Source organism: Rhinatrema bivittatum, chromosome 4, assembly GCF_901001135.1.
Source record: "Rhinatrema bivittatum chromosome 4, aRhiBiv1.1, whole genome shotgun sequence".
NCBI classification, from domain to species: domain Eukaryota; kingdom Metazoa; phylum Chordata; class Amphibia; order Gymnophiona; family Rhinatrematidae; genus Rhinatrema; species Rhinatrema bivittatum.
Window position 1 is genome coordinate 137,208,980 of NC_042618.1, and position 72,089 is coordinate 137,281,068.

A 72,089-nucleotide genomic window follows, 5' to 3' on the forward strand; every position below is an offset into this window, starting at 1 on the left:
TTTGTTAGCAAAATAGAGACCTTTAAATATTGGAAGCAGATGACGTCATCTCAGGGGGACGCCCCTGAGGTTCACGCTCTTGCTGGTACTTCAATCAGAGTGCGCACGCGCCCTAGGTCTTCAGGCAACATGGCAGATCTGCAACCTCGAGCCGGTCCAGGACGCTGGAGAGAGACGGCATGGAGACGCCGTGGCAGCCAGCCGTTCATCAGACCCGGAGGGAGTCGCCACAGAGGTAGAGAGGGCGGAGTGAGGGCATCAAGCAGCGATGGTCGCAACAAGGATTTTCTAATATGCATGCAGCAATGAAATAACCAGTTTTACCTATTAGTCTACCAGTTCACCCAGTCTATCTGCAGCTCCTGAAGACCCTCCTGATTCTTCAGCCTGAAGTTCTCCCATTTCACCCAGACCTCCACCCAGCCATTTTTTCACTTTTAAAATGTTTATGAGCACTTATACCAGATAATGACCAGGGGTAAATATATGCAAGTAAAAGACTTACATGTGCCACTTTGGCGGGTTATAAAATAGCAATGTACTCATGTAAATGTTGCCCCTTCTCAGAATGCTTCTGGCCTGCCCCTGTTTTTTTTTTTTTTTTTAATTTAATAGCGTTTATTGGCACGTAACAAAAGTACAAAATTGCAATAAACTCAATAAACAATCTTAACAGATGATTGCAATTGTTCAACATTATTGAATGCCATGTTGTAGAGATCCATACCCACTGTGCACCCCCCTCCCCCCCTATGGGTAGCATTAAACGGAAACTATTAGCAGACTGGGTAAGTGACATATACATTATACATTATACATTATGAGAGCTGATACAGAGGACGAAGTACAGAGTATCATGTCCGCCCCCGTTGCCCCAATAAGTACGAGGGTCCCCCAAAACTCTGAGTCCATGGTCAAGCTTACTCTAATCCAGTCTCCAGAAAACCTCCGGCTCCAGGTCTCCGGCATACGAGCACGAACCCGAGTTAGTCCTTAAGGGTGGTGATCCATTGTTCATATCTGCCCCAAACCTGATAGAAATTTTGTACCGACTTTGTCCTGTAAGCCGTTATCTTCCCCAAGGTGTGCATAGTCATGACCAGCTTTTGCATGTGCAAATTTAGTTGTGGATCCTGATTTACATGTGTATGATTTTGTTTTTAAAACAGCGCATATGCGCGTATATGCTATTTTATGCATGTGCATCTTCTGAAAATTTATCTTTATTTTTCTAAATGGAAATAGCTGAAAATTTTGCGATGATTAGATTTTTTATTAAATTGTAACAAATTAAAGTAAAAATAGTCATTTGCCACATTTGTTTTAAATGACTTCACATCCCTATTGGCTAAAATTTATTGGCTATTGGCTAAAGTTTTCTGGGTAGCTTTATCCATATAAAATTACCCAGTTAACTTTAGCCAGTTAAAGTTACTTATTTCTGTAAGGGTATTGGTCCCTTCCTTACAGCTGTTGGTGAATCAACCACTGGTCTTTTCACCTGGAGTGAAGTGAATGAATACTAAGCTGCTGGGAGCTGTCAGTTTTATCACACAAGCAGTCCAAAATTCAATTCTGTCTGTGGTACAGCATTTGCACACAAATGTGGACATGCAGAGATTAATTACACAGTTTATAAAATATCACATATTTTTGCTCTGAAGTACACACATAGGGGCGGATTTTAAGAGCCCTGCTCGCCTAAATCCGCCCAAATCCGGGCGGATTTAGGCGAGCAGGGCCCTGCGCGCCGGTGAGCCTATTTTACATAGGCCTACCGGTGCGCGCAGAGCCCCGGGACTCGCGTAAGTCCTGGGGTTTTCGGAGGGGGGCGTGTCGGGCGGGGCCGAGCGCAGCGCCGTTTTCGGGGCGTGTCGGCAGCGTTTTGGGGGCGGGCCCAGGGGCGTGGTTACGGCCCGGGGCGGTCCGGGGGCATGGTCGCGTCCCGGCGCGCTAGGGGCCCGCTGGCGCGCGGGGATTTACGTCTCCCTCCGGGAGGCGTAAATCTCCCGACAAAGGTAAGGGGGGGGGTTTAGACAGGGCCGGGAGGGTGGGTTAGGTAGAGGAAGGGAGGGGAAGATGAGGGGAGGGCGTTAGAGGATTTCCTCCAAGGCCGCTCCGATTTCAGAGCGGCCTTGGAGGGAACGGGGGTAGGCTGTGCGGCTCGGCGCGCGCCGGCTATACGTAATCGATAGCCTTGCGTGCGCCGATCCAGGATTTTAGCGGATACGCGCGGCTCCGCGCGTATCTACTAAAATCCCGCGTACTTTTGCTTGCGCCTGATGCGCCAGCAAAAGTACACGAACGCGCTGTGTTTGAAAATCTACCTCATATGGTTCAATACATGCAAATATTTCTAATGCAAGAAAACACATACATTACTTATTTTCTAAACATAGGCGTGGCTCTTTTATGCATGAAATAATTGTGACATTGCGCAAATTAAATTCAGAGGTGGATGATTTATAAAGTGTACGTGAGAACTCTGAGTCACCAGTTCTTCGATATGTCCACCAGTTCTCCAGTTCACCTAGACCCTCTAGCACTTCATCCTGAATCCCCACCAGTTCTCCCTGACCTCCCACCCAAAAACTGCAGACAACAGACTTTCAAGGCATAGGTGCCGGTTAAGGGTAAGCCCTAGGACAGGAGCAGGCTGAATTCAAGTATAAAAGGCTTCTTCAGGCTTGGGCTGTGCAGGACAAGTTCTTCTACCTGTACTGGTAGGCTGGGCCTTCAGGTTCTGGTAGCTGGCAGGACTTAAATGGAAGGTGCACAGAGTTCCAAAGGACACCTACTGGGACAGAGCTGGCTGCAGGGTACTGAAATGTGACCACAAAAAATGGAACAGGGAATGCACCCCGGGACAGACAGACTAACAAGGAACACAGGCAGAACACATTAAACACAGTACAAGACAATCACAAGACAGAGTAGCACTCATAATGGGAAGGCCACAATAAAGACCATAAAGGAACAGAACCATTAAACAGAAAACCAAACAAAAGCTCAGGCAAAGGCACTAGAGTGGCAATTAGAAAGAGTAAAGGGGACTCTAAGATGAGGCAAGGCAGAGATGGTGCTATCTTGAGGCAGAGTGAGGTGGCGGCCTCAGGCAGCAGAATTTGGAGTGGCAAATAGTGCCCCTCCAAAATATCTCTACTGCAGCCGCCGCCTCACCCCGACTCTAAAGTCAAACATCGGCTCGGGCAGTGAAAAACCAAACCCTTGCTCGATCCGATCAGTGGCAACCCCGGGCAGCAGGAGTCTTGTTTCTCCTGACATCATCTCCTGCTGCCGCGGGTCTCGCAGCAGCAGGAGATAATGTCAGGAAAATGGCGAATCCTGCTGCCCAGGGTTGCCACTGAGCGGTTCGGGCCTGTGAGTGTCGGGGGGGGGGGGGGGGGGGGGGGGAGAGCCTGTGTATGGGTGTGTATGTGTAGCTGCTTGGATATGTGTGGGTGAATGAATGGGTACCTTTCTGGGGTCTGTCTGCGTGAGAGTGGGTGCCTGCCCAGGTATATGTGTGTGGTGTGTGTGTTTGAAAATATTAATTGGTGCCTACCTGGGGGTCTGTGTATGTGTGTGAGAGAATAAATGTATACATGCCTGGAGGGGGGGGGGAGCGGTGTGAAAATGAATGGGAATTTGCCTGGGTGAGTGTATGTGAAGGAGCCAGTGAGAGTGTGTGTGTGTAGAGAGAATCTGGGGGATTAAGAGCTTGTGTGTGGGGGGTGGTAAGAGAGAGTGAGGGTTTGTCAATGTCTGTGAGAGAGGTTGAGGGTGTGTATAAAAGTATGTATGTGTGTATGTGACAGTATATGTGTGAGAGGCGGGTGGGGGCAGGGGGAGTGAGAGGGTGGGCGCCATCTCATCCCTCGCTTCAGGCAGCAGACTGCCTTGAGCCGCCCCTGAGGCAAGGAGTAACAGGTGAGGCAGGCTTAAAAAGGTATGGCAGTGCTGAGTCATGGAGTCTTCAAGGCATTAGCCTGTGCGGCCTGCTGAGGGCCCCCTGCAGGCAGGAGGGCTGCACTGCAGCCAGGGTCCTCACACAAGACTAGTCTGATTTTACTTGCACAAGTCAAATAGCAGAAATTTGACTTAGTTATCTGACCAGGTACCTTGCACAAGTTCCTAATGAATGTTTGCACTTTCTTATTCTATGCCTGCTTCCCTTCCCATGACTTGCACATACTGAACATTGCTAAATATCTCACTCATTTTTAGGATGGCATGTTGTCTTTACCTATTGGCATGATTTGAAAAACAAAGAAAATCTACCCTCTCCACTCCTTTCCTACTACTCCAGAAATAGGAGATCAAGCCACAGGAAAACAAGGGAAGCAAAACCCATCTTTGGGAATGTTCTAAGACACACCTCCAGAGATCAGTGATTGGAGCAAGAGACGGTTGAGCCCTACTGAGGAGAAGGCTAGAAGAAACAGATAGACTTTGCTGGTGCAACAACTCACTTGCCCAGACCCTGATTCCTGGTCTGCCATGTCTGGTTCCTGACTTTGCTCCCCATATTCCAGTCTGTATGGGGCTGTGCAACTCTGTTTCATCTTCCCAGCCACCAGCTTCTGCTTGACCAAGACCTGAGCATCTTCATGCTAGCAAAGCATGTGGAAATGTCACACAGACTTCCTAGGGTTCAGTCGCACCCTGAGAGTTTATACCTGCCCAAAAAGCTAATGGTCTTAGCTACCACCTAAATGGAAGTGGAAAGCCACTCTTAAGTGTTGCAGATGATGATTTCTGCTATACAAATTATATAGGGGCAACTGCAGTTATTATAGTTACAAGTGGATGCCTCCACTTGCAAGACCTCTCTCAGAACCTCTGTTGAAAACCCCATGAGGTATGAAGAAACATGAATACCCCTATTGGATGTATTCGGGGGGGGGGGGGGGGCAGGATAATGGCTTCTGGGGTTTCGTGAATCAATGGCACCTGATAATGAAGATGTAATCCCAAACCTACTATGCAAACTCAACTATGGTGGGGCTGAAATTTAGTCTCATGACCCAAGACTTGCTTAAATGGGTGATGCCATAAATGGAACATGATAGGCCTATGCTGCAGAATGTTGAGCAGTTCATGACCCAACAGAACATCAGCTGCAGAAAACCTTTTGATGTAGCTAAGATGGGGAAGAGATTGGTAGTCACATACATGGTGGACTTTCGACAATGGGCTGCCAGTATCTTTTGGGATGACGCATCATTTTAGACCCATTTCAGGGTAGGACTGGCAGCATCAATTAAGGACAAGTTAGAAAGAGCCAGACCTCCTACTGTATTAAAAATATTTGTTGCGCTCCATATTTGGATTGGCTAGAGACCCTCAAAGCATCACTATGAAGAAGCGCAGAAATACTCAGAGAGCAGGGGCAAGAGAATCAGAAAATAAAGTACCAGCAGAACCTATGGCAACTGACACAATCTGTTGGAGGCAAATTAATTATATTTTAAATTTCATTTAATTTATGTAGGCAACCTTTTCCAAAACAAAATTGCACAATTTGGAGTAACAAACACAGAGGGGTAAATTTTCAAACCGCGCGATTTGGCGTACTTTTGCTGGCGCATCAGGCGCCAGCAAAAGTACGCGGGATTTTAGTAGATACGCGCATAGCCGCTAAAATCCTGGATCGGCGCGCGCAAGGCTATCAATTCCGTATAGCCGGCGCGCGCCAAGCCGCGCAGCCTACCCCCGTTCCCTCCAAGGCCGCTCCGAAATCGGAGCGGCCTCGGAAGGAACTTTCTTTTGCCCTCCCCTCACCTTCCCCTCCCTTCCCCTACCTAACCCACCCGCCCGGCCCTGTCTAAAACCCCCCCCCTTACCTTTGTCGGGGGATTTACGCCTCCCGGAGGGAGACGTAAATCCCCGCGCGCCAGCGGGCCGCTAGCGCGCCGGGCCGCGACCTGGGGGCGGGTCCAGAGGGCATGGCCATGCCCCCGGACCACCCCGGGCCAAAGCCACGCCCCCGGGCCCGCCCCCGGAACGCTCCCGACACGCCCCGAAAACGCCGCGCGATTCGGGCACGCCCCCAACACGCCCCCCTCAGAAAACCCCGGGACCTACGCGAGTCCCGGGGCTCTGCGCGTGCCGGTAGGCCTATGTAAAATAGGCTCACCGGCGCACAGGGCCCTGCTCGCCTAAATCCGCCTGGATTTGGGCGGATTTAGGCGAGCAGGGCTCTTAAAATCCGCCCCAGAATATAAATTACAAATCCTTTAATATGTAAACACAAACTCAAACAATCACTACTCTGAATATTATACACAGACGGAAGATCAAAATTTTGTATAATTAAGACAAAATATAAAAGTTTACGTTAAATTGTTACCGTACCTCGATGGCACATGATTAATTTGTTGGATATACCACCCATTTTTTATTATCATGCCCTTCTGTAAACCGTTGTGATGGTTAACTAACTTAACGACGGTATAGAAAAGTTTTTAAATAAATAAAATAAAATATCTAGCGAGGTTAATTTTCAAAGTCATTTCCACAGCTAAAACAGTGCTTTACCTGTGGATATAAGCTTTTAGAAAATTGCCTAACCTATATGCACATAAATTTACTTGTAGAAGGGGGAGGCATTCTGGGGGTGAGGTTGAGTAGGGATTTGCACTTAAGTGCATACTTTTGAATTTCCAAAGGCAAATGTGTAAATTTTCTTGGAAAAACTACCCACACAAAGTAGTAGGTGTCATTGTTGTATGGGTATTTTTTCTGGGATAATTTTCCCTTTGGAAATTAATGTAATGTCTATGGGGCAAAACACATGCATAATGCATGCAGTTTTAAAATGATCTCAAAAATGTATAAATATCTCAGATAAAAATTTTTTAAAAAATCAATTATATCTAGGATTCAGTTACCCATAAAATTCTAAAAATATTAATTTATATCTACATTTTTATTTCCCAATCACAATTCCTATACAACTGGAATATAATTGTAAATAAGACTAAGCTTAACTAGCCATACTTTACAAGGGATTATGTTCAGAAAATCAATACAAACCATTAGGTCTTTATCTGTTCCACAAAATGAACATAATTCCCTGTTAAACTGATTTCATGGGAGAGTGTATTCAAGAGTTTTAGAGCTGCATATAAGAGAGCTTTATTTGGAATTTTCTGTAATTTACCTTCAATAAGAGATAGAATACTTCTTGTGCTGATCTCAATTTTCTAGTAGGAATATAGGATATTAAATTAATTTTTTCAAATATGCAAGCCCAGAAGTATGAGGAGCTCTGAAGACTAACATTAACAGTTTGTACGGTACCCAATAAGGGATTGGCAAAAAATGCAAATTCTTTAATAAGAGGACTAATAAACTTTCTGTTATCCGTTGCCGTCAGTATGATAGTTTGTAATATATATATATATATTTTTTTTTTTTTAATTTAATAAAAGTTCTTAATATGTACAGCTTCTACAACACTTTACTTACTATACCATTTTGGTGGAATTCAGTCTGTCTTTTTCAGAAATTCGAAAAATATGCTGCTGTGAATTATAATCATATCTCTAACTGGGACATAATCTTGGGTCCAGGTGACAGCTATTATAATACCCCCTAACTAACCCGACGGGATCATGTTGTTTCTTTGTACAATTTTTCCTACTTTTATATTAGGTACTGTTAATGTATTTCAATGAGTTTATAAGTTCTTTTTTTTGGTTGGGGGTGGAGAGACAGTTCTTTGGACTATATACTTCCCTGTATCTCTCTTGTTTGACTGGTTTTTGTATCTTCTGTGTAAATCTTAATAAAGAATGTGAACTGAAAAACAAAATAGGAAAAATGTGAGTTCTGATGTTAAATGGGGTCTAACGCATGTCACATGCATGATAAATAGCGCAACGCAAGCTAGCATTCAAATTTTAAATTTAGTATGAATGAGGTAGGAGTTTATGTAAATTAAGGTGTCCTACCGCATTCCACAATAGCTTAATGCACACTAACAATTTAACCTCAGAAATAACAACACCTTTTTTTTTTTTTTTCAGTACAAGGGAAAACCATTTTATCGCGCTCCTGAAGCCATTATCATGGATAACTGCTATTATTGGTGCAATACAATGAGGCCTTCTGTCAGACACAACTACCATGTCCTTCTGGGCCAATAAAAACACCTGTTCTTACCTGGCCTGTCTTCCTAAACCCATAATGTTTGTGATAAGTTTACTTGTTGGGGGATACTGGATGCCGCAGGAGGCTTACTGCAGACAACAAGAAAAAGAACAACAACCACAAGAACAGACAAGGGAAATTCTAACCCCTACTAGGGAAGTCCCTGCACTGGAGCCTAAGCCACTGCCCCCAAAGGGAGAGGGTTGGTGCCCACAGCAGTGGTTGGCACGCAGGCGGGCACAGTGGAGGAGATACAGGGAGTGCATCTTTCCTCTAGGAGCCTCATTGCTGGGCATACCAGAGAATTATGTGGTTAACAGGTATTCTGGAATTATTTTAAGAAATCTGAGGGGATCCAGATCCGGCCATGGAAAAATCCCACACTGTGCTTGTCCTCAGCAAACTATTGGCCATGGCCACCCTGCATTTCATAGCAACCGGCTCCTTCCAAAAGACAGTAGGGGTTGTGGGTGGAATATCCCAAACCACTTTTTCCCGCTGTCTGGACCACATCATAACAGCTATATCTGACTGCATTAATTGCTGCATAGTAAGACAGGACTTGATGGAATTGAAGAGAGGCTTGTATGCCATTGCAAACTTTCCCAATGTTCTGGGAACTATCAACTGCACTCATGTAGCCATCATCCTACCCCATGACAGGGAGGAGATCTTCCGCAACAGAAAACTCTTCCACTCCCTTAATGTGCAAGTGGTTGGAATGCGCATCCTTGATGTGGTGGACGGGAGCCACGCAGAATTCCTGTATGAAAATTTTGAGGACGGTCTCTATGGTAACAGTTGGCTTGAAGGTAAGAGAGATGCTTCTTTCTCTAGTCCATCTTTGGCTATGTGTTTACAGGAAACAGCACGGACATGGGGTGGCTGTGGAGGATGTAACAGCAAGTGGCTTGTCAAGTTAGGTCTGCACGCCATTGCGCCAGGGCCTGGCTTTCTCTCCCCATGTTCCAGAGGCCTGCTAATCTTGTGAGGCCAAACAATGCACTTGCCACAAAGCTTGGTGTGTGAGCAGGCACTACACACTTTCTATGGGTTCACTTTAAAAAGTGGCCTTTTCCAATCCTCCCATTTGGAGTAGTTGAAATATCACTGGTTTAATCACAACCTTTAAGTGTCCACACTACTGGTACTTGCAGATCAGGTGCAGCCTGTTAATGATGGGTCAGCCAGGAAGTCAAGCACAATTTGTCTTGCCCATCACTCAGGTAAACCAGAAGTAGTGGCTTGTGCATTTTGGGGCCTAGCATATTCCTTGTGTCAGGGCTGACAAATATGTATCTCTGAAAGACATACTGCAGATCTGCCAGGGATTTGAAAATTTAGACCATGTTTTTCTGCTAGGACAGGTGTGGCAGCTCTGATGTACTGCTTCAGGGTTTGATGACTGCTATGAACGAGTAGCCTTAGCTTGGTTTTGAGGGGCTACCACATATTTGGTGGAATCCCCAGATGTAGTTTACTAGTCAGGAAGATCTGACCTAGATTCAGAAAAAGGTGACATGCACTTAGGGTAGGGAATTAGGCTTTTTAAGGCTCATGCTAAGCTAGAAGTTAACTTCTACTGTCTCTTAGCATGCTTTGGTTTGGCAGCCAGATCTCAAAGTGACTGTGGTACGATTGATGCCCTCATTCTGTCTTTGCCGTAGGAGATTCAGGATAGTTGCAGGACCTGGCTTCTCACCCCGTTGCCATTCCCAACATGCCGGTGGAGACTAGGTACAACGAGGCCTTACATTCTACCTGCTGTGTCATAGAATGCACCTTCAGAGTTCTCAAAAGTAGATTTCACTGTTTGGATAAAATGGGTGGAGCTTTAAAGTATGTTCCACTCAAAGTAGGAGATATAGTGCTGCTCTGCTATATATTTCATAATCTCACTCTATCCCATGGGATACCAATGGAGATACTTCCGGATTTATCCCCATATCCCCCATATGCACCCGCACAAGCCGAGGACACCTCGCTGAGTGACAGCCAGCTTTGGCAAAGCCTCATAGAACACTACATTACCTGTTAGGCCAGTAGAGTGTTTGCAGCTGCTCTCCTCTCTATCATCTTTTTTTCACTCACTGATCCTCTGTCTGGGTCAGTGTGTAACAGAAAAAAATGTGTATGCCTACTTGGCTTCATCTTGACAATGGAGCAGTAGAGTGTACGTGAAAAATTGTAGTCAAAGTAAAGATAATATCAAATACATGTGGCTGGCCTAATGTTATCTGACTGAAAGAGACAAGTGTTGCAAGAGAGTTCATGTAGAATTGCAACACAGTATATATAACTTGGCCTAGCTTGCGGCATTTTGCTTGGCGGATCTCCCCCTAGGACCCTGTCCTAGCCCTCACATGTGGGTGAGATAGTGCCATAGGTGTGATGGGACTCCAACTGGGCCTTGAATATGGAGAGCAACAGCTCTAGAAATCCTATAAATTACTAGTAGCACTGAAGCTTAAAGGCATAGCCTAAAGCTTTTGTGGAAGTGGATCCTTGGGCCAAGGTGGAGATGGCGCAACCCACAGGGAGGAGCCCTATATTTATTTATTTATTTATTTATTTATTTATTTAGTGTTTTTCTATACCGGCATTTGCGATAGGCATCGCATCATGCCGGTTTACAATTAACAAAGGGGTGTAAAAAGAAGATACAATAAGAACATTAACAGGTGCGGAGCGAAAAACATTGCAGTTACAATAAAACAGGGAAATACACAACTGGGAGCAGTGAAAAGTCGATAGGAATTTAACAGAGAGAAAAAAATTTACAAATTTATGGTATTTACTAAGTTATGGAATTTCGCAGAGATATTGTTTACCATGTTAAGGTAAAGTCTGAGAGTCGGTTAATGGAGAGTTAAGGTTCAGTTGGGGTCTGGAAAGGCTTTCTTAAATAGCCACATTTTGAGTCTTTTCCTGAATGTTGGAAGGCAGGGTTCCTGTCACAGATCCGGTGGAATGGAGTTCCATAGAGGTGGTCCTGCTGTGGAGAATGCCCTGTCTCTGAAAGTTAGATGCTGAGAGGTTTTGGTATGTGGTACCTGTAGAGATTCTCTATAGGACTCTCTGATGGGTCTGAAGGAGGTATGTTTTCTGAATGGGATTTGTAGGTTGAGCGGAGAGTGTTGATGGATAGCTTTGTAGATAGAGGTAATGGACTTATATATGATTCTATAGTGAATTGGCAACCAATGTAGGTCTTTGAGGTCCCCACCATCGACAGGTGGAGCTGGCTGAAGCAGAGGCTCAACAGGAGCTTCACCAATACCAACCCTCATTCCCCTTAGGTTGAGTCCTTGAGTGCCGGGGCTGGCTGGACTTAGACATGGGCCTCTGTAGAGATGTAGATCCATTGCATAGGGTGTTTCATGCCAGCACAGAGGGAAACGGAGTCAGTACGAGCAGTGGTCGGGGCAGGCAGCAGAGACTGCAGACTGTGGTCAGAAGCAGGCAGAGTTCATTCAGTGTTGTGGTTTGGGCAGCAGTCTGGGCAAGCAGAGTTCAAGAAAAGTCGATGAGCAGGCAGTGGTCAAAGGCAGGTGGAGGTCAAGCAGTGTCAAGGTATAATCCAAAGTCAAAGTCAGGAGTCCAATCTGAAGGGGCAAGGAGAGGAGGAACAGCAGAGCAGAGAGATGCTGAAGAGAGATGAGGAGAGTCAGACCACGAAAACAAGAACTCAAGAGAACACCAGACTTGTGAAGAAACTAGGATTAGGACACAGGAACTCAAGTAGACACAGAGCGGAAACAGGAACCAGGAGGCAAGGATCAGGAACCAGGAACACAGTGGCAAACCAATGGAGTCAACCTATTGCTGAGGCGGGGACCAACTGCAGGAGAAACCTTATATATCCTTAAGGTAGTGATATCATCAGGCATCGCTGGCCCCGGTTTCCCACCACTGGCCCTTTAAAAAAGGCAGGGTCAGTGAACACATGTGCCCAGGACTGATGTGGCATTGGAGGCTGGCAGAGCGTTGCAGCCTGCCTCATCAATGGGGAAGAGCAGCATCAAAGCTCCCTTGGCATCTGCTGGGGCTGGCTTGGGTCCAGGGCTGGAGGTACAGGCAGCTGGTCATGGGTCCGTCCTGCAACTAGCCAAACACAACTGTATCCTCTCCTCTAATGGGTTTGGGTTTCTTAGGGTGTGAGCCATGAAATTCCTTCAGGATGTTTTTGTCCTATATTTTGGAGGCAGGCTCCCAAGTATTCTTCAAGTGCAAGCTTGATGGCCAACACATCTTTTTCCACAATTCTATAATTGTGTTCTGCGGGGGAGAATTTCTGCGAGAAGGAGCAGGGGCAAAGTACCCCATATCAGAGTGTTGACTCAGTACTGCTCCTGTCCTCAGCAAGGAGGCATCAACTTCAAAAATAAAGGGACATGCTGAGTCAGGATGACGGAAGCATGGTTCTTGTAGGGATGCGTTCTTCAACTCTTGGAAGGCAGTAACCGCTTCCGAAGGACAGGCTTTGGTGATGGCTTCTTTTTGGTGAGCACTGTGAGTGGGGCCGCAATCCAGGAGTAGTTTTGAATGAAATGCCGGTAATAGTTAGCAAAGCCTAAGAATCTTTGCAGGACACAAAGACCGAAGAGTTGCGGCCAGTCTTGGATGCACTAGACCTTATCCAGATCCATATGGGAGCCCTTGCTGGAGACAATGTATCCTAGGAAAGGAAGACTCTACTAAAAAATGCATTTCTCCTGCTTTGTATATAGTTTATCTTGTAGCCTCTGGAGGACTAGATGAATATCTTGATGGTGGGAAACAAGGTCCTTAGAGAAGATGAGAATGTTATTGAGGTACACAATGACACAAATATAAAGGAGGTCTCTAAAGATTTTGTTCATCATTTTCTGAAATACAGCAGGGGCGTTATATAACCCGAATGAAATCACCAGATACTCGTGTATTCCTGTGTATTGAATGCCGTCTTCCATTCATCACCATGTTTGATCCAAATTAGATGATAGGGCCCCATGGAGGTTCAGCTTTGTAAATAATCTAGATCCCTGGAGATGGTGAAAAAGCTCAGAAATGAGCAGTAAATGATATCGGTCCTTCTTCGTTATTGTATTCAGCCCCTGTAATCAATACATGGGCATAAGGAGCCATCTTTCTTGGATATGAAGAAGAATCCTGCTCTGGCAGAAGATGTGGAGGGTCTAATGAAACCTCTGTCAAGGTTTTCCTTGATGGACTCCGACATCGCTTTAGTCTCTGGCGCAGATAAGGGATATACTCTCCCTCGAGGCTGTTCGGTGTTAGGTAGCAGATCGATGTCACAGTTGTACAGACTGTGGGAAGGCAAAGTCTCAGCCTGCCTCTTAGAAAACACATCGGTATAGTCAGCATACTGGGGAAGCAGCCCTACCAGGGTTGTTGCCAAGGGCAAGTGCGGTAGTGGTTCAGTGCATTGCAGGCATGAGTTGTGGCAACGGGAAACCCAGCTCATTAATTGTGGCAAACCTCAAAATGAGGAGAGTGAAGTTGCAACCAGGGTAGCCCCAGCACAATGGGGTGTACCGCCTTGTCAATGTCATTGAAGATTATGCTCTCCACTTGTAGTATACTGGTGTGGGTGCTGTAAAGGTGATCCAGCTGGGGAGAAGCTCCCCATGAATGGAGATGACAAGGGGTGTCTACCTGGCAACTACAGGAAGCTGCAAATGGTTGATAAGGGCTTTCATTATAAAGTTTCCCCTGGTGCCCAAGTCAACTAGTCCCAGGGTAGGACACTCATGATTATCCACAGAAATAGCCACCAGAAGGGTCAATTGAAGAGCTGGAGTTGTGAAGCCTAGCATCACCTCCCCTCTAGATCCTAGGTTTGTTAGTTCCCAGCTTCAGAGAGCAGCGTGCAAGCTGGTGCATGGTCCCAGCACAGTAAAAGTAGAGACCCAACTAGTAGCAGCAGCCCCTTTCCTCAGAGATGAGGCATCCCTGTCTGAGTTCTTCCGATCGTGCCTGGGCTGGGGCTGCTGTCAGCATAGGAGAGAGAGGACATGAAAATGAAGGAGCCAGCACAAATTGTCTGCATGTAGCTCCCAGGCCTGCTGCTGGAGATGGTGGTCAATTCTTCCGGCCAGATTAATAAGAGCATCCAGAGATTCAGGAAGCTCACAGGCGGCTAGCTTGTCCTTTACCTCGGATGACAGCTCCTCCAAGTTTTTAACCTTGTGAATTGCTCTTCTAGATTTTTTCTAACAAATTTATTCATTTTATCATAGTCTCCTTTTTAAAGTTAAATGCTACTTCTGTAGTTTTCCTTAGTATTTGATTATATGATCACTGGTGCACCTATCTCTCTTACACCAGATCTTGTGTTTGATTAAGAACTAAATCTAATGAAGTTTGTTGTGAAGGGGGTGTTTAGTGTGCCCTTGGGCCTCAGCCCGACCCCAGATGAATCCAGGGCCGAACCGAGAGGTGACTGCATGTCCCAGCATGGCTAAACACAGTCTTACCCTCTGGCGGGCCTGCAAGCTCCCAGAGCCAACAACAGATGATGTTGGTAGGGGAACAGTCCTCCGACTGTTCCGAGCCTTTTCGGACCTGCCGCTTGAATCAGCATGGAGCAGCAGGTCGGCCTGAGGTTGAGGGCAGACGGAGGCCTTGACACGTAAACAGGACTATGATGGATGCGAGGGCATCTCGGACGAGACTGGGTTGATACGACGGCATCACAAGCATGACAAGGAACTTGATCCAAACAAGACAAGACATAAGGCAGGAGGACATTGGCACTGTCTCTCAGGGCGCCCTACTCAGCCCACCTTCACGGGCGGACCCAATGGGCTGGTCACGGACCACCCTGTCCCAGGGGAGCGGGACAAATGCAGGAAAGACCCAGGCAAGGAGGAACTCCAATGACGAAGCCAGTGTCATCCGAAGCTCCCCCAAGGCTGGCGGGAACAGCGGCTCAGGAGCACAGGGACGAATCCCAGCTGCAGGCCACTCCATTCTTGGGCACGACATCATCCGAGAACCACGGCTATGCAGGAACGGAAGACTCAGGAGCACCAGACGAAGACACAGGGAAGAACATCCTGTCAGGCAAACACATCAGGACGAAGAAGATCATGGTGGAACATCAGGACATGGTCAGGGACCTCAGGCAAGACATCAAGACACGAAGACGTAGTATAAAAGCAGACGAAATGAGGAGCTCCATGGAGAACAGAAGACCTTACAAGGCGCAGGCAGGAGCCTCCAGAGGGAAGTCACTCTGATGCAAGTCAAAGACAGAATGAAGTTGAAGTCCTTTTATAGGGTTGCAGGCAGGCGACTCCCTGGGAGGAGTTTGGCAGGCCCACACCTAGCTGGCCCTATAACTACTGAGAAGTGCTGCGGGCCGGCCCCTAGGGAGAAGGGCATGGCTCAAACCAGGAAGTCCATGCAAACACAAGCAGCCTCAGGCAGGCCCCAAGGACAGCGAGGCCTCCTAGGCCCTGGAGCAAATCCTGGACAGTTCGCAGGCGAGACCCTGGCTTCGGAGCGGCCTCCAGGAAGAGGTAAGGAGCCTCCTGTAGCACCGCTACAGGAGGGTTCATAACAAAGTTCCCTCTCTGGTTAGTTCCATGTCAAACTGCTGCATAAATCAGTCATTGATAACATCTAGAAACTTTACCTCCCTTGCATGTCCTGATGTGACATTTACCCAATCAGTACTTGGGCAATTGAAGTCTACAATGTTTATTGTGTTGCCCATTTTAATGGCCAGTCTAATCTTTATTTGCATTTTACAGCCTGTTTCATCATCCTTGCTGCGTGGTGTTAGAATATCCCCATTACTTTACCCTTAAAGGTGACTCTTCAAAGATTGTGTGTGTAAAGATCAGCACACATGCAGGGAAATAGCATATACTCATGTATATTCTAGTTTAAAAGCTTTAAAATACATGTGTAAGTAATAGTCCAATAGTAAATTTGCATGTGTAAAAAAGGGGTGGGCCATGGGCATTCTAGGGTGGGGCCAACATTTACATTAGTAAGTTGCAGTTCTTTCTCTTTCAGTTATAGGCATGAAACAAACAGATTGAACAATATCATATCCTTTAACAACAAGTAAATACAAAACAAAAAAGAAAGTTGAGCACTTAAATCTAAAAATTAACTAGTCAACATAGAAAGCCATACTTACCTCACGATTTCAAACATTTATAAAGCTGCTGTAGCAGCAACATGAAACACATAACTAGACAATCATGCATATTACATTCAGATACCCATTAATATCGTGCACAGAGTAGTCAAAACAATACAAGCAATTATAACCAAAAAATGGAATAACCTAATCCCTTAAACTTATGTCACAGAGAGTCTGGTAATATATTATAAAAAGGCTCCTTGCTTGGATACATGAAGAGAACATCCAGCCATTCACAATGCATTCAATATATCATTTTCTATTGACACAATGTAACAGGAAGTGACTCCTCTTTTAGCCAATTGTACAAAATACATGCCTTGGCCAAAACTAGTGCAACTTGGACAAAGCAAGCATAGCATTTAGACAACACTGTACTTCGCAGCCATGATCCCAACAATAAATACTGACCATTGAACAGTGGCCGATAAGAAGACCCTCGTTCTATAACGGAAAACACTTTTTCCTAAAAGTCCAATAGCTTAGTACACAAAGCAAACCTATGTATTAGATGACCTTCTTCTAGTTTACATTTGATACAGAGTGGCAAAGATGCTATATATTCATCTTATATGCTTTTACAATGCTTGGCAATAGTGATCATAACATGATCAAATTTTTACTAATGACTGTAAATCTACAGCTCTAACACTAAATTTTCAAAAGGGAAACTTTGATAAAATGAGGAAAATAGAAAAAACTGAAAGGCGCAGCTGCAAAGGTTAGAAGGGTACAACAGACATGGACATTGTTTAAAAATACAATCTTGGAAGCACAGTCCAGATGTACTCCACACATTAAGAAAGGTGGAAGAAAAGCAAAATGATTACTGACATGGTTAAAAGGTGAGGTGAAAGAGGCTATTTTAGCCAAAAAAACATAGGGATTAGCCACTGCTATTACTGGCATCAGTAGCATGGGATCCTTTTGTGTTTGGGTATTTATAGCTTGGATTAGCCACTGTTGGAAACAGGATGCTGGGCTTGATGGACCTTTGCTCTGACCAAGTATGGCAATTTCTTATGTTCTTACTAAATCAATATAGCTGTGATGTAACAATTTGCTTTATATTTCTTGAATTTTTGCTGCCACAGACACTTTATATAGAGAGAGTCAAAACAAAATATTAATTCAGATGCATCAATATCAACATCAAGAGACTGCGACCAAAACTTTTTCAGGTTAGTAAGAGAATCATCAGTACATTTTGTTAGTCTAAGTTTATACCAATGAGAGAGTGATTGCACGTAGTTGTAAGTCAAAACACATCCTCCAATGAATTTGGTTGAAATAATGTTTTCTACAGGGATTGCAATGTTTGAATGTAATGTCTCATGTATAAGAATGCATAGAAATTCTTCTGAGACAAATCCTATAATTGTTGCAATTGATCAAATGTCATTATCATTTTCTGTTGACTACAATAAAAATGTACCCTTTATACTCCATTCTTTAAAACTTGAGTTCTGTAAACCTGGAAGAAAGCTTGGATTACCTATTAGTGAGAGACGACTGGTAACTGCAAATGGAACACCCCTTCATTTACATAAATATCTCCATGCCAGCAGAACTGGGCATATTAAAATACAGTTCCTCAGATGCATTGGGACCATTGCATCTCTGATATGTAGCAGCTCTAACAAAAACAAAGGCTTAATCATCAGTTCTAAAAAAATAAAGGAGTACAAAATTTATAATCTCCTGTATACTATTCATGAAAAAAGTGCAACTGACATGCCACATTGTAAAAATGAAAGTCTGTCTTAGTTGCTCTCCATATTGCTTACTCCTCAACAATGCAGTATACCCAATCCTGGCACCTTTTGCTCAACAAAAAACTGAATAATAAGGGATTTAATTTTCTTTATATCATATGTTAACCAAAGTGTTAGCATTTGGAGTTTATATACAGGCCAATACAGTAAAGTGCGGCCGTGGTTACCCTGCTTCTAACCCGCGGTTACCCTGCTTCTAACCCGCGTTAGCCCAACCAGCGATTCACTATCCCCTTTAACCCATCCTTACCGTCTCTTTAACTCAACGGGAAACCCCTTCTGCCCGTGGCATGTATATTAGATGTAAATGATCGGATTAGCTATTCCCTCCCATACAGTAACACGCGCCCCGATTATTGCTTTTTAAACCTGCACTTTTCCCGCACGTTTAACCTGCTAACTTATCGCCTACCCTTACCCCTGCGTTAGAGGCAGGGGTAAGGGTAGGCGGCAAACTTTCCCCCAGCCCCCGCTCACCTGCCCTGGCCGCGTCCATGGGTGCCGGTCTCCGGGGCAGCCCCAGTCCTCTCAAATTGAAGGGCCAATCCCCCCGGGCTCTCCGGAGCTGCAACCCAGCTCTGCCCCAGTCTTGCAAAAAAAAAAGTTTCCTTTCTTCTTGCAAACGCATTTCTTAACTGTCGGCAGGAACAATTGTAACTTCTGTTCCTTGCGTGAAGCCGGGTTGAAACAAAAGGGAATAAGTGTAATAAAAGTTAACTTACTGGCGGGAGCCGGCGGGTGCACGTTCATCGAGAGAGGTGGGAGCCGGCAGGCGCGCGTTCATCAAGGGAGGCGGGAGCCGGCGGCGAAAGTGGCCTCCAACAGCCCCTGCCGGTGGGGAATGAATGCACGCCTGTATACGCCTGTGCAATTTGGGGTAGATTTTCAGACAAGCGCGAACAGCCTACTTTTGTTTGCGCTCCAGGCGCAAACAAAAGTACGCTGGATTTTAGTAGATACGCGCGTAGTCGCGCGTATCGGCTAAAATCCTGGATCGGCGCGCGCAAGGCTATCGATTTTGTATAGCCTGCGCGCGCCGAGCCGCGCTGCCTCCCCCCGTTCCCTCCAAGGCCGCTCCGAAATCGGAGCGGCCTTAGAGGGAACTTTCCTTTGCCCTCCCCTCACCTTCCCCTCCCTTCCCCTACCTAACCCACCCGCCCGGCCCTGTCTACACCCCCCCCTTACCTTTGTCGGGGGATTTACGCCTCCCGGAGGGAGACGTAAATCCCCGCGCGCCAGCGGGCCTGCTGCGCGCCGGGCCGCGACCTGGGGGCGGGTACGGAGGGCGCGGCCACGCCCCCGGGCCGTAGCCACGCCCCGTACCCGCCCCCAAAACGCTGCCGACACGCCCCCGGAACGCCGCGACGACCGGGCCCGCCCCCCGACACGCCCCCGACACGCCCCCCTCCGAGAACCCCGGGACTTACGCGAGTCCCGGGGCTCTGCGCGCGCCGGGAGGCCTATGTAAAATAGGCTTCCCGGCGCGCAGGGCCCTGCTCGCCTAAATCCGCCCGGTTTTGGGCGGATTTAGGCGAGCAGGGCTCTGAAAATCTACCCCTTTGGGCGCTCAAGGCGTGACGTCACGACGTTTGGCGTCACGTGTGACGTCACGCCTTGAGCGCCCAAATTGCCCAGGCATATACAGGCGTGCATTCATTCGCCGCCGCCGGGGACTGTTGGAGGCCGCTTTCGCCGCCGGCTCCCTCCGGCTCGATGAATGCGCGCCCGCTGGCTCCCGCCAGTAAGTTTACTTTTATTACTCTTTATTCCCTTTTGTTTTAACTTTTGCCCTGCGCCTTGCTTCGGGAGGGAGGGAGAGAGGACCATCCACTTCCTGGTACCTGTCATTTCAAATGTCATTTGAAATGACATTTGAAATGACAGGTACCAGTGCACCCAGGATACTGTATAGGCGCTGTATAAAGCGCCTATACGGTAAAATGGGTTGCGCGGGCCTAACGCTTCACGGATGCTTCTTGGACACGGCTTGCATTTGCAAGCTATTTAAATACAGTATCGAGCGGTAGGTGAGCCGGACTGTGCGTGCGGTAAACGCGGGTGCGCCTGGCACTAACACAGCTCTTCCTACCGCTCCTTACTGTATCGGCCCGATAGTAATTTAGGCAGAAGTGTCATATTAAAAAGTGTCCATTTGCCAAAAAGAGATAATGGCAATTCTGCCCATCCCTTAAATTGCTTTTGAAAGCTATTAATTGTGGATGTGATATTCAAATAATAAAACCTTTTACTTTTCCTAAGATACACCTACAAGGAAATTTACCATTCTAAATTGACTATGGAGGTAGGGATACTGGCATAGTCTCTGACGTGTCACAGTTGATCTTCAAGCCAGCAAAGCTGCCAAAATAACCAAGGATCTCAATGGTTTTTAAAAGAGAAAAACCTGGATTACCAACAAAAAGTAACACATTTCACAGGGCCATGTCTAAATTTATTTGGCAGCATAAACAGCCAAGGATGTAAAAATGTCCACACATCAATCAATTGTAATTCTTTCATGAGAAATTATATCCCTTCTGAGAAAGTTTTAGTTCTACTTAGTCCCAGGGGCTTCTAGGTGAATTTTAAAAAGGCCAGCGAATTCCAAAACCAGGATTTATGCAAATATGTTGGTCTGGCGTTTGCCAAGCAGATTTTAAAAGCCACCTGAGTACTCGCATATTTCCCGCTGCACATACAAATTAAAAGTTCCAAAAAAGGGGCGGGTTGTGAGTGGGGGATGTGCGTTCCTGGATTTCATCTTCAAATTTTCGCGTAAATACTTATGCGCACAGGCATTCGCTGTGGTCCCCTGCCGCATAACTTTATTTCTGCTATAGAGAACATGTAAGTAATAAAATAAAGTTAAATAGATCAGCAGGCTTTAAGGGTCAAGCTAAAGGGGAGAAGAGAGGCTATTAAACTAAGGGGGCTTTGGAAGTCTTATTCCTAACTGGGAACAAACTGAGAAAATTGGTAATGGCGTCAGCATGCATGCCTATTAAAATCCCCCTACTTAAAGGTGAATTTTAAAAGCCTGGCGTGCATGCATGTTATAAAATAGCCTGAATGCACCTACGTGTGCGTGCAATTTTAAGTGGATACACACTTATACAAGCAAATGCCACTTCTACAGCCAGGGATGGTAACTTTAATGCCGATGCTCGGGCACACATGTACACGTGTGTGCCGGCTCGGTTCCAGTGACGCGGGCATTTTATAACATACACTTGTATATGCACACATAGAGACAGGCGAATATGTTGGGCTGGTTCGCGCTGAGCAGATTAAAAAAGCCGCCCGTGCACGCACGTATCTCCTGGTACGCACACAAATCAAAAAGTTAAAAAAAAGGGGTGGGGAATGGGTGTGATTGGGTGGAGCATGGACTTTTCTGGATTTATGAATGAAACAGTGCATAAAACTTATACACACAAGGGCGCCAAGGTCCTCTAGTGCATAACTGTACTTCTGCTATGGATGGCATGTAAGTCCTAAAACAAAAAAATATAGGCATGTTAGGAGGGCTTTAAGGGTTGGGGTTAAGAGGTGAAAAGGAAGGCTATTTAAATTGGGGGGGCGGAGGAGTCCTATCCCTTAACTGGGCAATCTGGGAACAAAGTAGTTTGATTAATGCGTCATGTGTGTTTCTATTATAGCCCCCCATTTACACGGTAGGGGCAGCATTTGTGTGCACGTCCATATAAAATTATGTGTATATGTACTTGCTTTCAGCCTATTTTATACCATGTGTGCATATACAAGCGTATGTTATAAAATGCCCGCGTCACTGGAACCGAGCCGGCACACACGTGTACATGTGTGCCCGAGCATCGGCATTAAAGTTACCATCCCTGGCTGTAGAAGTGGCATTTGCTTGTATAAGTGTGTATCCACTTAAAATTGCACGCACACGTAGGTGCATTCAGGCTATTTTATAACATGCATGCATATATATATATTATAAAATGGCAGCATCTCTGGGGACAGGCCGATTAACATGCACCCATGTGCACCCATGCACCAGTTTTAAAATTCACCTTTTAGCATCTCTAGCATTATTTACAATAGCATTGAAATCTCCTCCAACCAACATCACGTTATCTCGGAATTGGCTCAGCTCAGTTAATAAGCTAAAATAGAAACATTATTATATGTTGGGAGCATATACATTGCAGAGCACATATTTCTGGTGACATAGTGTTCCACTAATTATGACAAATCTATCATCAACATCTGTAACTTTGTTTTTAATTATAAAAGGCAAATCTCTATGAAATATAATAATGATTTCCCCTCCCCCAGTTTCTGCTTGAATAAAATAAGAAAGCTACTCGTCCAATCCATCCCTGTCTAATTTTTTGTGTTCTTAATCTGTTAAGTGAGTTTTCTGAAGAAAAACTAAATATGCTTTTTCCTTTTTGAAAAGTGTCAAAAGTTTTACGTTTTATAGGAGAGTGTATACCATTGACATTAAGAGAAAACACATTAAATTCTAGCATTACAACAATAAGAAAATAATATTCACAGAATTTGCCAAATGATAATGATCCTATACATCCCCCAACTTAGATGCATTATGAAACAGACTGCTTTGTTGCACCATTCATACAGCGCAACCCACCCAATATCACATTCAATAGACCAGTCATTCTCTGCCCACACATACAACACATCAACACAGTACAGACCAAAAACACATACTAAACACAGATAACAGAAACAAACTCCAAGGGACTTCATCTTCTCGAGGTTTCTTCTGTCTTCTGTGAAAATGCAACCTACAGGGACCTCATAACTCTTAGATCCATCAGACATCCTTAAATGATACACTTAAGCAGTCACTATATATAATAACTACTGAGCTAACTCAGTGAAAAAAAACACCAACTTCCAAAGGTAATAATCAAAATGACACTGAGTAACTTATAGCGTTGAAATTTGCAGAGCTGCAATAGATTTTAAAAATTATAAAAACAAAAACTGTAAAGTTCCCTCACTGAGCAAAACTGTCAGTAAATACTCCAGTAAAAAAAAAAAAAAAAGTATGCACAAGTGAAAATCATTTCATACATCGGAAAGAGGGAAAAAGCCTAGATGTGAGATATCATCCAACGCTGTCCATCTTTTTTTTTATTTATTATTTATTTATGATTTTCAATTTTACATTTTAAATCCTTCCATATAAAGTTGCATTACATAATATCACATATTATTAAATCATACAATCTTGAGTGTATAATATATATAAAGAAAATATTTATCTTTTATATAATTTCTCTGGTTATTAACCAAAACTGCAAAACTGTATAATAAGGATTTACAAATTACCCTCAAAATAAGAATATCACTCTGGAAGGCATAACCATATATATAACCAGGAGCACTGAAGAAAAACCTTTTCAGAAACAGGCTTAACATAATTTCTCACAGTGATATACAAATTGGACCTTCAACTCTAGACATTGGGAAAAGAGGTTGCTGGCCTACGGGCTTCAATAAACTGCTTTAGCTGTTCGACTTGGAAAAACACGAAAGTTTCATCTCCTTTCTTTAATAGACATTTACATGGATACCGCAGTGAAAACACATGTCCCAAAGATATAACATCTTGTCTATATGATAAAATCTCTTTTCTGCGGTACTGGGTAATCGGGGCCATATCAGGATATAGCCTAATTTCCTGATCACAGAAATTCACCGGAAAATTCCTAAAATAATTTCTCATTACATTCAAAACATCTTGTGTGGTAATAAACGATACTAGAAGGACTTTCCTGTCGATTATTTCTACATTTGAGGATTCTAAAAACCCAGTCAAATCTTGTGGTATTTCAACATTATTCTCATTTCTAGCAGTTGCCCTATTTGTTAAAAATCTACAGAAATTTATAGAGGGAATATTTTGTTCAGAAAATCCTAGGCAAACCGTTAGAAATTTCTTTAAAGTAATATAAGGCATTTCCCCCATAATATGGGGAAAGTTTAGAATTCTCACATTTAATTTTCTGAGTCCATTTTCTAGTAACTCCAAGCGCCTTGAAGATGTTAACTGTTCTTTTATAATAACAGAGTTAACTTTGGCATTTGTTTGAAGCTTATTCTCAATTTCCGTTATCTTATTAGTAAAAACAATTCCTTGTTCTTGGATCCCCAATATTTTCTGTTGCATGTTATAGTTGAGGGAGTCAACTTTCTTTTCCAATCTGGTTAACGAGAGTCCCTGACCTGCAACCAAGTCCCATAGAGCCTCGAGTGTCACAGCCCCCGGCCTCGATGTTCCCGACGCAGACTCACCACCAGTGGCCGGGAGGATGATGTTAACTCCGGCTTCTCGAGCCACCCCTTCCACCTCTGGGGGCTTTCTCGGTGCTCCAGACCCCACTCCACCTTCCTCGGGGCCCGTTTGCATCCGTGCCGGATTTCCTCCCTCCGCTGTTCCGGAGCTCTCTCCCTCCAGCTCTGGCACCCCGGAGACGTCATCCGAGTGCGACTGAGCAGTAGCTCCTTCGGGGTCGCGTTGCGCCGGAGGTGCGCGGAGGTCCGGACTGAGGGACGTCTCTGCCAGCGACACACTCCGCTCTCCTGTAGCAGGGCTCGCAATGGCCTCCTCGGCTCCCTCCAAATTCACTGTTTGGGCCAGAAAACGCACGATGTCAAGCTGGCTGGGTCCAGGTAAGGGCTCTGGAGGGAATACCCTCACCTTCCCCTTTCTCTTAGAGGACATTATCAATCGAGGAAAAAACTTTTCAGAGAAGTTTGAGAGAGCTGGCGTTCCGCTGAACCGTTATGCCGCCATCTTGGTTGCCTCAAAAATGTCTGTCCATCTTAATATGATCTTGCACGCAATTGCTATACCGATTTATCCAGCTAAATCTTGAAAGCACCATTTATCTCAGGGGTGGGCAATTCCGGTCCTCGAGGGCTGCAAACCAGTCGGGTTTTCAGGATATCCTTAATGAATATGCATGAGAGAGACCTGCATACACACTGCCTCAGTTGTATGCAAATCTATTTCTTGCATATTCATTAGGGGTATCCTGAAAACCCGACTGGTTTGCAGCCCTCGAGGACCGGAATTGCCCACCCCTGATTTATCTGGACAAGTTCCAACTTATCCAGTTAAGTAGCGACACTTATCTGGACAAGTTCTGATTTATGTGGACAAGTAGCAGCAATGTCACTACTTAGCCGGATAAGTCTTAAAATGCTACGTATCTGGCTAAGGGCCTGATTCATCAAGGTCTTTTCCCATAGACACAGAATAGGAGAAAAGCTTTAGCGAATCAAGCCCTAAGTCAGATAGCTGAATATGTGTAAAAGTGCACTACTTATCCAGCTAAGGCCTAGATTTAAAAAAAAGGGCATGGTTAGGCTAATTTACAGCCTACTGCATCACATAGGTGAGTATCGCATGGCGCGTTGCTTCATCACATGGCGCATTGTATCAGCATGTCGAGCGTTGTGTCAGTGCGTGGCGAGTCATTTTACACGGCTAGCATTGATTGATGCGTTATTTTTGCAGTTTATATATTCCTGCTTGCTGCAGCTGCCTCTTTGAGGGTGTGTCAGGCATGGGAGAGAGAGGAGAGTTGGTGAGTTGGATGGTGGGAGTAGGAGCTTTTTCAGATTTGATTACCTGAGTCTGTTGTCTGGTCATGTATTGCCATCTGATTTCTTTTATCTTCGTCTTTTGTCTTCTTTATTGGAGTGAAAGTTTGTTTGTTAGTCCAGTTTATCCATCTGTCTTTTTGTGTGGAGGAGTGATGGAGTGAGGAGGAGTGGTGGTGGAGAGTGGTGGTGGAGGAGTAGAGGAGTGAGGAGGAGTGGTGTTGGTGGAAGAGTGAGGAGGAGTGGTGGTTGTGGTGAGGTGGAATGAGGAGGATAGAGTATGAGAGGTGTGGGGAGAGAGGAGAGGCATGAGGAGGTGGGAGGACAAGGGCAGGAGTGCTAGGAGCAGGAATAGGAATAGAGACAGGGACAGGAGTAGAGAAAGGCTGGAGGGAAGGGATAGGAGGAGGCAGGAAGGGGATAGGCAGGCGAGGACAGAGGGAGGAGTATGGCAGGCCACCATAGAGAGGGAAGAGGGGAAGGGCAGAGACGGGCGGGAGGAAGGGAGGGGACTGGGTAATGGGAGGGAGCATGAGAAAAGGGAAGATACCTCTCTGGACGCGGATGTGGCATCCCCTTCTGGCAGACAGGCAGCAGGACGCCCTCATCTCAGGGCTATCAAGTTCAGTGTGCAAGACAATGAGATGGTGATTGCAGGGGTCCTGGAGCACTATGCCATTCTGTTTGACAACCGTGCAGCCAAGACCTCAAAGGCACCAAGAGCCAGATCTGGCGCAACACAGCCGGTGGTCCAGAGGTACTGGGATATCAAGGCACAGTTGAAGACAAAGGTGGTGAGCAGAAATAAATATATACGGTGGACTGGAGAAGGAGCCCCTTGTCCAATCATCCTCATACCCATGGAGGAGCGAGCATCTCATTGAAATGTTGGGACTGGTTGTCTTTGAGGGCATGGCTGAGTGGCTGGACACCATGCAAGCTGCAACCATTAAGTTCACCTAACCTGTAAATGGCCAGGCTGCAATGGGTGTACACATCATTTGGAATAAACAGATTGACCTGAGAATCTTGTGATTTACTTAGTTATGTATTATGTTCTTGATTAATTTATAAACATAGCTCATAATGTTATACTCTATATTAGCAACCATATGAACCATTTTTTGAAAACACTGTTAAACTTCATAACTTTGTAAACTGTTGTGATGGCGAAACCGAACAACGGTATATAAAACTCAATAAATAAATAAATAAATAAATAAGATGCTCACAGTGCTTAAGAGGCAAAGTGCACCTCTGATGCCATAAGCAAAATGGATACTTGCTGCCATTGGTACTTATGTCTTATTCTTTTTCTCACAGCTCTCACCCAGGAAGCTGCCGGTCCCAGCCAGCAAGCCACAGGTACTAGCAGTGCACCAGCCCTTTTGCAGAGGACCTTCATGATGAATGCCCATACCCAGGTGAGCGAGAGAAGGAGCAGCAGCAACAGCCTCAGGAGGCATTGCAGAAGCTTCAACCTCTGGGTTCACCCAGCCCACTCAATGTGTCCCTCAACATTTCTGGCTTCATAGAGGAACCCAGCCTCGACTGGGAGACAATTGATGCAGCACAAACTCAAGCCAGCACACCATGCCCTCAGCAGGAGCAGTCCAGCAGCCCCCCTCATGCCACATTTGGAGGTCCAAATTTTAGCACTCCATACCACCATCACAGCACTACCACCAGCACAGATACCAGCACCAACAACATCCCCCGCCAACAACAGAGAAGTTGATGCACGAGCACTGGACCTGCTGGAAAGCAGGCGTGGAGTACTCCTCCACCACATAAGGACTGAGCTAGTGCACCTCAGGAGGGCTCTGAACAGGCAGAGGCAGAACTTGCAAGATCAGACTGCCGCACACATGCAGGGTGTAACGATGCTGGCCACAGCAGTCAATAGTATGATCAACATGATGATACAGATCTTTGAAAGGATGCCTGAGCAGCCATCCAAGTCTTCTCCAGCATCCCTGGAGTCCACACCCCGCAGGAGTCCCCAGCCTGACAGATGCCCGAGGGTTAGGCCCCCAAAAGACATGCCCCCCAAGTGGCAAGCCACTTTGTGGCAAGGGGCCATGTAGCACCAAAAGTGGTGTCATTGAATGCCAAATAAGAAGAGTCATACCAACAATCCTGGTGGGCCTCACTATAGAGTTCCTGTGCCAGCTAGATGGAAGAAACCTGCTGGGCCCATCCTCACTACAGAGCTCCTGTGCTGGGTAGATGGAAGAAGCCTGCTGAGCCTGTCCTCACTACAGAGATCCTGGTCCGGCTAGTTGGAAGAAGCCTGCTGGGCCTATCCTCACTATAAAGTTCCTGTGCTGGCTAGATGAAGGGATGGTCTGCTGTCAGCCATTATGGTCCTGAAATCTAACCCTAAAGCCCTTCTCAATGCTCTGTCCATATTCTATCCTCCTTGATGTGGCCTCCAGTCACAATCCAGCTGCTGCCTCTTCTCATCATATCTCATCTCCTGCTCCTGATGCTGGTGTCTCATCCCATCTCAGCTCATGCTGCTGCTGCCTCCATGCTGCTGTGTCTCATCTCATCTCAGCTCATGCTGCTGCTGCTGCTGCTGCCTCCATGCTTCTGTGTTTTCTCCTGGGCTTCCTGCCTCCATGCTGCTGTGTCTTCTCCTGGGCCTTCTGCCTCCATGCTGTTGTGTCTTCTCCTGGGCCTGCTGCCTCCATGCTGCACTCTTTGGTCATGGTCCTTCTGCCTTCTTGCTGAACTCTGCTGCTTTGGCTCTTAGGCTGACCCCTTGAATTCAGTCTTTCATCATGGACTATCTGGGGCCTTCACTTGGCCCTTAGGCTGTACCCTTGAGTGTATTCTTTCCACATGGTCTGTCTGGGGTCTTTGGGTTAAGAGCACATAGTTCTGCTGCTAGTACTTCTAGCATTAGAGCTGTACTGTCACATTGGGTTGCCACTTCCACTTTCTATGTTCTTTGTTGTAATCATGATGGTGCCAAAAGGATAAAATGCTAAGCCTGTATACGAAATGATGTCTTTTCAAACAATGAATGTACAGATCTACACTGAATGTGCTGTTCAGTTAATTTACAATGTTTTGTGCTATTTGCTATCTTGTCCTTGCAGATTGTGTTTACCAAAGATATTGACTTTATTTCAAAAAGTGGACTACATGTGTTCGCTAATAAAGTGGTCACTGTTTGAAAAATACACTTTCTGGTTGTATCCTTTCATTGTGCGTCAGTTCCGGGTAAACGTATTGAATTCAAAGTTCTGAAGAAAGGAATGTGTAAACTTGTTATGAATTGCTGCGGATAGCTACTTAAATATTCGGTTATTCGAAAGATGGATTATATTTGGTGAGATTATATTACGAGTATATTGAAAATTATTGGAAGAAATTGAAGTTTTGAAGAAAGTGCTGTTTTCCGGGTTAGTCCTGCGTTAGTCCCTGAGGAAGCCCTCATGAAAGAGGGTGAAACGATGATATCTTTGTTGGACTTAGCTCATGATTGAAGATCATTCTTAAGCTTCTGCACTGGAAATAAGAATAACAAGCGGTTGAACAAAATCAAGTGGTTGAAATAGCACTTGTATCTGGTTTATGATTGAAGATCATTTAAAAAATTTATATTGAATTTAATAACCGTGGATGAATAACAATATTTAAGAATTTATATTGAATTTAATAACAGTGGATGAATAACAATATATATTGTAATTTCTGGGATGTTGGGAAATTAGTAAGGTATTAATTAAGAATAATTATATTTAACTGGTTTTGATTTTATATGGTATGAATGAATGTATGGGGATGTACGTGATAGATAGTTTTTAATTGTCTAGATAGTTGTGGTATTTGGCATTTGAATAAACATATATAAAATCAAACTGTAAAGTATACAGCTCTTCTGTGTGTGATGCTTATATGATAGATAAAGAAGGTTGTTTGAATATTTCCCTTTGTGTTGTGATATCATTTGCTATGGAGGCAGCTTTTAGGTTCTTGAAGTCATCAACTGACAACAGTTTCTCTAGCCTTAATGCTATAGACAGAACAAATCATTGAGAGTGTATCAGTACACCTGCCCTGCTCGACACTAACTGTAAAAGTGACTAACACCACATGAGGCACAGCCTAGAGCAGTGATGGCCAACCTTTTGAGCTCAGTGTGTCAAAATTCATAAAAAAAACCGAGCATAACTCGGGTGGTGTGTCACTTCTAGAAAAATCCATAATTGTGATATTTGTAGCTCTAATTAATAACAAGTTATAATTTTAATATATGTACTGTATTTATTAATAAAGCAAAAACAAATAATTCTTTACCTTGCCTGCTTAGTGACTTTTTTGTTGCTGAATTTCGTCGGCTAAATCTTCAATTAAAACACTCTCTCCCCCTCCACCCCCCTCCCACACAAACTCTTACTCCCCTGGATTTTCTCATACACACTCATGCTCTCACACTCACTGGCTCCCTCACCTACACACAAACACATACACCCAGGCAGGCTCCCAGTCATTTTCACACCACTCCCGCTCCATCCTCCAGGCAGGCACCAATTCATTCTCACACACACAGACCCCCAGGCAGGCACCAATTCATTCTCACACACACAGACCCCCAGGCAGGCACCTATGCATTCACACACATACACCCCCAGGCAGAGTCCCATTCATTCACATGCACACACTAAAGGCAGACCCCCCTCTCTTTTGCCAGCAACCTCAGAACCTCTCTCATTCCTCTGCTGCCACTGTCACTGCTGCCACATGACTATTGGGGATGTTACTATTCTTGCACATTCCCAAAGATTACATGTGCCAATCACTAAAAATATATATATTTTTTTTAACCTTTGCTGTCTGATCTTAGTTTTCTAATTGATTGGTCACAGGCTTTTTTTTTTTTCCCACCTTCCCTTTCTTATTTTTTCCACCTTCCCTTTCTTATTATTTTTTTTTTGCCAATTCCTTTTATATTGTCTTTTTTTCTGTTTCTTTTCTCTCCATCTTCTTCCCTCAAACACACAGTCAGGTTCTCATTCTCACATGCATTTCTCTCTCTCTCACACACACACACACACACACACACACACACAGGCTCTCACTGGCACATGCTGTCTGACTCTCACACACACAGGCTCTCTCTCACTCCCACATGCTGTCTTGCTCAAGCACATGCAGTCTCTGCAAACATTCAGGTCCTCACTCTCACACACAATCTCTCAACTCATGTCATACACGCGCGCACACACAGACCCTCAGCCTCTCTCTCACCTCTGGGCCTCCTCTTCGCGGGTCGCGCAGGATGGGCTCTGCAGCGGCCCTGCTACCGGGCTTCTTCCTCTTCTCGGGCCGCTGCGATTTGAGATTCGCGGCGGCCTGTAAGTGCAAGCGATGCTCCTCTTCTGCACGCACTGATGCTTCACCTCCTTCCTGCCCACGCGGCTCCGGCAACGTTTACTTCCGGGGCCGCACAGGCAGGAAGGAGGAGGAGCATCAGCGCGTTCAACACGATCTTTTTCTTTGGGCTGTGGTGACGTGAGCCTCACCACGGCCCTGCCTATCTGCCTGTCGCTGCGCCGCATGCGCCTCCCTGCGCCCTGGGGGGGCTGGAGGGATACTAAAAAACTAAAAAACTAATTTTAAAGGGTTGGTGCAGCCGAAAAAAAAAAAAGGCTCGGCACAGCTGATAAAAAAAAAAAAAAATCGATAGTCCCGAAACGCTACGCGTGTCAGCAAAAACGGCTCGGCGTGTCACCTCTGACACGCGTGTCATAGGTTAGCCATCACTGGCCTAGAGAACAGCAGCTCTTCCTGATTGCCCACAAGTTGTGGCAGTCATGTGGATCAGCAAACACCTGCCACCATAAAACCATGGAAAAGTGTGGAGTGATATTGGAAACTGAACTATGTGCAAGCTGTTTGGCGCAGGAGTGCTCAGCCTATGTGCTTTAAGGGTGGTCAAAGATCGCACCAGGACTGTAAGTGATACAAGCTCCTGTTACAAGCAAACTACTCTGCATATTTTCTGGGTACCTACATATGTACATAATACAGCACCACATGACTAGCCATGAGCCATAACGGTCAAGGGCCTTGCAGCATCCTTTTCATCTCCATATCTGACTAAGGCTACCTATGAAGGCTCAGTTGAACCCAGGAGCTTCTAACACACCTTACCGTTGGGTTCTTTTTATTGCCCAGGAAAGCCTACTAGGTGTGTCCATTAGAATACCTCTGTTTAGCACATGCGATAATTGCTGCGATAATAATTGCAATCCGCGATGTCGGCCACAGGTGTGCGATAAAAGCTTTTTCACTGTACCGCAAAAAAAAAAAGTGTAGTTATTTCAAGTGTTAAATCCCTCGTTAGTGTGCGTTACTCTATTGCATTCCGTGCTAGCAGAACCTCATTTCCATTTATTCTGCCCAAACCCCTCCCACTCGAATACTCAATGTTTAATTTGCATATACATTTAACGTTGCGTTATTTATCGCATGCATTATGGTGTTATCGTGTGCGTTACGGCGTTATCATGCGTGATAAAGCCCTAATGCAATTTTAAAATGACCCAGTAAGTTAGGGCCTGATTCACCAACTATTTTTCTCATAGACACAGAATGGGAGAAATGTCTTAGTGAATTTGGCCCTAAGTTAGATAGCTCGATAAGTTGTGTTTTAAGACTTATCTGACTAAGCAGTTATTTTGTTGCCAGTTATCTACATAAGTCTGAGACAGCAAGGGTTAAGCCTTGTGCTCACTGGAAGGGGAGAGGTACAAGCTGTAGAATACAATGTTCAGCCAGAGAAAATTATTGAGAAAGATGGCGACTGTCCTCAAATCCAGCCAAAATAAACAACTGCAATTATGGTAGGTCTCCTCAATAAGATCTCCCCCCCCCCCCCCCCCCGACCATGGTGTGTTCCTGCTACTTTTGTTGCTGCCTTTCCCCTTTCATATATATCTTGGGGTGTTCTTCCACTGTTTGTGCTGCTTTGCTGGACGTTTGGTGCCTTGGGATGTGCAAGCCACTGTTGCTGGTGTCCTTTATCCCTCCTTTGGATCCTTTGGATAATTTTGTTACTCTTGGTGCTGCATTGCTTCTCTCACAGTGCCTTTGGTGGTTGATGTTTCTGCTTGGGCTAATTTGACATCAGTTCCTTGGGTTATTCAGGCCACTCTTGATGCCACTTTGCCCTACTATTGATGTGTTGAAGTGCCCTTCCTTCAGCTGATGATATCTGCCTTTAAATTTCAATAATCCTGAATAGAAATCCACAATTTTTGATCCTAAAATACTATGACTTTAATGGGAAAGGAAAGACCAAAGAACACACACACATACACACACAAAAAAACATTTTTGGCTTCGAACCGAACAAAATAAATCACTGAAACAAACAAACCAAATGAATGAACCAAACCAAAAAATGTTTCCATGCACATCCCTAATTAAAATATCCTTATGTCTGCCTTGAATGTTTGCAATAAGAAGGAAATTGCCATTCCTTGAACTTTTGTAAAAGAATAAAATTGTCTTGGCAGTTTTTGAAAAGTACTGCATCCAGTTCTGTAAAACTTTAGAAATTATTAATATCAGTATAGAAACAAACGTGAGCTTTTTTTAGTACTAACATTTTTTGGATTAGTGTTGTATTTAAATTGGAGTTGAGATCAGTGTGTGAAAATTAATCTACTTCATCATGGATGCTCCCAGTTTAATGAAAATATTGTTAAAGCATAATGTCTTTCTTCTATACTATATTACACTTCAGAGACTTTTTTATACTAAATATGGCTGCATGGGCATCATAAAAAGATTGCAGGCTTTTTGGAAAAGGCATGGTATTCCTATCTAGTATTGCTGGAAACAAAAATAAATGGAAAGTTAGATTGTTGGCTTGTCCTTCTCAAACCAAAAGCAGCTTATTGCTTAAAGTCAACAAATTTATCAAATTTTCAGGGTCAGCTAAATAGAGCAGGGCTCTCTTAACATGTGAATAGCCATGAATTTTAGATAACAAAGTTCCTTTATTTACTTGTTTAAATATTTATCATGGAAGCTTATGTAGTCCCTTTTCTAGTATTATCCAGGGAGGCAGGGGTTATACTGAATCCCCGGGCTTAAGTTTCTTTACTGTCCAACAGCCCTGGAGCATGGATTCTCTGAAAGGGGGGAGTGGGGAGGATTCAAGACGTAAGGGGAAGGCTCTTCATTGGGTGTCTATTGCAGACTGAATGTCGGAACCAGAATAAATGGACTGGACATTCTGGCTGGCAGTTCCAACTTAAAGTTTACTTCAGATTTTCCTAAGTAATTAACTGGCACCATACATACTTGAATCTGGTTGAATCTTGAATCCATATGCTAATGTTATTTTCAAACTTCTCCTCTGTCTGTGAATGTGACCCTCGGTATTGGGGTACTGAAATGATTTCACCCTCCAGGGCAAGGAATGATAAGAATTCCAGATAGATCAGGGGGTCTTCTGGATGCCATGGATTCCCCTTTTTAAAAATACCTGAGGTTCAGATGTACATCAGATTCTCCATATTTTATTTTATTTTCCCAGGGCAGAGACTTTAGTGGAGTCCCTAGATGAACAAAAACATCTTACTCACAGTTCTCCTCAAGTGGTAAACAGGGATCTTTCAAGTCCAGTGCAGTGGGGAAAATAACAATTCTCTTTTTCCCCACTCTTGGGCAAGAAGGATGACAGCAACTTCCTCCTGAAACAAAAGACAAAAATCTCCATAAAAATACTCAGCCACTCACACCAAAGACAGCCCTGTCCATCCATTGGGTATGAGATGGAAAAAAAGAGCTTCTTTCATCCCGAGCTTTCCCAGAGGCAAGGGTGTTGTTGTGTTTGTGGCATTGTGGACCCTTGGTCGCAATGGAGATGACTCCGCCCACGGGGAGGGGCCCTGTGGGGAACCACTGCGATAGGCTGATCTCAGATAGCAGACACAGTATAGATAGAGGCTTTATTGTACTGCTGTAGATAGATGGTAAAGCAGGAAGGTAAGGCACTGATCCAAGAAGTGCCAGTACGTTCAACAGGCTCAAATGTGAAGTCTCACCCAGATGTTTCACGATAGGCGGAAGCCCGCAATGCGGGTAACGTCACAGCTGGTGGGTGGAGCTGGAGCACCTGATTGTAGAGGTACTCACAGGAATGATGGTGTCTTCCTGATGGTGGAAAGTTCGGACCGAAGGTCCGTGGTGCAGGATATAATGGCTGGTAGGCCCTCGAGGAGCGAGTACCCGATGGTCTGATATCCTGAAATGTAGAAGAGAGAGAAAGACCCCCGAGGAACGGTTGTCTAGTTAGAGAGGACCCCGAAGGGTAGTTAGAAGCGAGAGACCCTCGAGGAGCGGGTATCTTGAGCTTCTACTGGAGTGAGGCCCTTGGAGTGAAGCAGTGTCTAAGCGGGCAGCTTAGAGCGGTCAGAGAGGCTAAAACCGAAGACCTTGCTAACTCAAGGTGGTAGCGGAAGCTGAGGCTAGATATACCCGGAGATACTGACGTCATGGGGTGGGGCCACCCCCAAGGTTCCCGCCATGACGTGTATTTGAATGTAGGAGATGTGCGCGCTCGTGCCCTAAGAGGCCACGGGAATGAGCATGACGGATGGGGACGCCCATGCTAGTTTGGAAACGCCGAGACCATCAACACTCAGCACCGGAGGCAGCCGTCATGCCCAAAGAGAGAGAAAGGGGAGAAAAAGAGGTAAGGCAGAGCGGTCACAGCCGTCTGCAACCAACGGATGCAACAGGTGTTTTTCCCTCCATGAGACAAGACCATGGGATCCAGTGGAAAACACCGAAAAGTAAAATCCAAAAATCCTCAGCAAACTGCAAAACACTGAGGCAATCTCTTCAACTAGGTTGTGGACTGAAAGGATATATCACCTCCTTCCTATCCTGGAAACACTAGGACAAAAGTCCTCGCCTGCCAAAAATTAGGAGACAAAAACCCCCACTCCTACTTAGACTGCTAACTCAAAATGCCACACTGATCTCTCACTATGTCTGCCTTTGAATAGACAGGAGCTCACCATTCCAGCCAGCATCACAAGGGGCCCCTAGGAAATGGTTTACTCCTCTCCTAGCTAATAACTCTATGTTCTAGACCAGGGCCATCTAGTGGAGATCCCAAAGAAGTTTCTACACTTCTTTTATACAAAATACCTGGTTTACAAAATGTAGGCTATAAATGTGTAGGGCTGGTCTGGTAGTTCAGTGGCATGCAGGGTTTATTTTTTTGTCAGATCTTCCATTCTCCAGGCTGACTAGGTCTGAGAATGCTACAGAGTCAACATTTACTGTTCTTAGTTGGGAGGGAGTCCCAATCATTTTGTAAAAGTGTCACTTACTGGCTGGCATAGGGCCTATTGTTGCAATTTTCTGGAAGGACCCCTGATACCCAATTTCCTTCTGTGATGCAGAGACAGCTGACACCTTCCTCTCTCCCCTTCCATCATGCTCCAGCCATACCATAAGTCACATGGGACTACAACTCCTGCAGGATGTCTGATGTGCACTTGCCAGTAAGGGTGGGGGAAGAGGTAAAAGACTCCCATGCATCTTAGAGGGAATGTTGATACATGGTTCACAGTTGAGCATTGTTGCTGCAGTGACTGGGCAAAGGTATTGCTTAGGAGGTGGATCCTTGGGCTGAGGTGGGGTTGACGCAACCCGTAGGCGAGGCCCTACAGGTCCCCACCATCAGCAGGCAGAATGGGCTGAAACTGGAGGCCACTGGAGCTTCACTTATACCAGCCCACGTTCCCCTTGGGTTGAGCCTTCGGGTGCCAGGGCCGGCAGGACTTAGGTGGGCCTCAAGGTTGAGTATAGATAGGAGATGGTTCAGCCCAGAAACAGCAGCCAGCAGGTGGTGTGGTCCTATCCTAGACGGGATGTGGGACAGGAACTTAAGCACCATGGGACAAGAAGAAACTGAAGCTGCCTGAGCAAAAGAAGGCCGAAGCCTTAATAGTCCACGTCCAGAGGATAGGGACAGAGGCATCACTGTCAAAGTTGAATGGAAGCTGGCGGCACTTGGAAGGTGTAGCAAGCAACGTGGAACTCTGGACTCAAGAAAATCTGAAGCAAAGTTATTCATAGTAATGGTCAAGGCATGGAGAAGGCAGGTGTGGTCAGACTTAGCAATGGTCAAGGCACGGAGAAGGCAGGCGTGGTCAGACGTAGCAATGGTCGAGGCATGGAGAAGGCAGGCGAGGTCAGGCGCAGCAGAGGTCAGGCTTGGAGAAGGCAGGCGAAGTCAGGTGTAGCGGAGGTCAGAACCAGATAGTCGATCTAGTAGATGGACAAAACGAACACAAGGAATCACAGGAATCACAGGAAAAAGACAAGCGCAAGGCAACTAGAACTCGGAAACCGGAACAGGAGACCAAGGCGACCTGTTACAAAGGCAACGCTAAGGAGCGCTGCCCGAGCTTTTATATGTTGAGGGAACTGACGTCAACATCTGGGTCCGCGGCCAGGTTCCCGCCGCAGGCCCTTTAAAGGTTTCACTGGTGCATGCGTGCGCCTAGGGAGGGGTGCGTTGCTGCCGGCGTCTCCTCTCCGCGAACCCCGTGGAGAGGCCCGACAGATGGAGGCATTCTGGCCGGAGGTCCCGGGAAGCAGAGCAGGGCCGGAGGAGCTGGTGGAAGTCTGAGGTCGAGACTGGCGGCCCACCGCTGCCAGCAACGAGGAGCTGGAGCCTGAAGCTTGTGTAGAGAGGTGAGAGGGCCGCCCAGCTCGGCTGCCGCGGGCGGCAAGCATAACAAAAGGGAGTTGGGAGATCATATTTATTCATGATACTTATTAGTGCATTCATCTTTTTACCAATCGGTTATCATTGTTAATGTTCTTTTGGACATCCATTTGTATTGGGTTGACAGGTCTTATATTTTATTGTTTTATATGAAAGGTACTGGGATGGGTAGGTGCTGCAGTTTGTTTTTTATCAATATTTTTTTCAGAATTTACATGATTTTATTTTAAGAGATTTTTTTGTATGTGTTACTCCATCTTCAGTTTAGGAACCAAGATAGCAGGGGCACATGACGGTCTTGGGAGCCAATCCTTTAACTTTCTCCCACTCCGACACAGTCCAGGGGCCCCAAGACAGGAGTATTTTTCCCAGAGGGGAGGAGGGTGGGACTAAATCCTCCAGGGCCCCAAATGGCTGGAGGGGATTCTCAGATTTGTTGCACTGGGGGGTAACAGGTCTCTATCAGCTTTGAAGGATGTAAGTGTCACAAATGTCTCTGGATGTTCAGACTGCGTGTCCAAAATTAAATCTTTACCGTCCTAGTTCCTAAATGTTAGGCATGGCACTTTCACAATAGTTCTTGTCTTGATGAGAAGAAATTTACAGCTCTTCAATTTATTTGTACAAGCATCTCTCAGTATCAAGCAAGGAAACTCTCACCCTCTATGGTGTAGACAAGCAAGGTTATCAGTTGGGCAGGGCATCTTTAGATGGGATGGAAAACCCCTTCCAAAAATACTGATTGCAAAAGAATTATAGTCTCTGCACAGTCTCCCCTAATGGTCTCTCTCCCAGGGTGAAGACTCCATTGGATATCCTCAGAGTAGAAATTTAGGTCTTACAGTTCTCTTCTTCAGTTGTCTCAACAGGATTTTTCTTAAGAAAAATCCAATAGCAGGGAACACTGCATCTTTATTCAGATATTCCCTCTTCAGGCAGGAAGGGTGGCCAAAAGCTTCCTCCTGGGAACTTAAAAAAAAAAAAAATTCTTCACACAAAAGTCAAAAAATCTGGAATCCTCTTGCAGCAGGTCGCAATTTGGAATCTTCCCTACCTCCTTATCTAACCTAACTGGCAAAACACCTCGAATTTCTCTAGCCAAGGCTACCAGGATTTCCACAGGAGAAAACCCAGAAAGGCAAAAATATTTAAAAATCTTAATCAATAACAGAACCAGCACTCAGGCAGGCCCTGATCCCCTTCCTATTAGGTTATTGGCCCAAGCTGTGTAACCCAGTACCCAAGCAGAGGAACAAATTAAGAAAAAAAGACATTCCTACTCTCTGTGTTAACCAAAATGCCACGCAGTGCAATGCTGCAACCTGCTTTTATAAGCAGCAGGGGGCTGGCCATTCCAGCAACCTCTGTAGAGGAGCTGTTCTGAAATGGAGCACCCTTCCCTCACTACCTTTCCTATCCTAGCTTACAGGGATCAAGACTAGGGCCTTATTATCGAGATGATCCCAAAGGGTCATCACATATGTTTTATAATTTTTATTGGCATGTATTTATTGCTATATTTATATGTTTGTTTGTTGTTTTTTTTTTAATAACATCATTCCATTGTATATTGCTTTGAGCAGGTTGCCTTAAGAAAAGCAGTTTATAAATTTTTACATTAGATTCAATATAAAATAAAAACAGGGAAAATATTCTGGGCAGTTGTAAATGAAGGCACATGGCACAGTAGTCCAACAGAGGTTCATTCCAACTGAGCTGAATACTCAAAGGAACAGGAGGAACATTCCAGGAAAAAAGAAAAAGCACTGTAAATGTGCAATATTCAACTGAAGGCTCTCAGTCTGGCAGAATAACACACATTGTTTACATTCTTAACCTTCTATCCTTTAACAAACATATGCAGCTATTGAACACACACTACAGCTATGTTCTCACAAATAAAAGGCACCCACTCATTTATTTGTTAATCTCTTAGTACATTTGGCACAAGCACAACTGCAGCATTTTCAAATGTTTGAATTCTCAAATGTTAATTCCTTTCATGCCTACATCTATTTTAAATGACACTGTTGCATTCATAGAAATTTAAAAACTCATGGCAGATAAAGGTCTATTAAGTCAGCCTATTTTTCCTATCTACTACAATACAAAATACACTACATAGATAATACATCTACCCTTAGAAATACCAGATACACATAAAGGCTTTTCCTATTTTGTATCTGTGGAGAAAATACTTAGTACTTAGACTTCTAAGGATCCTCTGAGATTGTCCCATGCCATTGCATTCTTGAATTTTGATAGCATTTTTGTTTCCATTACCTAGGAGGCTATTCCATGCATCCACTGCCATTTTGGAGGGTAATGTTCATAACTGTACACATTGGTGGAAATTCAATGGGGAATTTTTACCCAGACTTTGCACTAATTTTCAAAGTGAAAGTCTGTATTTTACATTCACATTGAAAATGATCCCAGGAAAACTACCCACACACATTTACATCTACTAACTTGTGTGAATAATTTTCCAGAGTAAAAAAATGCAGGCATACTTTTCAAAATTCAAAAGAATGCAAGTAGTTCCAAACTTTTTTCCAACTCTAGGAAGCCTCTATTAACTACAGGTAAAAGTACATACTTAGAGGCCCTACACACATACATTTACCTGCATATAGAGCAGGCAATTTTAAAATAGACCCTTTCTATGGGTAAAGCACTGTTTTACCTGTGGAAATAGTTTGACAATTACCTTCCCTGTAGTAGGTTGAGTGGGAGGCAAACAAAAGGTAGTTGTAAATGGAAATCACTCTGAGGAAAGAGGCATTATTAGTGGTGTGGCTCAGGGATTGATCCTTGGACCAGTTCTTCTCAACATTTTTGTGAGCAATATTGCGGAAGAGCAATCAGGAAAGATTTGATTTTAGTGGATGATACCAAAATCTGCAAGAGGGTAGACACCCAGAAAGGTTTGGAAAATATGAGGAGGGGTCTAGTGAAGCTTGAGGAATGGTCCAGAGCAGGGATAATCCATTTATTGCCTCCATTGTACGCAATGTATGCCTCCAATGTATGCAAATTTATCTCATGTATATTCATTGTGGGTGTCAGAAAAACCAGACCAATTTGTGGCACTCCAGGACCAAAGTTGTCTACTTCTGGTCTGAAGTCCAGCAACTAGGAGTTATTGCTAAGAAATGCGGGGCTTCAAAACCCAAGGAGTAGTAAGTAGTATAGAGAGTGAAATTCTTCTAAGCGTGAAACAGGTACAGGATCTGGGCATAATCATATCTGATGATCTTAAGTTGTCCAAACAGTTGGATGAGGTAAGAGCAAAAACCAAAAACATGCTTGGGTGCATAGGGAGAGAACTGATCAGCAGGAAAAAAGGATATAATATTGTTCCTTCAAAGTCCTTGGTGAGGCCTCATTTGGAATACTGTGTACAATTCTGGAGACTAAACCTTCAAAAAATTATAAATTGAATAGAGCTGTTCCAAAGGGTGGCTACTAAAATGGTCAGTGTTCTCTATTCGCAAGCATATGAAGAGAGACTTAAAGATCTAAACATGTATACCACAGAGGAAAGGCAGGATGGATATGATAAAGCCATTTAAATAATTCCAAGGTATCGGGTCAAGAAGAAAGGAGGCTCTCATATAAGGGATCATGGTATGAAAATGAAAAGGAGTAGACTCTGGAGTAATCTAAGAAAATATTTCTTTATAGAGAGAATGGTGGATGCATGGAACAGTCTTCCAATGGAGGTGGTGGAGGCAAGGACAGTATCTGAATTTAAAAAAGCATGGGATAAGCATAGGGGATCGATGAGGGAGTGGTAGGGACTATAGAGCTGAGTAGTTGATATGGATGGGCAGACTAGATTGGGTCTGATATTGGAAGCTTAGCCAGATAAGTCGCTACTCATCCGGCTAAGTAGCTTTGACTATCAGCCACCATGTTTCTATGTAAGAGATAGACTAAGGTGTTACACTGGGGCCTGACAGAATTCCTCCTCCTTACTTCCCTGGGGTGGGTCTGATGCTGTCTCCCTTTTTCAACCATGGTAGCCCAATGTTCTTCCTCCTTCTTGCCCGACCATTAAACCCTGCCGACTTTTTCTTCTGAAGCCTGCTTCTGCTACCACACCCAGAGTTTTTCAGTGTTGGCCTGGATATCTGGAAATTCCCTTGTAATTTCTGAGTCTCTGGGCCAATTTCAGAGAGTTCCAAGGTATTTGTGCCGGGATGGGAGGGAGGGTCCAGAGGATCAACTTTCCTATCTTATTAAGGGCCCTATTTGCTAAGCCCTTTTTCTATAAACACAGAATGAGAGAAAACCTTTAGTAAATAGACCCCTAACTTAAATGGGTAGATACTCTGGGATAAATTTTCAATGCAGCTGTTCAACATCCAGATAGCTGGCTAGATGTTTGCTAGTTAACTTAAGATAAAAATCTCAACTGCAACCTAGTATGGCTGAAAATCATCCTAAGACTGTCAGCTAAATATTAGCTCGTGATAATAAGTGATCTGCTCTTGACTGAAAATGTATCCCATAGTTGATTGTGAGCACCGATATGCAGTTCTTGCCTCCCACCAGCAGAGGGTCTCTGTGGGGCCCCTTGGACTATGTTCAGTCCTCCAGCTCTATGGCTCACACTTCCTTCTGGTGGTCGTCTTCTTCCTGTCTTGACGCATATATACAGTATATTCCAGGCTTCCAGCCTATACTTTGCCATAGTTTCATGTTATACACAGTCTTATGTTTGATCCTACTTTGTGATCCTACATTTTGTGTTCCTGTTTACTTCTAGACTGTTTCAAGTATCCTGTGTTCCTGTTTGCTCCTTCATTGCTTCATATATCCAGTGGTCCTAGCTTTTCTAGTGTATACAGTCCTCTTGCAGTGGTCCTATATTGCTTCTGTGGGCGTCTTCATATCTCTCAGTTTTCCTGCAGTGGTCCTGCACTGCTTTTGTGGGTGCCTTAATATCTCCAGGTTTATATCTTGTATTTCCTGTTTTCCATGTAGTGTGCGCCTGTTTTCTTGTCTACATCTTACTGGCCACCAGTACCTAAGGGCTTAATCCAAGGGGAAGGTAGCCAATGAAGGCAGAAAATGCCTGTCTCTGATCTTGTTAGAATCCACCAGTCTCACCTTGCTCTTCATTTTGGGCATCATTCCTATAGATGATTACATCATTATATTGATAATCACATTTAATATTTCACAACCAACTTTATTTATTTATTTATTTATTTAACACTTTTTTATACCGACCTTCATAGTAATAACCATATCGGATCGGTTTACATAGAACAAGGGTATAACTGAAGCAATAAATAAAAGTAATTAACAATAGAGGTGAATAAGGCAAAGTTACATTTAACAAGGAGTAAAAACTTGGAAGCTTAAATAACTTATCAATGTTGCATATCACACAGCGAGTGTGTGTGTAGGGGGTTGTCTTAGAGCACCTAGGTATTGATATAAGACAGACTTTATGTATTTTTTTCACTGCTTCTTTATATAAATTGAGTGCATGCTAGGATTTATTATATTATTTTGGAAGTATATGTTCCTGTCTGGCAGGCTGTATGTTCATGTCAACTGAATTGTGCAGCAGGTTGGTAGTGATGGGGTATAGTCAAGAGAGGCTATGGTAACCTAGGAGGCTAGATGTTTGGAAAAGAGCAATACTAGTATGATACCTGTAAAGGTCCTTATTCAGCTGTTGGTTTTCTGGGTAAGTTAACCAGATAAACTTAGTCAGCTTAAACAGTTAGTCACACTGTTTAATATACCCATATAAATCTAAATTTTGTTGGATATGTTTATCCAGCTAACTCTTGAATGGCCCTTCGTCATGACTAAAGTAATCCAGATAACTTAGCTGAATAGCATCGACTATCAGTGTTGTTTGGCTGTTTGTTTATTTATTTAATATCATTTCTATTTTGCCAGTCCACATAGATCTTGGCAGAGAACATTAAAACATAAACATGTCATATCATACAAATATAATTTTTAAAAAACCAATATAATAAAAGTGTTTAATGTTTTTTATTTTTTAATCTGGATAATTTAGCCCTGCCTGAAATGACCCCAGATCACCTCAGATTTATCTGGGTAAGCTGTAACCATCTAAACACCTGGATAAAAAGACAGTCAGCACAGCAAGAGTTTTAAATCTTGTGGTTTATCTTACTAAATTCCAATTTAGCAGAATAAACCTTATGAATATGAACCTCCCTGGTTATCACAAAGCATTGTGGTTAGGCATGTCAAGAGAGGGGTGTTGGTGTAAATAGGTTATCTTATATACTGAGAGAATGTGCTACGACCCTGCCACGCTTCACGCGGACAGGTCCTTACCCCCATGGCCTGGTCTGATCCCAACGTCACGCCTCGCGGCCCAGAGGCCACAGCTGAAGCCAGGGCCTCGCCTGAGGTGGCTGACGCCGGGTGCTCCCGCAGCCCGGCCGCCATCTTGCTGGAACGGCAGGAGCCGTGCCGGGTCCTTGCCTCGCCAGGAGGCTGCCGCCAACTCCTCCATCCTTTGCAGCCTGGAGCTGTTGCCCACACCATCTTCGGCAGGCCTGGAGCCCTGCTCCTCAGCGGCATGGACGCCGCTAACATCGTCTGTCTCTGGGTCCTCCTCCTGTGCTGCTGAGACACCGCCAACGGCCGACTCCTTCCTGCTTCAGCGTCTGCAGGGCCACTGTCCAAAGTCCTGCAGACTTCCTCTGACTGCTGCTCCTAAGGGGCAGGCCTGCGGCTTTCCCCCATTCTTATGGGGCCAGCCAGGCATGGTCCTCCGAACAGCTCCTCCTAGGGAGTTGCCTCTTCAGCCCTATAAGAGGGCCCTGCTTCATTCCAGCTTTGTCTTCGCATCAGCTCAGTTGCTCCTGAAGGCGTCTCTTCATCTGGTGTCCTGTTCCTGAGTTCAGATCCTGATGTCTGTTCCAAGACCAGACGTCTGTGAGTCCAGTTCCTGTGATCCAGCCCAAGTCCGGATGTCCGTGAGTCCAGCTCCCGATGCCTGCTCCGAGTCTGGATGTCTGTGAGTCCAGTTCCTGTGATCCGGCCCAAGTCCGTATGTCCGTGAGTCCAGCTCCCAATGCCTGCTCCGAGTCCGGATGTGCATGAGTCCAGTTCCTGTGGTCCGGCCCAAGTCCGGATGTCTGTGAGTCCTGATCCAGATGTCTGTTCCCAGTCCTGCAGTCCATTTCAAGACCTGCAGTTCATTCCAAGAAGTTCCATTCCAAGTTCTGCAGTCCGTTCCAAGAAGTTCTGTTCCATTTCAATTCCTGCAGTCCATTTCAATTCCTGCAGTCCATTCTAGAAGTTCCATGTTCCAAGGTTCTGTTCCAAGTCCTGCAGTCCATTTCAAGTCCTGCAGATTCTCCCAAGATGTTCCAGTCCTGATGGTCCAGTCCTGATTTCTGAGGTTCCAGTTCTGATGTTCCAGTCCTGATTCCTGATGATCCAAGATGTCCTGATGTTCCTTGATGTTCATTGATCTCCTGATGTTTCGTGCTTGATGTCCTGTTGTTTCTTGATGTTCTGATGTCCCAAGTTCTGTCATGTTCCCGGTCCTAATACACCAGGAGGTGGGACCCGTGCCTCCGGGGATTCCCGCTGCTTTTATCCGGAGTTCCCATACTCCAAGGTTTTATCTGACTTCCTAGTTCCGGCTCCGGAGGATCCTAGGAGTTTCCACTAACCTGTGCTATGAGACTACCTGAGCCAGTCCCGATCTCCTCGTGGTCCATGACCAGTCACCCGGCTGTGTAGGGCGCAAAGAGGACAGAGTGGTCCACGACCAGCCCCATGTGCTGTCTAGGGCGCCTAAGGGTCTAGCTCATCCCTCGTTTCCTGTCTGCATTCCCGCCTGTGTCTTGTTCCTTGCCTGAGTCTTCAGTATGGTCCACGACCAGCCCCATGTGCTGTGTAGGGTGCCTGAGGGACTCGCCTTCCTTGTCCTACATCTCTACGTTCCAAGTCTTCAGCTCTATGTTCCAAGTTCTAAGTCTTCAGCTCTACATTCCAAGTCTTCAGCTCTTCGTCTCTACATTCCAAGTTCCAAGTTCCAAGTCTCCAGCTCTACGTCTCTACATTCCAAGTCTTCAGCTCTACATCTCTATGTTCCAAGTTCCTAGTCCTAGCCAGAGACCTACTTCGTAGCCTGTTTTCCTAGCTCCATCCAGCTCTGCTCCTATGATGCCCATTCCCGCACACACACCTCACCACCGATGTGACTCATGTCCTGACCTGAGCCGCCCTGTGGCCCAAGGTTTCCGCTCTCCCAAGAGCCAAGTGATGCACGCCAAGCCCACACTATTGGCCCCTGAAAGCTGAGCTTGCAACAGAATGGAGTACAATGGCATAACAAAACTTGTAAGATATCACAAGAAGTGATATCTTGGAAGCAATCATGCTGTATGGGTGCCATTTGGGATATATCCTTGGCAGTATGGAATGGGATAACTGGATGGGGCCGTTGGTCTTTTTATTCCATCATCTGCTATGTTCCTAAGTTTTTACTATGTTACATAGTCTCTGTTTAGCACATTTCGTGGAATAATAAAGTGCTTAGATTTTTGCTTTTGTCTGTCTGTCTGTCCATCCATCCATCTGTGACATGGATATCACAGGCAGATAGACAAAAGCAAAAACAAATTGTAAGTGCTGGAGCACCTTGGTGGACAGGAAACAAGCATAGCTGGCATGGATCTCAGGTCCTGCCAACAGAAGAAAAGGAGCAATAGCCCAAAGAACAGAGTTGCCAAAGAGCCCAAGCCCCACCTACCCATTGAGGAAAAGGAGGTGCGGTGGCAGTTTAAAGAACAGGGCTGTCGGTATGCTCAGGATCAGTCCATCCATCAAAGAAAAAGAATCGCAGAGGTTTGAAGTACAGTGATGATGAAGAGAAAAGAGAGATATGAGAGAAAATGTAAGTGTGCACCACCCTCACCCCTATCCCCTCACCCCCTATATTGAGGAAGGCACTAGTGGTGTTTAAACTGACAACAGCCAAGAGATTAAGGGCCAGAGTCTTAGCAACAGAACCAACCAAGAAGCTGTAAGTATTTACAGAAAACATAAGAGGCCAAGAAGATGGCCACTCCCCCAGGAGACAGATTGGCTGAAGCCATGCTGAAAGGGTTGCTGGGAATAGGAAGATGTTCACAGCAACCAGAAGGCTACCCAAGCTCTCTAGTATGGTAAACTCCTTCCTTCCATGACAAAGCTCTACTACTTGCTTGTAGTTCTAACTCCTGCCTTGTTCCTGTCTGTCAAGTGCCAAGATGCAGTTCCTGCCTTTGCTTCAAGCTCATTTCCAACCTTTATATCAAGCTGCAGTTGGGTCTCTGTGCTAAGTTCCAGCTTTGGTTTCCTGTTCGGGTGAGTCCAGCTCTAGTTTTCAATGCCAAGTCCCCAAGGCCTGCTCCAAGTCTCTAGTTACAGTCTCTGCTTGGAACTTTAGTTCCAGTCACAATTCTATATTACCAGTTCCATCTTCATGTTTCAGCTTCCAACTCCAGCTCTAAATTCCAGTTCCAGCTCCAAGTCTCAGCTTCACCTTCACATTCAAGCTTTAGACTCCAGCTCTGAGTTCAGTTTATAGCTCCAAGGCCCAGCCTCAACTTCACCTTCATACTTCAGACTCCAGCTCCTGTTCTGAGCTCTAGATTCAGCTTCAAGTTCCAGCTCCACATACTAGAGCAGGCTCCAGTTCCTGGTTCCACTTTTTAGCATCAGTACACTGGGACTCTTCTTCCTGCATTAACCCAAATGTCTACCTGTGAGTTCCTGTGTGGATAGGGAACCTGACAACATAGCTGCCACCCTCTACATCCAATCCACATGCACACCACATACTCCACTCATATAGTCCCCACACACACTCATTCACTCCCACCCGCAGCTACCCACCAGCTATACACATACACCCACCTCTACTCTGCAACATACATCCTTAAACATCTCTCCTCAGCAACATCTCTTTCCACACAACCACATCCACATACCCTTCTCTACCAGCCCCACATACCCAAACTTCCTCTCCCCCTCCCCGACCACCATTACTCCTCTAGCACCACAGAGCAACTACAAAACAGACACCCACGCATACCTGAGGGAGATGTAATACACATATGCAGATCATGAACTCATAAATTGAGCTTTTGGAAGTTGCTATACAATTCTAGATTTGGTTATAGTTTTTAAGGAGTAAAGTCTGAACAGAATGAAGTAGTATTATATCTTCATATATTAACTATACCTCATCATTTGTTAAAAGAAAATCAAGTTATTAGGCATAGATTATAGCTCTATTCAGCTAATGAATATTTTAAAATTCAAGTTAAGAAAGGGACTTTAGTAGACACAAACATTGACATCTTAAGAGGTGCCATTGCTGCACAACTGCTTTAATAGGTTTCTTTTAACACATTTTCTCTCTTATTAGTTCACATTATTAAGATTCAGCAAAAAAGAAGCATTTTGATTTATAGGTAATGGTTTATTCATTTGTTCGCATAGGGACTCAAAATCAAAAGGCTCTTTAAAATGTTTTTGTTTTTCACTTAAGGCATTTTTATTTTGAATCACAATAAAATATTTTTTCATAGATTTTTTTTCCATGACTTTGTTTTATCCCCCACACAGTATTGTCATTCAGTGAATCAGCTCTGTCCAAATACATTGTGCACCAACCCTGTATCAGTCAGATGTTTGGGAGGGGAGAATGGGTAAGAAGCTTGTGTTAGCCACCACCCATTTTCTATGCACCATCTACAGACTTTTCACCAACCCAACCTCTCCTTCTACTTCTGCCACCTGTCCACAGGCTAGCAAACTTCTCTGATGAAGAATCTGTACTGAACACATCTAGAAACACATCTGTACAAAAACTTCAGCTTTCTGTACAGAACACATCTACTACCACACTTATGGACTGAGCCATCGAAAGACAAATCTCAGTGAGTGTCATTTGGTTGATTGCAGGCAACAAACTAATGAGTAATGACGCTATGAAAACTACTTAGTCTTTTATGTGAATTCAAATCCATTCTTGAACCACACAGTCTTCCACATAGATCACATTCAAATGAAGGATTAGATTAGGGGTTGAATTAGCATGTAGGATTAAAAGGAGACCTAGCTGCTTTGTGGCATTAATGTTTCTTCATCAGCTATGAGATGCATGCCTGTTTGGCAGATATGAGGCCCCTATGTTCTATCTTCTTTAGCAAAACCGAGGTAATTGTTTTTAAATCTACATGCCATAATGAAATCTCTCAAACTTTGTTTGTACCTTTAAAACTTTACCCCACTATACTTGATTAGAAGTTGTCAAAATTGATCTCTAGTTCTCCTTTCAGTATCATCAATTCTGAATAGCTTGAAGAGCAGACATCAGCGTCAGTACTGGGACTCCAGGTGCCTGAATGATAGTACTATTGCTTGTTCACAAGCTCTGCTATGTGGCAGATTAGCTAAAACCAAATATAAGGTTTGAGCCATGAGCCAAAGTTGGTCCTTACTTGGCTTTTTAGCCAAGATTGAGAACTCGGCAGGGGAGGAGGGGAAGGGGCGGGTGGCAATGCATTGCCCTCTGATTAATCATCCTGTTTAAAAAATGGCCAATTTTAATTTATATTTGAAACTTAAGAATTTCAACCACAATTAAACCTTTCCCTAAAATAAAAGATGTGAGGATAGGAAGGAATATAAATGTCTCAGGAAAAATGTAATGGTGACTGTATATCCTGGTAGAATATGAAACAAAGCAGTAGAGCTCTGATTTAGAGTTGTGATTGCTCAGTACAAAGGTCTATTGCTTAATTATTAACTCCTCCTAATATGCAGGGAGGGTAATCACATACAAAGGATTTCTACTGTTGTGTTTTTTACAGTGAAGCACAGCACACATCTACCTATTTAACATGCCTGTGACTGTGCGCTAATGATATGCAAGCTTGTCACTAGTTTAAATGAGAAACAGCAAGAGGGGGATCACTACTCTGCATCACATATAGTTATGGACATTTGGATAACAATGCAAGAGATAAAGATTCATTCTAAGAAAAGGGTCCTAGACCAGGAAAACTAACTTTCTTAAAATGGGGAAATATCTCAAGGAATCATTAACTGGATAGGAGAATCTGTGAAGGGTACCCCGATAAGGTATTGGGGTGCTTGAGCGTAATGTGGTTGCCAGGCACGAGTCGCACCGGCACCCGGGGGGAGGGTGGGCAACCATGTGCGCATGCCCACGCCAGTGTGCTCATCCATTGGATGGAATCCGAATCCTCAGGCAGGGTGGGGCAGAACCCATTGGTTCCCCTGGGTTTGGGGTAGCCAATCGGCTGGAGCCTTGCCAATTTGGTTACCCTGGAGCCACGGCAGCGCCCTTTCACCTGCTGTCGCTCCCTGAACACACTTCTCACCCACCCACCCTAATATTCCTTGGTTATGTTAATTGTTGTTCATTAGAGGTGGTGGTGTCGCAGCTAGAGGGCAGCGGGTTGCCCAAGTTGATAGAGATTGAATGTGGTGCTTAACGGTGAAATCATCCGATAGATGTCAGATCGGAATTATGGCGGGACAATTGGGTGCAGTTATCCCGCGTGAGGCTCCTTGCTGGAGAGTAGGGGTGTGCATTCGTTTCTAACATATTTCTCATCTGCAACTTATAAGGCCCTATTCATTGTATTCGTAGGGAAGCGAAACGTATCATGATTCCCCACGAATACACCGAATCCGCCAAATTATTCGGCCGTCTAAAGGACCCAATTTAAACCCCCCACCCTCCTGACCCCTCCCAAGACTTACCAAAACTCCCTGGTGGTCCAGCGGGGGGTCTGGGAGCCATTCCCTGCACTCATACCCTCGACTGCCGGTTTCAAAATGGCGCCGATAGCCTTTGACCTACTATGTCACAGGGGCTACTGGTGCCATTGATCAGCCCCCTGTCACATGGCCATCGGCGCCATCTTGTGCTCCTACCATGTGACAGGGGCTGACCAATGGCACCGGTAGCCCCTGTGACATAGTAAGGGCAAAGGCTATCGGCACCATTTTGATTACTGGCAGCCGACGGCCTGAGTGCAGGAGATCGCTCCTGGACCCCCGCTGGACCACCAGAGACTTTTGGCAAGTCTTGGGGGACCTCCTGACCCCCACAAGACTTGCCAAAAGTCCAGCGGGGGTCCAGGAGCCATCTCCTGCACTCGGGCCGTCGGATGCCAGTATTCAAAATGGCGCTGATCACCTTTGCCCTCACTATGGCGCCGATCGCCTTTGCCCTCACTATGTCACAAGGGCTACCGGTATGTCACCTACTAGCGGGACTTGGAATCACACATTACTTATACGCAGACGATATACAGCTACTGCTGCCAATTGTAAATACCATTGAAGAGACAATGAAACTTGCCAATATGTATCTTGAGATAATTAAACAGCTCTTAAACCAGATGGAACTGGTAATAAACATCGACAAAATGGAATTCTTACACCTTGAACGTAAAAACATACACCACATTCAACCAACACTCACAATTAAAAATAACCAAACCATTGAGCTAGCAACAAAAGTACAAAATCTAGGAGTAATAATTGACCCTGAGCTAAACATGAAACAACACATCTCATTGAAAATAAAAGAAGGATATGCGAAACTAATTATCCTGAGAAGACTAAAACCTCTACTAACGCTAAACAATTTCCGCACAGTTCTGCAGGCAATGATATTCGCAAGTATAGACTACTGTAACTCACTACTTTTAGGACTACCACAATCTACAATTCGGCCACTACAAATATTACAAAACTCAGCTGCTAGAATTCTGACTGGCAAAAAAAAAGAATGAACACATTACAGGAACGCTCGCTGATTTCCACTGGCTCCCAATTGAACAAAGAAACCAATATAAGACATTATGCATAATACACAAACTAATCCACGAGGAAAAAGCTGACTGGCTTAACACTGCACTGCGTGTACATGTCCCGCAAAGAAACCTAAGATCTGCTAATAAGGCTCTACTAACTGTCCCCTCTGTCAAATCAGCACGCCTCACGCATGTTAGGGAGAGAGCATTATCACTGGCTGGCCCCGTGCTATGGAACACCATGCCACTTGAAATAAGGATGCAGAGTAATTTCAAAATATTCAAACCAACCTGAAAACCTGGCTTTTTAAACAAGCTTTTTATAAAGATAAAGAGAAGGAAAAAAGCAGTTGATTGATAAGGACGCACCGAACTAGAAGTGGTTACTTGTAAGCTACAAATGCACATTAATGTTAAATTCAATCCGCTTATATGTTCCCAACAGACAAGCTTAATTTACACACATAATTTATTGAAATGAATTGTTACCCCGCACTAGTGATGGCACATGATTATTTGTAATCTATACCACTCACATTTTTATTATCGTACCTTGCTGTAAACCGTTGTGACGGTTATCTAACTTAAACGACGGTATAGAAAAGTTTTAAAATAAAAATAAATAAATAAACACAAGGAGTCAAGACATGCGCTCGGCTCGATACCCTAACACCCCCCCCCCCCCCCCCCAAAGAACACATAACACCGTTTATTTCTTTTGGCTTTATAACAGGCCGCAGTTTATTCACCCAACTTGAGCCCTAACAGACAACTAACATGGCAACTTAATAATGACAACAAACCCCCACCCCTTTTCACTTCCCCTACCTCCCCCGAATGCTCTACCACCTCACCCTAGTGGTAGAGCTCCCCCCCCCCCCAAATTTGCCTCTCCTCACTATCAGCATGGGCAAACCTGGCTTCGAGCTTTAGCCCCTCAGCTCACTGGCCATACCGTGTAGCAACCCCCCAGCTACACAAGCTCCCCCCCCCTTTTCCCCTTTTTAACCCCACATTCCTTCAACAATCCCTTGGGCTCGGGTTTCCGCCTCTAACTGCAACAACAATACCACAACAGTAACACCCACACATAATATACCTATATAGGGTGGGAGGGAGAGACATCGAGCCAAGCACCTCTCTCGCTGCTAACCCGCCCAATGCAGCCAGTATGAGGAGAATGCACTCATCCTATGTGCCTCCCAACCAATCATAAGCCTGGATTTCAAATCGCTAACCATCCCTGCCGCTCTCCCACTCCCCTCAGCTCACTGGCCATCCCGTGTAGTAGACTCCCGCTACACGAGCTCCCCCCCTTTTCCCCTTTTTAACCCCAGTTCTTTCAACAATCCGCCACAACAAGAGCGGCACCTGCCGCCCTTGTTCCCCCACTGCGGCCTCTAACCTACCCTTTTTTTTTTTATTTCTTTTGCAAGACCTTCTCTAATCCCTCCTGCCAATCATTATTTAACAAATCCATTCCAATGTCCAATAAATGGATAGCATCCCTTCTGAAAAATCCTTCTTCCACCCCCTCGCCCAACTATGTTGTACCCAGAACCTCCCTTCACGACTCACCCATTTTCCAATTTGCTTGTTCATCTTAGGCACCCCCGACCTTCACAAAACATCATGTTTGCACCAAAGCCGCATGATAATTTCCGACCAACCAATCTTGACTTGTGGCCATCGTATGAGAATTTGAGACAAGTCTTTTTTCACACATGTTACCCACGCCCTACACATTTTACACCCCACATCATTACTTCCCAAATGCAACAGCAATATATCGGGTATCCCCCACAAGCCCACCCTTTCCAACAGGAAAGATAGGCACTCATCCCACTCCATTCCATGCTTGCTGAACCAGGCGACAGTCACATTTCGGCTCTCGAGATCAAGGTGCTCGCCATATTTTATGACTTTTGTGCTTTTATACTTTTAAACTATTTTTATGCTTTTAAACTATTTTAACAGCTATACTTCAATTATTCTGCTTTGTAATTTTAGCTGTTATGTACTTTTATTGCTATCAATTGTATTTTCTCTATTTTTAAATTTTGTACACCGTTGTGATGGTTTTACTGATACGACGGTTTAAAAAACCTTAATAAACCATAAACCATAAGCCATATGGTCTCTTCCAAGCCCATCATTGCACCCAGTGCACATAGGAGTGGCCCACAATCCAGACACACTCCTGTTTCCCTGCCCTCCCTGACTCGCTCTGCAAAGAGGAAAAAACTGTTAATCACAGCACTGCCATCCTGACCCCAGTGAACCTGTCTGCCCTCCAAACCCCCCCCCCCCCCCCCGCTTCATCCCCTCACAATTGAAAAAGTCTGATATCCTTTCTTCTTCTTTTTTTTTTACAATCTCACAGAAGATAGGAAAGCCTTCGACTTCCACCTCCCTATTTCTTGTATGCCCACCCCTGACATGTCCCCTTGAGCCGCTGATGTAGCAGCACCAATTATGAAAGAATACGAACTATACACATTCGCATCCTTCCCCATGGCACGCACTGCCATATGCAGCACTCTAGAGAACTGAAAACTGGTTAAAGACGGTTAGTGGCTGCTATCTGTTGGGAGTATCAATCAGATAGGAGTTAGCAATCTGTTGTTATTTAGGAGAGTTGTGGGTGGATCCTTGGACCAGTGGCAGATGACCACGCCCCCAAGGGAAGATCCCGAGAGGAACCACCGGTCAGGCTCAGAGTTAGGAGACAGACACACACTAGTTCTTTTATTAGACAGTATACTGAACCACCAGAGGTGGCAGTAGTGAGCTGGAATGCCCGGCTGTGCTGTAGTCCCTCAGATACTGGAACAGCGATCCCTGGAGGCTAATCTGTAGAGAAACTGAAATATAGTGAGTAGGCAGGGTATGCAGAGTTCATTTACCGAACCTGATGGTAACACTCACACAATGTCTCATAGGAGCCCAGGAGCTGAAATGTATAGGCCCTCGAGGAGCGAGTACCTGGTTCCAGGGAAAGCTCTGAGAGAGCGATGGCAACTCACAGATGTAGTAGGCAGCGATGACTTCCAGGCAGAAGTGAATACGGAGCAAGTCTGGGAACGTGGACCCTCGAGGAGTGAGTGCCGGTTCCAGACTGTCACCTGAAAAACAAAGGAGAGAGTGAGGCCCCGAGGAGCGGGTACCCCTGGTAAGTCCGAGGAGGCAGAGTAGATTAGGTAGAGTAACCTGTGTACCATAACCTTTGCTAACTCAATCTGTTCTAAGACCTTATATATCCGTCGCGGGTGACATCATCTCAGGGGGACGCCCCTGCGGTTTGCGCCATCACCAGTACTTCAGTCGGGGCCAAGCGCGCGCCCCTAGGCCTCCAGGAAACATGGCGGGTTGCAGCGTGTAGCCAGTCCAGGGACACCGGAGGACTTCGGCAGAAGGATGCTGCGGCAGCCAATCTTCTCGTGGGCGAAGAGAGATGCGCCAAAGAGGTAAGGAGGGCAGAGCACTGAATAGCGCGGGCCATCCAGTGCTCCTACCATGTGACATGGGGCCGGCCAATGGCACGGATACCCTGTCACATGGTAAGGGCAAAGGGCCATCGGCACCATTTTGATTAGTGGCAGCCGACGGCCCGAGAGCGGGAGATGGCTCCCGGGACCTCCATTGGACCACCAGGTACTTGTAAAAAGTTTTGGGGGGGGTTCAGGAGGGTGGGGGAAGCTAAGGGAACAGTTTTAAAAGGTCGAGGTAGGTTTAGGGATTGTTTTGGTGTGCCGTTTTTCCCGCCCTCCCCCAAAACGATAAGAGAACCCCAGGAACAAAATCCTGGGGTTCTCTTATCGGGAGCCCTCGATTTCTGTGCCTACGGAGGCTATGTTCTTCGGTGAATGAGTTCAAGGCCCAGTCAAAAATGATGTGGACAAGATTTGATCAACGAGGCTATCCACGGGCTGTGATCAAACGAGCATATAAATGTGCTCTCTTTGCCAACCGAGAGCTACTCCTGGGATATAAATCTACCAGGGATTTTGAGGGCACAGTGTGTGTCCTCCAGTTCAGCAATAAGGCACAGGATGTTGTAAAGATTATACGCAAACACTGGGCAATAGTAACCTTGCATCAAGGGCTACAGTCTGGCCCTTGTATTTCATTTTCTAGACATCTCAATTTACGCGATAAAGTAGTCCGAGCGGTGATGCCACCTTTGACAGATGATACAGCCCAAGTCCATCATTCAGGAACCTCACCGTGTGTTGCATGTGATATGTGTGCCTTGTGTTTGAGAGGATCAACATGGCAGGTTCGAACCAGGAGATTTTTTTGCATCATACTACAGACTGTAATTCATGAAACGTGATCTATGCTATAATATGTCCCTGTGACAAAATATATGTAGGTCGAACTAAGCGAAAGATTAGAACACGATTGGTGGAACATAAGAGCTGTATTAAAACTCAAAAAGTGACTGCTCCTTTGGCAGCTCATTGTATTGAAGAAAATCATCAATTCAGTGACTTGAAATGGCTTATTTTAGAACAAGTAAAACTGTCCTCCCGGCGAGGTGATACAGCTGCATTTTTGAATAAAAAAGAACAATTCTGGATCTTTAAGTTGGATGTGATTGCTCCGAAAGGACTCAATGAAATCATTAACTGGTATTCCCCGATTTGAAGATTCTGACATTATTTTGACGTCATGAATGAGAGTGAGACTGACGCCATTTTGTAAGTTTTTGTATATAACTGGTTTAGGTATACAGGTTAAGACACCGGGGAGTGATGGAGATGCTGAAAGTTTAAAAGCATTAACAGGAGCAAGTGGATATCAGATGAGAAGACCCCCTGATGCAGAATGCGATCGAAACATGGCCATGTCGGGGTGATGTATAAAGATTGACATTAAAGCTAATTACCGGTTATTTTTGGCTCCTGGCTAGGGGCAAACATACTGCTTTACAAAGGTCTCCCTACCCCGTGGACTTTTCATGACTTTTTAAGTAAAATTTGAAATAAACATACATAAAAAAATGAGGTTTGACTCCGAGTGAGCACAATAATGAAATTAAAATAAAGTTGGACCAGAGGTCGATACAGCTTGGTGCGATTGGCAAGCTGAGGTCATGAAGATCCTACAAATTACCTGTTAAAAATAAAAAAAAGTACACTACTGGGGTTTTTTGTGATATAGGTGTATTGGTTAGATATTTCCTAAGGCTTAGATTCATCATATTTCTATAAATATAGCAAAAATAGCGCCCGTGATAAAAAAGGGGCATAGTTAGGAACATTTTCTTGGTACCACATTAGTATTTACCCCAAACTAATAAGCCAGATACTTTACTTTCAATGCATATCCAGCATAGCTCTCTGCTTCAACGGCAGGGGAGAAAGTCTGATACTTCAAGCAAATCCAACATAGCTTTCTGCTTCTACGGCAGGGGAGAAAGTCTGATACTTCACTTTCAACACATATCCAACACAGCTCTCTGCTTCTACGGCAGGGGGAACGTAGAAAGCTGGATCTATATACAGACAATAACCAACAAGGACTGAGTTACATAGTCTGGGTAAACAAAGGCATGGGTGTAGCTTGCTTATTGCGGCGGTTACTACCCCTAACTATGGTAGATATTCACTTGGATGCAGTTCCAACACTGCTCTCTACATTAATGGTGGGGGTGGAAGGGAAATAGAACCAAAAGGTTACTAAGAGCCAAGAGTAACAGAAGTATGAGAGAGAAAAAAAAAAAGTGCATAGCTTGCAGGGCAGACTGGATGGGCCGTTTGGTCTTCTTCTGCTGTCATTTCTATGTTTCTATATTTCTGAGGTTTGTTGGGCTTTGTTTTGGATTTTTTGAATCGCAGGGCTAAAGATGCCATGTAGAGAGAGGAGGCCTGATTACAAAGAGGACCCATGGCAGCAGGAAAATAACGGGAGAGTCACGAGTCATTGTTGCATCTAATGGGATGCCTTAATGAATATGCATGATATAGATTTGCATACAACTGAGGCAGTGTGTATGCAGGTCTCTCTCATGCATATTCATTAAGGATATCCTGAAAACCCGACTGGTTTGCAGCCCTCGAGGACCGGAATTGCCCACCCCTGATCTAGTATCATGCTGTCGGGTGAGTGCCATTAGACCTTACGCCACCGTGGTTCAATTTAAAATGGTGGTGGCCATCAGAGGGTATCCTGGGGACCCCTACCTGGGTACTGCTTAGGGGTCATGAATTGGGAATATTGAGGGCTGGGTGCAAGTGTCTGCAACGAGCTGGAAAATGGGTTTTAAAATTAGTGGAGACTTGTGTGTTAATAATTGGACAGTGAGAATATTTTTGCTGCCCAAAAGAACTCTTGGTGAGCAGTGTTAAACTAAAAAGGTTATGGAGATATGAATACTGGTAGCATCCATCCACCCCCAGATCCAATGATTAACCCCAAAGCATCTCTGGAAAATAAGGATCGTCATGGCAACCAGAGGAGAGAGTGAAGCTATAACCAGGACCGGTGCTAGTATTTATGCTACCCTGTGCGAACAATTACTGTGTTGCACCCTCCTCATTTTTTTATCATATTTATTGGAGATTTCACAACAAATACAAGGACACATCAAAAATAAATAAAAATCTAATCACCAAGAACAAGGAGAACTTTAGCATCATAACAGAAACCAACCATCCTCACTTCAATTTTGGTAGTACACAATCATCCTCATGTGTCAGACAGAATACAGTGATATGGTAGTAACAGACTTAGAAACAGACTAGGAAACTCATAATTGTGAGCACTTTCTTAAAAACGTAGGTGATATTGAAATCTCACATATGTTTCCCCCTATAATTCTAACTCCCTCCCCCGATGTCTCCCTCCCCCTCCCTCCTGTTGGTATAGGAGCTAGACAACAATACCATTTAAGTTATCCTTGATTTTGGGGGACAAAAATTCCATGAAAGGTCTCCAGGTTGTGATCATCATCTGAAATTTTTTGCTGGACTTCTGCTTTGCTGAGAGAAACTCCAGCATGAACAGCCAGATCATTTTTTGAAACCAGTGTTCTACTGAAGGCGGGGTTTGTAATAACCATTGGCTCAAAATTACTTTCTTTCCTATAAGACTCATTTTCATTACTCAAAGCTGGTCGGACCCTGTTTGTTCCAAGTCATCCAGAGTGCTCCCTCCGAAAAGCCACGTATTTGGGTCTTCTTGTAGTGTTTTCCCCATAATGCCCTGTGCCTTATTGCATATTTGGTGCCAGAAGAGTTGGATGCATGGACAGGTCCAGAACATATGAAAATAATCTCCCGGGGTTTGGTTGCATTTTGGACAGCGATCAGTTAGTGATTGGGAAGCCTTGAAGGCCCTACTTGGAGTCCAGTAAAAATGCCATAAAAATTTTAATTGGGTCTCCCTGAGGAGAACACCTTCTGAGATCTCTGGGATATTTAAAAAACATGTTTTAAAAATTTGGAATGAAAGGTGAAACTCAGGCCATGCCTCCCATCTCTGATGCAGGGTTTTTAAAGCATTATCAGGGAAAGTATTGTTAAGAGTTTTACGAATAAAGGCTATAGAGGGTTTCAAATCATTCGATGGGACCACCAGGATAATCTTACGTAGTATTAAGGATGTGAGAGGTTCCTGAAACGGAAGCCCTGAGGATTCGAGAAAGTGCCAAATCTGCAAGTAGGCATAAAAATGGTGGGATGACAAATTAAAAACTGCTTGCAGTTCTTGGAAGCTATAAAGTTGCTGGGTTTCTGATGAGAACATTTGGTATAGGCTAATCAAGCCTTTCGTTTTCCATCTATTAAACACCGTTGCTCCCACACCTAGTGGGAACATGGAATTCTGACCAATGTGCTGTAGAGTGGTGTGTGCCACTAACTGACATAGATAACCCCTTGCTTTTCTGCAGGAAAGAATCAAGAGTTGTGTTTTTAAGTGTAGAGGTAGTATTTTGGGGGTGCACAGTATCACAAAAAAGAATTGCTACCCATTACCCTTGATTTTGGAGCTTTTTCATCATTTATGGTGCACCCAAGTTTTCATCAAGCTGGATCTTCAAGGAGCATATAACTTAATCTAGATCCAAGAAGGCAATGAGTGGAAAACTGCCTTTAATATCCGTGATGGTCACTTTGAATACATGGCGATGTCCTTCGCCTGTGTAATGCCCCCACAGTGTTTCAATCCATGGTGAATGAAATTTTCAGATAATTGCTCTACTTTTATGTTGTGTTCTATCTAGACAACATCTTGATTTTCTCCAAATCCCTCTTGGATCACCGGATCCAAGTAAAGCAGGTTTTCTAGAGACTATGAGAACAGCATCTTTACGCCAGGTTGGAAAGCACGTTTTCAAACAGCAGGAACTCCCTTTTCTGGGATACATTGTCTCCTGCCAAGGACTCCACATGAATCCTGTCAAAGTGAAAACCATCACAGAATGGCCCTGTCCAGTGGGGCTTAATACCTTACAACGCTTCTTGGGCTTCGCAATTATTACAGGCAATTTAAACGCAACTACTCTACTTTAGCAGCCCCACTTACTGCCTTAACAAAAAAGGATCCGATTCTAAGAAATGGTCTATGCCTGCAATCCAAGCTTTTGAGCTACTCAAGCAGGAATTCACCTGGAGTTCTTGTCTTCACCATCTGGACCCCCACCAATTCATTCATTATAGAGGTAGATGTGTCCACTCTTGGGGTAGGTACTGTCCTCTTACAGCATAATTGCAGTGATACGCTGGTGACCTGCACTTACTTCTCATGGAAATTCTTGCCAGTGAAGAAGAATTGCACTATCATTGACTGGGAGCTCCTAGCCGTCAAAATGGCATTAGAGGAATAGTGGCATCTATTGGAGGGTGCTAAATACCTGATGACCATTTATATGGTTAATCCTAGCTTTGAGTCACAATACTGTGAAGTGCAAAAGAATAAATATACCAACCAGCATTCACCAATAAGTTATAAATATTTTCTAAACTCTCACTGAAGCCAGAAACATTTTTTAAATTGCAAAAATATATTTGTATATAGTGGGGTGACTATTCATAAACCCATGCTTTCGCTTAAATGTTGTTTGCCTCAGGTCAGTTATAATCATCACAGTCCACCCCATTTCACCTCACCTTCCTTTTTGGGTATTTTTTTAAAGTTTTTTTTTAAAATGCAATTAAAATAGAGAAAATCTTACTCCCCTTTGTTCTTGTCCTTGAATGACCATATTCAGTGTTGAATTTACATCATGGGAAGAACTATCCTGTCATAGCACTATGCTTCATCTATTGCTGCATCAGGAGCTTCTGACAAAATTTGCTGCTTCGATTCTTCAGTGCAAATTTTTAGACATCTAATGCCCCCACAGGATCCTTTAATGACATCACCAGCTCCTACCTATTTAGCCCCAGACATCACTGCATGCCTGAGCAACAGGTCCCCTGGCGTTTTCTGACCCAGTCCATTTAACTTTCTTGTTTTCCCATTGCCACATCAGTGCTTTTATCTTCCTTGTCTGTCTGTCCTTGTTACCTCTTGCCAGTCTGTCCTTATCTCTCTGACTTTCAGCTTGATTTCCTGGACCTGACCTGACTTTCCTTTGGACCTCTCTTGACTGCTGCCTGGATTTAACCTTTCATTTTGGATCTGACTTTACCTTGCCTGCCGCCTGCCCTGATCTCTGGCCTGTTGTTTGTCTTCACTATCTGCTGCCTACCTCGACCACTAGCCTATCACTTGTTGCTGTTGACTGCCACCTGCCCCGATCTGTACTCTGCCTTGAACACTCACCTCCGTCTGGCCCTAGGGACCCACCTAAGACGCACCTAAGTCCTACTGGCCTCCAGAACCCAAGGGCTCAACCTGCAGAGATTGGGATTGGTATAGGCAAAGCTCCAGTTGGTTCCTTCACAGGGCATCACTAGCAGTTGACAGGCCAGGGCTAGTGAGATTGCCTGTTAGGTAGTGCCACCCATCCCTCAGCACAAGGGGTCCACTTCTCCACCGAGGAATACAATTTTTCTGTGTTGTATACCTGTGGAAAGAATGCCATTTTATTGTGTGATTTTAATTTGCATGTGGTTACTACCCCAAACCAAATAAGCCTGATACTTCACTTTCAATGCATATCCAGCATAGCTCTCTGCTTCAACGGCAGGGGAGAAGAAAAACTGATACTTCACGCATATCCAGCATAGCTCTCTGCTTCAACGGCAGGGGAGAAGAAAAACTGATACTTCACGCATATCCAGCATAGCTCTCTGCTTCAACGGCAGGGGAGAAGAAAAACTGATACTTCACGCATATCAAGCATAGCTCTCTGCTTCAACGACAGGGGAGAAGAAAAACTGATACTTTACGCATATCAAGCATAGCTCTCTGCTTCAACGGCAGGGGAGAAGAAAAACTGATACTTCACGCATATCCAGCATAGCTCTCTGCTTCAACGGCAGGGGAGAAGAAAAACTGATACTTCACGCATATCCAGCATAGCTCCCTGCTTCAACGGCAGGGGAGAAGAAAAACAACGAATAAGGGCTGAATAACATAGTCTGGGTAAAACAAATAAGCATGGGTGTAGCTTGCTTATTGCAGCGGTTACTACCCCTACTACCCCTAACTAATCAAGCTTGATATTTCACTTGGATGCAGCTCCATCACTGCTCTCTACATTAATGGTGGGGGTGGAAGGGAAATAGAACCAAAGAGCTAAGAGAAACAGATAAGTATGAGAAAAAAATGTGTGAAGCTTGCTGGGCAGACTGGATGGGCCGTTTGGTCTTCTTCTGCTGTCATTTCTATGTTTCTATGTGGATGTTTTTTCTCTAACCCCTGTTTGTGATGGTTTCTTGTCTCTGATGGTGACTTTAGGGTGGTGACTTAAGGATTATTCATCAACCAACCCATCAAGGTGCTCACACCCTTAATTTTTTTTTTTTGTAGAGATGTCATACTTTTTGCAGAAACAATTGATCTCTCACTATTACAAGTTCCTTTGTCCAATCATTTTATGATGAGGTTTAAAATGAAAGCGTTGATAGCGAAGCCTACTTTTAGTGACCAGAATGTCACTATTATGAAAACAGAACACACTGATGCAGACCAATTACTATCCAGCTAGATTTCAAAACTAGATAAGGGTTTCTGCATTGACATTATTTAGCTTTAGATGAACTTGCCCCTCTGAAAGCTTTTATCTGCAGGTCTGATAATGCATTTTGGTTCACTAGTGAGTTTAGTGGTCTAAAGACGCATTTAAGAACCTGTGAGTGCAAGTGGCACAAAACCAAGGCATCTGACAATTTAGTCCTGTATCTTTAAACTCTGGAGAGTTATAGAGTTACTATAGACAAAGCAAGAAAAATATAGTCGAGTGGGAGGAGTAATTGGAAATGAGGGCTGGTTAATGTTGCGTGGATAGTATAATACTCAATATCGCGGGATTTAACACCAGAAATAACTGCACCATTTTTCTTTGTGTTATGCCTGTGATAGTTCTGCATTACAAGATTTATCGCAAATCCTGGTTTGGCGGGGAGGGAGGGAAATTCTCCTTGGAGGCTCACTTGTATTTGAACCTTTTATGCCACTGTAAGAGGGGGCATTATGAACTCTGGATGAGGTTTGTGGGGTGGGAAGGGTTCTGGGGGGCAATTTTATATGCACAATCATACATACAAACAGAGCAGTTACCACCTGTGAAGATTTAATGAGATTTAGAGTGATAAAAGGTAAAAGAAAAGTAGATTTGTACCATGTTCTCTCTACCTAGCTTGATGCTCTCTCTACCTAGCTGCAATCAAGGTAGGTAGAGAATAAACTGTACAAATCTACTCTTCATTTGCCTTTCATCCCTTGAAATCACATTAAATCTTCACTGATGGTAACTGTTCTGTTCATACATATGACTATGTATGTAAAACTGTCCCCCAGAACCTATCCCACCTCACATACCTCACCCGAAATTACTAGTGGCCCCTCTTACAGTGGTATAAATAGTTAACTTTTTTATGAGCCTCTACAGGGGTGCTCTCTCTCGCTCTCTCTCTCTCTCACGCGGATATGATACATTTAACTCATGTTGTGATAAAATACTAATGTGGTACCAAGAAAATGTTCCTAACTATGCCCCTTTTTTATCACGGGCGCTATTTTTGCTATATTTATAGAAAAATGATGAATCTAGGCCTGATTCACTAAGAGCCTGATTTTAAAAAGCATTTAGAAACATAGAAACATAGAAATGACGGCAGAAGAAGACCGAATGGCCCATCCAGTCTGCCCAGCAAGCCTCACACATTTTTTCTCTCATTCTTATCTGTTTCTCTTAGCTCCTTGTTCTATTCCCCTTCCACCCCCACCATTAATGTAGAGAGCAGTGATGGAGCTGCATCCAAGTGAAATATCTAGCTTGATTAGTTAGGGGTAGTAGGGGCAGTAACCGCCGCGATAAGCAAGCTACACCCATGCTTATTTGTTTTACCTAGACTATGTTGTACAGCCCTTGTTGGGTTTTTTTTTTTTTTTCCTCCCCTGCCGTTGAAGCAGAGAGCCATGCTGGATATGCATTGAAAGTGAAGTATCAGGCACATTTGGTTTGGGGTAGTAACCGCCGTAACAAGCCAGCTACTCCTCGCTTTGTGATTGCGAATCCTTTTTTTTTCTTCACCCCTGTCGTTGAAGCTATGCAGGATATGCGTGAAGCATCAGTTTTTTGTTTTTGTTTTTGTTTTGTTTTTTCCCCTGCCGTTGAAGCAGAGAGCTATGCTGGAAATGTGTGATGTATCAGTCTTTCTCCCATGCCGATGAAGCAGAGAACCATGCTGGATATGCATGGAAAGTGAAGTATCAGGCACATTTGGTTTGGGGTAGTAACCGCCGTAACAAGCCAGCTACTTTCCGCTTTTTGAGTGCGAACCCTTTTTCTTCTCCCTTGCCGTTGTAGCAGAGAGCTCTGCTGGATGTGTGAAGTATCAGTTATTCTTCTCCCCTGTCATTGAAGCAGAGAGCTATGCTGTATATGCATTGAAAGTGAAGTATCAGGCATATTTAGTTTGGGGTAGTAACCGCCGTAACAAGCCAGCTACTCCCCTCTTTGTGAGTGCAAATCCTTTTTTCCATTACCTCTTGCTGTTGAAGCTTAGAGCGATGTAGGAGTCACAGTAAGCATGTGTATGTTTATTTAATAAGGGTATTGTGTCAATAGCCATCATTCTGGCGAGTCACCCACTCTTCATTGGCGGCCTCTTGACTTTATGGATCCGCAGTGTTTATCCCACGCCCCTTTGAAGTCTTTCACAGTTCTGGTCTTCACCACTTCCTCCGGAAGGGCATTCCAGGCATCCACCACCCTCTCCGTGAAGAAATACTTCCTGACATTGGTTCTGAATCTTCCTCCCTGGAGCCTCAAATCGTGACCCCTGGTTCTGCTGATTATTTTCCTACGGAAGAGGTTTGTCATTGTTTTTGGATCATTAAAACCTTTCAAGTATCTGAAAGTCTGTATCATATCACCTCTGCTCCTCCTTTCCTCCAGGGTGTACATATTTAGATTCTTCAATCTCTCCTCGTACGTCATCCGATGAAGATCCTCCACCTTCCTGGTCGCCCTTCTCTGTACCGCTTCCATCTTGTCTTTGTCTTTTTGTAGATACGGTCTCCAGAACTGAACACAGTACTCCAGGTGAGGCCTCACCAAGGACCTGTACAAGGGAATAATCACTTCCCTTTTCTTACTCGATATTCCTCTCTCTATGCAGCCCAGCATTCTTCTGGCTTTTGCTATCGCCTTGTCGCATTGTTTCGCTGTCTTCACATCATTAGACACTATCACCCCAAGGTCCCTCTCCTGCTCCGTGCACATCAGCCTTTCCCCCCCCATCGAGTACAGTTCATTCGGATTTCCACTCCCCATATGCATGACTTTGCACTTCTTGGCATTGAATCTCAGCTGCCATATCTTCGACCACTCTTCCAGTTTCCTTAGATCCCGTCTCATTCTCTCCACTCCTTCCGGCATGTCCACTCTGTTGCAGATCTTAGTGTCATCCGCAAAAAGACAAACCTTACCTTCTATCCCGTCCGCAATGTCGCTCACAAAGATATTGAACAGGACCGGTCCCAACACTGATCCTTGCGGTACACCACTTAAAACCGCTCTCTCTTCAGAGAAGGCTCCATTTACCATCACACATTGTCTTCTGTCCGTCAACCAATTTGCAATCCAGGTCACCACCTCGGCACTCACTCCCAAGCTTCTCGTTTTATTCACCAGTCTCCTGTGCGGAACCGTATCAAAAGCTTTGCTGAAATCCAAGTAGATGACATCTAGTGCTCTTCCTTGATCCAATTCCTTGGTTACCCTGTTGTGCTGGAGAAAATCCGGATGTGGATCCTTGGGCCGACCGGCCCGAGGGAACAGTCGGTAGGCAGAACTCCCACTGGGCAATAGGATCTTCACCTGGAAACCCGAGACTCCTCCAGAGGAGCTGTGGGAGCCCGGGTTGCTAGGACTTAGGAGACTTCGCCCTGGAAGCCCGAGGTCCCCCCAGGAGGAGCCCGTAGGGACCCGGACCGCTGGGACTTAGGCGAGAACGAAGAAACCCAGGAGTGGAATCCGGACTGGAGTCTGGGCAGGCAGCGAGCGAGCAGAAGTCGGGGTCACGAACCGAGGTCAGGGCAGGCTGAAGATAAGCAGGGTCAAAACTACGAACCGGAGTCAAGGCAGGTAACAGGCAGGCGGAGTCAGGCAAACCGTGGTCAAGGCAGGTAGCAGGCAGGCGGAGTCAGGCAATCCGTGGTCAAGGCAGGTAACAGGCAAGCGGAGTCAGGCAATCCGTGGTCAAGGCAGGTAGCAGGCAAGCGGAGTCAGGCAAAGCGGAGTCAGGCAGGTAACAGGCAATCCAGGAACGCAACTTAGAACTACCGGAAGTAGTGAACCTCGTTGCAAGGCAAAGAAGAGAAGGGATTGCAGGGCTTAAATAGCCCTGCAGCGTCTGACGTCAGAGAAGGGAGGAGCCGGGTTTTCCCACGCTGGTCCCTTTAAAACTGGAGGTCAGCCACGCGCGCGCGCCTGGGGGCGGGGCTGGCCGTGAGAGCACGCCAGCGGCAGCGTGGGAGCCGGCGCATGGCGCCCGAAGGCCCTGCAGGCCCGCGGAGGATCGGAACGGCTGGAGGAAGTGGCGGCCGGGGTCCTGAGCCCGCGGAACGCGGCAGCTCTCCGGGACCCCGGAAGAAGGTAAGGTCTCGGGCGCCACCGTGGCGACCGAGACCGCAACATACCCAGTCAAAAAAGTCAATCAAATTTGTCTGACAGGATCTTCCCCTGGTGAATCCATGCTGCCTCTGGTCCATCAATTCTCCAGACTGTAGATAGTTCACTATTCTCTCTTTCAGCAGTGACTCCATTACTTTTGGCACCACCGAAGTGAGGCTAACCGGTCTGTAGTTGCCTGCCTCTTCCCTGTTCCCACTCTTGTGAAGCGGGACCACCACCGCTCTTCTCCAATCACTCGGCACCACTCCCGTTTCTAGGGATCTATTGAACAGGTCACACAGCGGACCCGCCAGAACATCTCTGAGCTCCCTCAATATCCTTGGATGAATCCCATCAGGCCCCATGGCTTTGTCCACTTTCAGGTTCTTTAGTTCTTCCCACACATTTTCTACTGTAAAAGGATTTTCATCTATTCCCCTTCCCTCCAGTTTCTTGTTGTTTAGAGATGGTCCTTCTCCAGGGTCTTCTTTAGTGAACACAGAGCTGAAGTATTCGTTTAATATTTCTGCCATTTCTTCGTCTCTCTCCACACATTGATCATTACCACCTTTCAATTTCAGTATACCACTTTGGACCTTTCTCTTTTCGCTGATGTATCTGAAAAATGTTTTGTCACCATTTTTTATCTCCTTGGCAATCCTCTCTTCTGCTTGACTCTTTGCCAACCTGATTAATTTCTTTGTCTCCCTCAGTTGATACAAATATTCTTCTTTGTGCTCCTCCCTTTGGGATCCTTTATATTTCTTGAATGCTGTTCTTTTAGCTTTAATTTTGTCAGCCACCTCCTTTGAGAACCAGATAGGTTTCAGTTTTCTTTTGCTTTTCTTTACATTTCTAACATATAGAGTAGTTGCCTTGGTGATTGCTCCTTTTAGATTGGTCCACTGCTGATCCACATCTCTCTCGTTCTCCCATCCTTTAAGTTCTTCCTCCAGGTAGTTCCCCATTTCCTCAAAGTCTGTGTTTTTGAACTGTAAAACTCGGGTCTTTGTGGTTCTTTTCCCTATTCTTTTAGTGATATTAAACCATACCGTTTGATGATCACTGCTGCTGAGGTGGGCGCCCACCTGGACATCTGAGCCATTATCTGCATTAGTGAGCACTAAGTCGCGTATAGCTCCTTCTCTCGAGGGTTCCAACACCATTTGTTTGAACAAAGATACTTGCATGGCATCCACTATCGCTCTACTATTTTTAGTTTCTGCAGATGGGATTTTCCAGTCTACATCTGGCATATTAAAGTCACCCACGATCACCACTTCTCCCTTCTTACCTATCTTATGAATGTCTTCAACCAGATCTCTGTCCAGCTCTTCCTTTTGGTTTGGAGGCCTGTAAACCACTCCAATATAAATGGACGCTCCGTCATCTTTTTTTAGGTCGACCCATAGAGCTTCTTCAATACCCCAACTTCCTTGTAGCTCAGTTGCTTGGATGTTGTTTCTGACATAAAGAGCCACACCTCCCCCTTTTCTATCCTCTCTGTCCTTCCTTAACAAGTTGTAGCCTGGTATTGTTGTATCCCATTCATGAGATTCTGTGAACCATGTTTCTGTGATAGCAACAATGTCCAATTCTGCGTCAGCCATTAGGGCCTGCAGATCTGGGATTTTATTTCCCAAACTATGAGCATTTGTGGTCATAGCCTTCCAGGTACTCTCTTTACGGTTATTGCATTTCTTGGACTCCTTGTGAGATATTTGTTGAGATTTGTTATTCACTTCACTATTTCTTTTTGCGGTAGTGCCACTGTTGACAGAGTTATCCATCTCAATTAGATTTTTCTTTTGCTTATGGATCTTGAAATTCTGCATGCATTGTGTTTTCTCTCTCTTTTCTGGTAATACTGCAATGCTTTTCTCAAGAACTTCTTCAGTTTTTATTTTAGAGAAAGCTTGTTGTTCTTTTTGCATTTGGTACATTGTGTGTCTCCTCATCACAGGTCTAATTCTACCAGAGCCAACTGTATTCCTGGTTTTTAAAGAATTTCCTATCTTGCAATCAATTACGTTTTACTTGAATAAATGCACTTTACTCGAGTAAGTGGGTTTTTGAAAATTGCTACCATATATGACATTGAATTGTCTGTAGGATTTACACACGTAAGTGTACTTTACTCAAGTAAATGACTTTTGAAAATTTTACGATAGTATATTACATTTATGTGCGTAATTCCTTTGAAAATTACCTCCTAAGCATTTTCCCATAGACACCAAATGGGAGAAAAACGTTAATGAATCTGGCCCTAAATGGGAAACTTTCAGTTTAGCTTGTCCTTCTGAAATTGTTCAAATTATTTCTGTCATGAACCCTGTTTTTTGTCCTTTAAATTCTTGTTCTATTGAACATAAGAAAATGCCATATTGGGTCAGACCAAGGGTCCATCAAGCCCAGCATCCTGTTTCCAACAGTGGCCAATCCAGGCCATAAGAACTTGGCAAGTACCCCAAAAACTAAGTCTATTCCATGTAACCATTGCTAATGGCAGTGGCTATTCTCTAAGTGAACTTAATAGCAGGTAATGGACTTCTCCTCCAAGAACTTATCCAATCCTTTTATAAACACAGCTATACTAACTGCACTAACCACATTCTCTGGCAACAAATTCCAGAGTTTAATTGTGCGTTGAGTAAAAAAGAACTTTCTCCGATTAGTTTTAAATGTGCCCCATGCTAACTTCATGGAGTGCCCCCTAGTCTTTCTACTATCCAAAAGAGTAAATAATCGATTCACATCTACCCGTTCTAGACCTCTCATGATTTTAAACACCTCTATCATATCCCCCCTCAGTCGTCTCTTCTCCAAGCTGAAAAGTCCTAACCTCTTTAGTCTTTCCTCATAGGGGAGTTGTTCCATTCCCCTTATCATTTTGGTAGCGCTTCTCTGTACCTTCTCCATCGCAATTATATCTTTTTTGAGATGCGGTGACCAGAATTGTACACAGTATTCAAGGTGCGGTCTCACCATGGAGCGATACAGAGGCATTATGACATTTTCCGTTTTATTCACCATTCCTTTTCTAATAATTCCCAACATTCTGTTTGCTTTTTTGACTGCCGCAGCACACTGTACCGACGATTTCAATGTGTTATCCACTATGACACCTAGATCTGCTTTGTTTAAAGTTTTATGTGAAGATTATAGCACTTTTGCCTAAGTTAATCAATGTTTCACTGGCATCTGGTACCTGCCTCCTACATTAAAACAAGCCCCTATTTGTCCAGTGTTAAAAAAAAAAATAGCAAATCTAGATTTATCTGATCCTGTAAATTTCCTTCCAGTATCTTCCTTGTGAGAGCTGCCTCAGGGGCTGTACTGATAAGTTCCTATGTTCAAAATCCTTCAATTGGAAGCATCAGAAAATTGCTGGGACAATGCTTGAAAAGTCCATGCTTGAAAAGTCCTTCGCTGCAGGTTCGATAATTTCTTAATGTGAATCTGACACTGCTCTTGAGATAAATAATATGTGATGACAGTGTTGGGTCTCAGACATTTGGTGCAATAAATATAGAGACGATGTTAGACACTGGCGATGTGGACTTTTCAAGCCTTGTCCCAGCAATTTTCTGATGCTTCCAATTGAAGGATTTTGAACTTAGGAACTTATCAGAACAGCCCCTGAGGCAGCTCTCACAAGAGCGAAACTTGGCCAGAGTCGTGCACAGTTCTAATAAAGAATCCCTTTGACACCGATCATCTTTGTTTTCTTTGCTGTTCAGCATTATTGATATCCTTCCGCTTTGTTTTTTGGGTCCATCCAGTATCTTCTCAGCCATTTTTGGTCAAATTAATTGAGGCAGTGCTCCTAAAACAATTTCAAGAATTTGTTAATGAGCAAGAGCTATTAGATCCCTGTCTGAGCTCTGGCCAGCACATAGCAAACACTTCTTTTGTCCTGCTTTGAAGTATTGTGCAAAAGTTTTGACAGGTTTTTTAAATATCTCTCCAGCATTTGATCCCATTGACAATCGTATTTTGCTCTCACGTCTCACTGAATTGGGCAACGGTTCTGCAGTACTGACATGGTTCAAGTCCTATCTATATGACATTGTGAAACTTTTGACTGCTTAAATACAATATTGAGAATTTATAAACCTGTTCGCAATCTGAGATCAGAACATCTTCTGTTGATTCACCTACTATGCATATGGCTTGCTTATGTGAAACCCAGAACAAGCTTTTTTTTGATTGATAGACTGTTATTATGGAATTCTTTGCTTGATGAACTGAGGGCTGAGCAAGGCCTTCTGAGTTTTAGGAAGAAGCTGAAGATTTTACTGCTTGAAGAAGCATATGGTCAAATTGCAACATAATAAAATAGTTGATGGCAGTGCCCTCTGAGCAAAATGTTTTTTTCTGTTGAATTGTGATACTAGCAATTATTTTACTTGTTTAAACAATCCTCAGTGGTCAGTTCTATTTTTCTTTAATAACCTTTTGTCTTTTTAAGTTTGTTAGGTTTTATTTTATTATGATTGTTTTATTGTGTACTGCTTAGGATTTGGATAGGCAGTCTATAAAAAGTTTTAAATAAATAAAATATGAATGAAAAAAATTACCTGAATCTACTGCTGGTACACGGATTGTAAAAAGGAATAAGAATAATACCAATGTAGCAAAGTGGTCTATTGGATGACAGATACTGAGTTTTATAATACACCAATTTATCATATAATCCTTTCCCAGATATACACTGAACATAGTAGTATAAGGAGAGATATGAATAAGCTTTCATCAAGGAATTATCTATCATCAAGGCACTCAGGTAATGGGGTAGGCCAATAAGAATTTTTTTATAAGTATATTTACTTTTTAATGATAACAGCAGTTCCTGTTTGAAGTCCCAAAGGAGATAATGCAACTACTGAAACATGGCCATGTCTTGAAATGCAGTCCTGATAAACAAGCAAAGTATTTTGATGTTACATGTTGGGATGCTAAATATTCAAACTGGAATTCAGTTGTGTATGATGTGTAGGATTTTGTGTTCTTCATTAAAATTGATTTTGAATATCACTATTTTGGATTGAAGAAAAACGTATTTTTGGAGATCCAGAATGGCCAATCAGTAGACAGTAGCGTGGGATCTCTCTTGGGCAGATTGCCTAAGTTTCTTGCTTTCAGATATCATTTTTTCCATTTAATGGGCAGAAAGAGGAAGCCAAATCTGGGATCCTCCCCTGCAGGCCACCCGACACCACCTCCGACGGGCCCGATGGATGCCCACTTTGTCTACATCAAACAGACGCTAAGCAGTCAGCTGTTGGAGAGAGAGGAATTTGAGCTCCCTTCTCTCCTGGGCTCTTTGTCACCATTAAGACCGGTGCACAGGACACCGTCCGGTAATCCTGCTGCGGTCAGAGCCTCCCAAGTACTATTGAGATCGCTGACAGATGAAGAAACTGGTATGGCAATCTCTTTGGGGAATGGTGTGGAAGACCCTGCAGCAACTAGTCCTGCGAGTGTTTCAAGACACTGGAGGACT

At 44.5% G+C, this 72,089-nt stretch overlaps 1 protein-coding gene across 1 annotated transcript; it reads left to right on the top strand.

The window, feature by feature from the left end:
• The first annotated feature begins 8,109 nt into the window (after positions 1-8,109).
• On the top strand, positions 8,110-27,900 carry LOC115089440 (putative nuclease HARBI1). Its single transcript, XM_029597531.1, has 3 exons — positions 8,110-8,969; positions 17,413-17,499; positions 27,028-27,900. The coding sequence occupies exons 1-3, from the start codon at positions 8,525-8,527 to the stop codon at positions 27,237-27,239; spliced, it is 744 nt and encodes a 247-aa protein (XP_029453391.1). The 5' UTR covers positions 8,110-8,524; the 3' UTR covers positions 27,240-27,900.
• Positions 27,901-72,089: the final 44,189 nt, after the last annotated feature.

Excerpts from the sequence above, each read along its gene's own strand:
- LOC115089440 (XM_029597531.1), top strand. The coding sequence starts at position 8,525 with ATGGAAAAATCCCACACTGTGCTTGTCCTCAGCAAACTATTGGCCATG. Across the intron at positions 8,970-17,412 it reads TGGTAACAGTTGGCTTGAAG|ACACTTTATATAGAGAGAGT; the intron begins GTAAGAGAGATG and ends TTGCTGCCACAG. Across the intron at positions 17,500-27,027 it reads TGCGACCAAAACTTTTTCAG|CTCTCACCCAGGAAGCTGCC; the intron begins GTTAGTAAGAGA and ends TTTTTCTCACAG.